At 27.5% G+C, this 61675-nt stretch overlaps 1 protein-coding gene and 1 long non-coding RNA gene across 5 annotated transcripts; one reads left to right on the top strand and one right to left on the bottom strand.

Moving 5' to 3' along the window:
• Positions 1-4698: 4698 nt before the first annotated feature.
• On the top strand, positions 4699-59979 carry LOC100205576 (peroxisome biogenesis factor 10). Of its 4 annotated transcripts, none has more exons than XM_065799883.1 (9): positions 4699-4866; positions 4992-5072; positions 31215-31291; positions 36573-36651; positions 38227-38280; positions 43298-43380; positions 44116-44250; positions 53822-53899; positions 59662-59979. In XM_065799883.1, exons 1-9 carry the CDS (start codon positions 4755-4757, stop codon positions 59734-59736), a joined length of 774 nt encoding a protein of 257 aa, XP_065655955.1. In that variant the 5' UTR covers positions 4699-4754; the 3' UTR covers positions 59737-59979. The 4 variants fall into 4 exon arrangements, with proteins under 4 accessions (XP_065655955.1, XP_065655954.1, XP_065655956.1 ...); XM_065799882.1 differs by having other exon boundaries at positions 53744-53899; positions 59666-59941; XM_065799884.1 differs by having other exon boundaries at positions 59666-59941.
• On the bottom strand, positions 21027-21387 carry LOC105848629 (uncharacterized). Its single transcript, XR_010638809.1, has 2 exons — positions 21234-21387; positions 21027-21148 (listed from the first exon to the last, which is right to left on the bottom strand). It is a non-coding gene; the product is annotated as an uncharacterized LOC105848629 (long non-coding RNA).
• Positions 59980-61675: the final 1696 nt, after the last annotated feature.

A 61675-nucleotide genomic window follows, 5' to 3' on the forward strand; every position in this document is an offset into this window, starting at 1 on the left:
TCTCATTATTCTTTGTTTTTTTCTTCTTTTTCTTAAAATTTATATTTAATGTAACAAAAATATGGTAACAATTTGTTACATAAATATGCTATATTAGATTATAGGTCTTCCAAAAAGACAACAACCCAAAACACTCTAGTTGCAATGCAAAGGAGTAATTTTAGGTCATTAGTGTTGAGGTTATGGAGTGACCTACTCTGTTAACCGACCATTAAAAAGTTATTGGGAGACAACAAACAATTTTGCTGCTATTCTAAGTAATGCTCAGCAGATTTTGAAAGTTATTCAACATTTAACAATAACCGCAAAAAGATGTAAAAAGGGGGTTTTGTTGACTCAATGCATAGGCGTTATGAGGCCATTATTTAAAACAAAGGTTTTGTAACAAAATACCAATTGTTAATATTTTATTATATTCCATTTTTAATATTAGGAAAAGAAAAATTATAATTATTTTCCTTTTCCAAATACCACTGCTATTATAATGACTGTAACCTTTTTTGATATTTTTTATTTCTAAAAAAAATGTAAAACAATAGTCAAAAGGCATAGTCAAAAAATAAATCCTTGTGGTGGAGTCTGCATTTATATATCTGACACACAAACAAACCATGAAGAAACTCATTATATTAACTGAATCTTCGCAATGCATATTTTCTCTTGAAAGACAATCTCAAATTGGCTGCACCAAAAAAGGATGAGCTCATTTATGTCTAACTTAAAATTAGGCTGCAGAATCTTCAAGCCCTCCTAGAAATTTGTTTTCTTCAACTCCGAAAGGTTTTAAAAAATGGTAACTACAAAAAACTGAACATGTATTTTAAAAATATCAACTGGATTAGTTGTTTTAGAAATTTAAATATTGATAAATGTTATGAAACATTACAATCTATCTATATTGAGGGGTGTAATCTTCAAATACCTGAAATTAAATCGCAGTTTTCTGTTTTGCACAAACCTTGCATCCTAAAAGGAAGTAATCTCTGCAATAAAAAAATAAAAACTTTATTATGGAAGCAAAAACTGAAACTGGCGTTTAGACACTCAAAAATATTATAATTGCTGCAAAAAACTAAAAAAAAACACTTTTCATTCTATTACTGAATATGAAAAATCTATCAGAAAAAGTTAAGACTAATCCAAAACTCATCCTATTGATATAAAAACATGAAACTTGAAGTTAAAAATCAAATAAGATCTATGAAAGAATCAAATGGTTCAATCATGTTACAACTAATCAATATAACTACAATCCTTAACAATTTATTTTCTGTTTTTTAAGTTTAAGTCAGTTTTTGCCAACATTCAAGAAGAAACGCACATTTTCTGGGATTGATGAGACATAAGTTTTGAGTAAATTTAATGAGAACTACATACAATCACTACTATCAAAACTCAACTTGCATAAATCAGCAGGCATAGATAGCATTCACCCACACGTTCTTAACAAATGTTATTCATCTCTGAATGTGCCTATCACTTATATATTTATAAAATCTATTTCTGAAGGTCTAGTCCCAGCTGCGTGGCTAACATCACACCTCTTTACAAAAAAAGATCTAAACTTGATGCATCAAACTACAGACCCATTTCTTTAACATCTGTCTGCTGCTAATTATAAAAGCGTATTGTAAAAGATTGATTAACCAAGTATCTATATGCTAATAGTCTTTTATCTTTAAATCAGTGCGGGTTTGTTCTAAATAAATCATGTATTATCAGTTTATTGGAAACTGTCAAAAAGTCTATAGTGCAGATGCTTTATATGTAGATTATGAAAAGGTGTTTAACACATCTCATGATCTTATGCTCCACAAGCTTTCTGGTTATGGTGTCTCTTCTATGCTTCTTAATTGGATAAAGTCTTTTCTTTCTAACAGAACACATAGAGTTGTCATGGGTTCTGCTAATTCAGATTGGTTACCAGTCACTAGTGGTGTCCCACAAGGATCTGTTCTAGGACCTCTTCTAATCATTTTATACATCAATGACATTACAGACTTAGTTAGCAATCCAATGAAGTTATATGCTGATACAGCAAAATTATTTCCACCAATTTGACCCCTGACAGCCCAATTATGCTTCAGAACAACATAAATCAAATCACATCTTGGACTACAACCTGGCGCTTACAAGAGTGCCTTATCTTACACTTCAACAAAAATAAAAATCCTAACCACCAATACTATATCTTGACTCCTCAAAGGATGCAGCTTCTTGATTCCTCTTAAAACGAAAGAAATCTTGGCATTTGCATCTCACATAAACCTCAAGTGGGACATGCATGTTGAAACAATATCATCAAAAGCTAACTCTGTCCTTGGTCAACTAAAAAAAACTTTTATCTATAAAAATACTAAAGTGTGGAAGAGACTTTACACATCGCTGGTCAGACCTCATCTTGAGTATCCTGCTCCTGTATGGAGTTCTCTTTCTGCACACAACATTAATAAACTTGAAAAAGTTTAAAATCACACCACCAAAGAAATTCCGCTTCTTAGAGCGTTATCCAGCGAAGACAGATTATCATATCTTCATTTCACCTCACTAAATAAAAGACACAATCAAGGTGATTTAATCTACAACTTTAAGTTTATTAAGAACTTAGAAAATATTTGTTGGCTCAACCTACAAATTGGCCATCTATATGATAGAATAACTTAAGGACACTCTCTGCATCTCCTCAAAAAGATCTTTAATGCATCTGACCTCAACAATAACATGCGAGCCATCTTTTCAAGACTAAATTTTTCCCAAACAGAGTCATCAGTCGATGGAATTTACTCCCACAAATTGTGATTGACTCTCCTCATCGTAATGAGTTTAAAAATTATATAGAAAAATAACTCTTTGATCAGCTTTATAATTATCTACTGAAATGCTGCTACAGCTCATTGTCTACTGACAAGGAGCTACCCCTTTTAAGCGAGAGAGATAAAACAAAAAACATTTACTTTGTGCTAAATTTAGTCCTCATGTTGATATTTTCTTGCCGCAGCTTATTATTATTATTGTTTTTATTAATATATGTATATATATATGTGTGTGTGTGTGTATATATATATATATATATATATATATATATATATATATATATATATATATATATATATATATATATATATATATATATATATATGTATGTGTGTATATGTATAAATGTATATATATTTATATATATATTTCTGTATCTTCTTCTATTAAGCTTCTGCATCTAAAGTGATTTCCTGCCTAGACTCTTCTACAGCTTGTGGCCCAAACAACATACCTGTTATTGTCTTGCAGAAGTGTTCTCCGGAGCTGTCGTCTATACTCTCAAAACTATTCAACAAGTGCTTATCAGAGTCTTGTTTTCCAGCCTGCTGGAAAGCGGCATCTGTTATCCCTATTTTCAAAAATTCTGGAGAGCAATCTGATTCGTCTAACTACCGTCCCAGAAATCTTCTTCCTATCAAGGTTTTTGAATCTTTAATTAACAAACACTTAATTTCTCATCTTGAATCTAATAACTTACTTTCTGACCATCAATATGGATTTCGATCTTCTCGTTCTACAGCTGATTTGCTAACAGTAATAACTGATAGGTTTTATCGTTTTATCGTAGATAAAGGTGGAGAGGTTAAGGCCATCGCTCTTGACATTTCAAAAGCCTTTGATAAAGTTTGGCATGCTGACATTTCAAAAGCCTTTGACAAAGTTTGTCTCTTGTGCCATCTACTAAAATTTATTCTCGTGTTACTCGTCATTCAATTAAGTGTCATCCTTTTTCTGTGACTGTTCCTAAGTGCTCCAAAAATGCTTATTTGTCTAGTTTATTTCCTCGAACATCAATTCTTTGGAATTCGCTTCCTTTATCTTGCTTTCCTGATTCATATAATTTACAATCCTTTAAGTCGTCCGTCAATCGTTATCTTGCTCTACAATCTTCATCTTTTCTCTTTCAGTAACTTCCAACTTTAATTAGTGGCTGCTTGCAGGCTTGTTGGAAGCGAAGAGGTTTAAAAAAAAAATAAAAAAATATATATAAATATATGTGTATGTATCTATATATATGTTTGTGTGTATATATATATACATATATATCTTTATATATATACATGTATATATATATATATGCATTTATATATATATATATATATATACTTATATTTATATGTAAAGTTAAATTACAAGTTAGTTTAATAATTAAAGAAGTATTTTGATAAAAAAAAATTTTCTAGTCATTTGGGGCTTTTATTCTAGACAAGGCTTGACAAGACCTAGCTTACAACAAATGCTGCATTACTTATCAACAAACCATATTATTAATTTAACATACAGCAGTACCATAAACTTGCATTTGACTCAAACTCAAATCTCCTAATTAGATTAAAAAATTGTGCAAAAGAAACAATTGGAGTACAATTGATTTCATTCACAACGATTGTAAAGAAGTTGTTTTAAAGCTTGGATAAGAAAACATTTTTATAAGACGTAAATTGCTTTCAGTTTTGTATTTATGCCTTTAATTTTTAATTAACAACAGGACACATTCATAGCATTTATATTTATGATATCTAGTTATCCTGTATAATCATTTTTTAGTAATGATGATAATAATAGTAATAATAATAATAACAATAATAACAATAATAACAACAATAATAATAAAAATAATAATAATAAGTATAATTATAATAATGTAGTAATATATTATTATTTGGAATTAAATAAATATTATTTTCTTCAATTTAAGATATTGAATAGTTTTAATTATGACAGCTGTTGTAGCAAGTCAACAATCATTAATAAAATCAGATGCAAAAGATGAGTCTTATATAAAAACCGTGCATAGCAAATTTATAAATATTTTTCAACAAATTTTAGGTAGTGAGTTTAATTTGTAATGTTTTTTTAAAAAATAAAAATTATAAATTATGTGTAATTATATAAACATTTGTTTTAGGAGATCATTTGTTTTTGTTTTAGGAGATCATTTGTTTTTGTTTTAGGAGATCATTTGTTTTTAAAATGGAAAGCAGAGCTTGATGTGGTTAGCAGTATTTTGTACTTTTATCTAACAACTTTACAAGGTATTTATGACATTAGAAAAAAATTTTTTTTTTTTTTAACATTTGTTTATAAGGTATATAATATTAAATGCAGCGAAAATAATTATTTTTTTGTCCAACTTTTTTGCAAGAGCTAGAAATAAAAAATTAGTTTTGAAAAATTGAAATAAATAAATAGTATGTTAAAGTAATTGTATTTTGTTTAATAATATTAACTCATATATGAGTAAGTTGTTATTATGTTAATCTAAGTTGTTATTATGTTAATGTAAGTTGTTATTATGTTAATTTACATTAACATTGTTGTTATTATACAAAATCTTAACGTAGTTTATATATTTTATAATTTTTTAAAATTTTCTATACATTGTTTAGATTTTTTTTAAATTATTTTTGTTGTATATATTAAAAGATCCAAATAATGTATGAAGTATAGAAACTACTCCAAATAATGTATGAAATATAGAAACCACTCCAAATATTGTATGAAATATAGAAATCACTTCAAGGTTTTAGACATCGTAAAGATCACATTATCAATTCTTTTAGAAAATTTAAATCCCATAGACAATATTTAGCCTGAACAAATAAAAGCAGAGGTTGTATTTTTAATAATGTAGACGTAGAGTCCACATTATTAAAAATACAACCTTTGCTTTTAAAGCACTAAGTTATTTTTCAGGGTAAAGATCTGGAGTCCTTACCCTCAACAATAACTCTCTGTGCAATATCTCTTTTTATTTAAAAAAAATAAGATATGTTTAAGATATAAGTAAATGTGGTGGAGATTAAAAACGATAAAAAGATTGAAAATGATGAGCAATAAAAAATATATCAGAATAATCGTGTTGAAATATGTTAAAATAAATTTCTAGAAAATAGGTAAAACACTCTGTATATTTAAACAATTTTTAAAAATATGTAAGTAAACTTAGGTAAGGAAATGTGTTGAATTGTGATGGTTGTTTTTATGAAATTTTTTTCATTTTTTCATTATTTGCACAAAAACCTTTAACAAACTCATTAATATGACTATTCCTAGATTTAAAGCACAATGAATTTAAAGCTAGCCTAAAGAGAACAAACCAAACATGATACTGAACTAATATGCTGAGAGAAAACAAAACAGTTTGCAATTTAACTTTCAAAAACTCCTACAACATCAGAATCATAATTTATCTGTGATTTTATTTATGAAAACTTTGGTCAAAGTTTTAAATAGTCTGTGCAAACATTAATAGCCAACAAATCTAAGATCTAGACACAACCATTATCTAATGTTCAGTAGGACTCTTTAAGTATAATTAGGTCCCTAACCAATATTGAACTGTATTAATATTATTATTTGCAATATAGAATTTACATATATTGAGTATTTTGAAAATACCACAACTGTGATGTTTCTGTGATATCTAAACTTTGTATTTACTTATGTATTTATATTTATGTATTTACTTATAATAAGTATATATATATTTATTTACAATTGGAAAAATATCAATAATTAATATAAAGGAACAAAGTATATAACTTTTTTAAAATTAAAAAATGCATAAGTTGTTAAGAAAAAGGAACAAAATATCTCTTCAACAAAATTTATTTGAAAACAAAATAATACTTATTTATAAAAAAGAACAAAAAATATTTTTTCAAGACAAAACATTTAACAAAACAAATTTTTATTATTTACAATAACTATATATACACAAAACATTTAACAAAACAAATTTTTATTATTTACATTAACTATATATACACAAAACATTTAAAAAAACAAATTTGTATTATTTACAATAACTATATATACACAAAACATTTAACAAAACAAATTTTTATTATTTACATTAACTATATATACACAAAACATTTAAAAAAACAAATTTGTATTATTTACAATAACTATATATCCACAAAACATTTAACAAAACAAATTTTTATTATTTACAATAACTATATATACACAAAAAAACAAAGTTTAAAAAAGAAAAATATTTACAAAAAACATTTAAGTACATCTAAAATTAGTAGAATAACAAACTACAAAAGTACTAGTTATATGTTTTCCCACCACTCCCTCCCCTCATTTTTCATTACTCCCTCCCCTCATATTTTGCTTTCTAAAAGGGCCACTCTACCAATAAAGAAAAGGAGTCTTTGTCCCAAATATCGGAAAAAAAGCATTAGTGATTTGATAAAAAAGCAAAGACATCACATATAAATACTACTAATCAATTTACCTGTTGCTGCCATTGTTACTGCTACCAATGTTAGTGCTGTTTTTAAAATACAAATAAATAAATACTGATAATAATTTTGATATTAAATCCTTATAGTTTGTAATAAAAAGTTTTATGTTTATTTAAATATAAGCAAAACTCTAAAATCTCCTTTTTAGACATACCTCCATGTAAAATATATAGTTCCACAACATAAATTATTAAAAAATAGAATGTGACTTGTTATACTTAAAAAAACATCATCACTAATACTATTAGTACATAGCGACCATTTCCACCATGGTTTAATACATTATCTACAAAAAAGACAGTTGAACAGACTAATATTGAAATTATTTAAAGTTTAAAAGTTGATAGGATCTGTAATATGGTCATCAGGTTATTATTAACTGTGGTATCAAAAAGATTATAAATATGTTGAGGAACTTCCTATAATAATGCACAAAAAACCTCAACACATGCTTATAGTAAGTGCAACATTTGAACAATTTTATTAATGGTAAATAAGTAGGTGCAACACTTCAACCATTTAATTAATTGGCAAGATTTTGTGAATTTTCATAAAAATAGATAAACAATTATTATGAGAAAATACTATTTTTTAGAGCAGTGTTAAAATATTAAAATCTAAAAAGAAAGTCAATTATTGCAAAGCCAACAAACTTTTACACAAATAGCAAAATCATGATAATTAACATTACAAACAAATTTTGTAATGTTTCCAGAAGGTATAGTTATTCTTACCGTAATTGCGACAAATTGATTTTTTTAAAAACTATTAGCCAATGATCAACATTGTAAAATTCAAATCACTAAAATTTACTAAGTTAAAACTATATTTTACGGGTAGGCAAAATAAACTGATGATAGTTGGTAGAACACCAAGGTAGAACTAAAAAAAAATGTTTGTAATACATAATTTTTACAGTTAAATATAAAAGATAACCCTAGCATCTTTATAGATAAATAAAAAAAAACGGAGAAAAAAATAAAGAAAAACAATACAATAAAACTTGATTTTAATAATGATTTTAACCATGTATTTATAAATGAAATGGTTTTAACAAAAATTAAAACAGTTGTCTTATTTATTAGAATATATATATATATATATATATATATATATATATATATATATATATATATATATATATATATATATATATATATATATATATATATATATATATCAATATATATCAAGACTAATTCTAGGAAAAAAATTTACGCGGCAGTACCCTTCGTTCTATCAAACTTTAGCACAAAATCTGCGTTTTTTTTCGTGAAAAAACAATATTTTTCATAAAAAACGTAAACAAAAAAAAAAAAAAAAGGTTCTCAGATTTTACTTTAGGTGGAGCCCAAATACAGGTGACGCTGTTGAAAACGATCTAGAATAGCCCCTGTATATAAATAAAAGTATATATATATATATAAATATATATATATATATAAATATATATATATATATATATATATATATATATATATATATATATATATATATATATATATATATATATATATATATATATATATTAGGGTGTCCCAAAAAACATCATTTTTTAAAATAATCTGCTCTCGCCCCCTAAATGTGTTCTATCTCTATACAAAAACACTAGGTTAAAATTTTTTTTTGAATAAAAAATATTTTAAGGGGTCCCCCAAGAGCCTCTAATATTTAGTGGGTCCCTAACATTTTCATAAAAAAAGTTTTTCAAAAATATGTCAACCAGGTACTCAAATGAAGCAAAATTATATAAAAATTTCAAAAATAATATTAACTTCGAAAAAAAATTGTTATTTATGGTTTTATTACATTAAAAATTACAATTTTAACAAAAAAATGAAAAAAAATGCATTTTATATGATAATTTTGTTTAAAATTTTTTTAAAAAGTTAAAATTTTTTCAAAATGAATATTATTTTTTAAATTTTTATATAATTTCGCTTCATTTGAGTACCAGGTTGATATTATATTTAATAAATATTAGGTATTTTGCAAATAAATTTATATAGCCATTTAGCAGAGGAAAGGCAACAAAAATTTGAACTTAAGTAATAGTACTGTTACTTAAGTGAAATTTTACTCAAGTACAAGTAAACATTACCGGTCATAAATTTTACTCAAGTACAAGTAAACATTACCGGTCATAAAGTTCAAGTAAACATTACCGGTCATAAAGTCAAGTAAAAGTAAAAAGTAGCTCATTAAAAATGTACTCAGAGTAAAAGTAAACTTTTTTAACAGACATTTTTATGTAACAACCCTGTCGAATAACAACATGGTCTATTCTTTTCTGTATATCTTTACAATTATTATATTTAACTAATGTTTTTAATTATATGTTTATTAATGCAAATAATACAATATTAGAATAAGTCATTATTTTATACTCATTTTATCAGTTAAGGCATATTTTTTTCTTTTTTCTTTCAAAATATGCAGAAACAGGATATAGGATTAACAAATTTATCATTTTATTTTGTAAAGATATGGGGGCTATACATATATGAAAAATATACTTTAAATAAATATTTTCTTTCTTTAATACAACACTGCTTTATTCTAAGGGTTTTAGGTTGAAATTCAAAAGGCATAAGATTTTTCTTCAGATTTTATTAATATGTATGGGTGCAAGCTGAAATGTGTTAAAATAATATCCCAAGCATTTCTTCTTAGTCCAAAATTGGCATTTTCGAAAATCTAGAAAACAGTGTTTAAAATCTATATATTTTTTATTATTTTAACTCTGATTATAAATATTATAGAAACCCACATGACATTTCATTGTCTTTGATTCAAAATGTGGTTAACTTAATGTATAATAATACCTCTATCTTCACTTCACTATTGCCTTCTTCTTTGTTCTATATCCCTCTCCTTCATCTCAAGACTGCACTCTTTTTGATATTATTTCTGATCATATTGACCAAGCCCTCTCTCTTTATCCATCAGCCTATATTGTTGTTGTCAGTGACTTCAATGCTCATCACATTAAATGACTTGGCTCAAGTGTCAGTGATTCTGCAGGCATCAAAACCCACAACTTTTGCCTTTCTCAATCCCTAACTCAAACAGTCAACTTTCCAACTCGCTTTCCAGACGCCCTGAATCATTTACCTTCTCTACTTGACTTATGTCTTGTTTCTGATCCTAGTCAGTGCTCAGTTTCTCCACATTCACCCCTTAGGTGCTTCTGATCACAGTTTGATCTCTCTAAAACTAATATCTCATTCTTCAACATCACATTGCCAATCTAAACTGTTACTTCCATATCTTTCAGCAAAACAATTCTCCAGAAAACAGTCATCTGTTTATTACTGCTAGAAACCATTGTAAAAAGGTTTTGTCTAACGCCATTGCCCGCTATTCTCAGGTCATGAAATCTCATATCTCATCTCAAAAATTAGGCTCTCGTGACTTCTGGAGAATCTTTAATAATATTAATAATGAGGGCAAATCTGTAATTCCACCTCTCTTGTATGGTTTAGACTTTGTCATTTCACCTAAAAACTAAGCTGAATTTTTTGCTAAAAACTTTTCATCAATATTATCTCTTGATTTCACTAGTTACGTTCTATCTGATTTAGCCTTCAAATAGGTTGATCCATTGCTTGACATTTGTATCACTCCAACATCTGTATCTAAAGTGATTTCCTGCTTAGACTTTTCTACAGCTTGTGACCTGGACAATATACCTGTTATTGTCTTGCAGAAGTGTTCTCCGGAGCTGTCATCTATACTCTCAAAACTATTCAACAAATGCATATCAGAGTCTTGTGTTCCTGCCTGCTTGAAAGCGGCATCTGTTTTCCCTATCTTCAATAATTCTGGAGAGTAATCTGGCTCATCCAACTACTGTCCCATTAGTCTTTTTCCTATTATAAGAAAGGTTTTTGAATCTTGTATTAACAAACACTTAATTTCTCATCTTGAATCTAATAACTTACTTTCTGACCATCAATATGGATTTCGATCTTCTCGTACTGCAACTAATTTGCTAACTGTAATAAACGATAGGTTTTATCGTGCCTTAGATAAAGATGGAAATGGTAAGGCCATCGCTCTTGACATTTTAAAAGCCTTTGATAAAGTTTAGCATGCTGATCTTCTCCATAAGCTTTTTTCTTACGGTGTATCAGATAACATCTTTAAGATAATTGAATCCTTCTTTTCCAATTGTAGTTTTAAAGCTGTCCTTGATGGACAGCACTTTTCTTCTTATTCTGTATTTTCAGGGGTTCCTTAAGGTTCAATCCTTGGCCTTATACTCTTTTTAATTTACGTTAACGATCTTCCAGATATTCTCACATCTAAGGTGGCATTGTTTGCTGATGATACTACCATTTATTCTTGTCGTGATAAGAAACCAACACTCTCTGATTGCTTGTATGCCCCCTGCATTTGAGCTTCAAAAGAATCTCACTTCTGCTACAGCATAGGGCTCACACTGGCTGGTGAACTTCAATACAGATAAAACTCAGTTTTTTTCAGCCAATTGTTATCACAATAATTTAGATCTTCCTATATATGAATGGTAATGTACTTGATGAGTCATCTACTCTTTATCTTCTAGGATTAACTAATACTTCCAATCTTTCTTAAAAACCATCTATCAAATCTGCTGCAAATTTAGCATCTGCCAAGGTTGCATCTCTTTATCATGCTCGACACTTTCTTATTCCGGATTCTATTAGCTATCTCTATAAATCTTAAATCCGGCCTTGTATGGAATACTGTTGCCATATCTGGGGCGGATCTTTTAATGATGCCCATTCTCTTTTAGATAAGGTGCAAAAACACATGGTAAACATAGTTGGACCTGCTCTTGCAGCTAACCTCCAACCATTATCACATGGCCTTAATGTTGCTTCTATTTCTCTTTTCTACAAATACTGTAATGGACACTGCTCTAAAGAGCTAGCGTCTCTTGTGCCATCTTCTAAAATTCATTCTCGTGTTACTCGTTATTCAATTAAGTCTTATCCTTTTTCTGCGACTGTTCCTAAGTGCTCCAAAAACTCTTATTTGTCTAGTTTTTTTCCACGAACATCAGTTTTTTGGAACTCGCTGCCTTCATCTTGCTTTTCTGATTCATATTATTTGCAATCCTTTAAGTCGTCTGTCAATCGTTATCTTGCTCTACAATCTTCATCCTTTCTCTTCTATTAACTTCTAACTTTAATTAGTGGTTGCTTGCAGCCTTGTTGGAAGTAACAAGGTTGTAAGCAAAAAATAGCATATCTTTCAAGGAAAAAAACTCATTGATGCACTAGTGGATTTGCCACAAGACTTAGTTGCCATTGCAAAAATGCTCTCTATGCCAAAAAGGTTATTATATTTTGTAAAAGTTATATCAACTCATTAAAATTTGTAATAGTTAATATAACTCACATTGTTTACAATATGGGATTTTACAACTAGGTGTTGAAAAGAACTCAATTGCGCAGTTATGAAGCATTCTATGCTCTAGAAAGGTTTTACAGTTACAAAAAAATTGCTTTTTTCAATGGAATTTAAGATGAACTTGAAAACTCAGTGCTGAAAGATGACTTGTTCAAGAAATATCTAAGAGGATTAGATCCTATAATAATTTATTTTTATTTTTAAATTTTTTTTTAACCGATTATATTTTTCTGGTAAAAAGAATAATAATAATAAATTTTAGAAAATAGACAAACAAAATAAAAAATAATAATAGTGATAAAAACTTTTAAACAAATACAAAAAAATGTATTTAAAGTTTTATAGGTAATTTTTATTTTAAAAAAATTGTGAAAAAGTTAAGAACCACAGAATAAAAAACGATAATTTTTACCACCTAATACCGCGTAATTCTACCATGAATTTTTAAGCACTCATTTATACGATTTGGCATTGAGTCTATTAAATTCTCTAAAATATGTTTGGGAGCATTTCCAAGTATTGCTGGTAAAATATTGCGCAACTCCTCAAGGCTCCTTGGTGCTTTCTTGGCAATCTCTTTATCAAGCCAACTCCAAAGATTTTCAATGCAATTTAGATCTGGGCTATTTGGTGGCCAAGTTAGACGCTCAATATTTTTACTTTTGAACCATTCAGAGACAATTTTAGCCCTGTGACATGGTGCATTGTCTTGCTGAAAAATGAACAGAACGCTTTGCTCAAGTGCATCAATTGACGGTAACAAGTTGTTATTTAAAATATCGACATAATAAGTAGAGTTGAGTTGACCATCAAATAATTTAAACATACCGAGACCATAATATGTCATGCAGCACCATATTCCAACCAACCTTGTTTTGTTCTTTGAACGATACAATCGTGATTATATTTTTCTGAAGGCTGCCTGCGAATTCGGTTTTTTCGGTTATCAACCTCGATATTCATCTCATCACTGAACATTACTGTCCTCCATTTTTGTTTAGACCATTCTTTGACGCTTTGGCTAAATTCTTTTCACTTTTTTATATGTCGTTTGGTAAGTTGCGGTTTTAGAACAGCTTTTTTCCATAACATATTGTTAGCTAATAGTTTCCTACGCACAAGTGATGCCGAGGCTTGATGTCCATTTGAAAGCTTCCATTCCCTTCTTAATTCATGCGACGGCATGTTTCGATTTTTCTTTGCCAACCTGATTAAAAGGCGATCATCATTGGGTGTCGTCAAACGCGGTCTTCCAGAACGATGGCGATCAAAGTAAGATTTCGTCTCTTTGAATCTTATGATGATTGTTAGCACCGAACTATGTGATCGCTTTACTATTCTTCCAATTTCGCGAGCGGATTTACCTTCCTGGTGAAAATGCACCACTTTTACACGATCTTCATAGGTAATAGCTTTTCTGCTCATTTTTTCAAAAGGAAAGAATTTTTTTTTGTTTGAAATTAAATACTTTTTTTAAAAGTATTTAAAAAAATTAATTTTTTTCAAATGTTTTTATTGGTTTTTTGGTAATAACTCAGGTCATTAAAAGAATATTTTAAAAAAAAGGGAAAAATAAATTTAAAAAGACGTTTCCGCCGCATTTAGCACAAAAAATTCTTTGTGGTTCTTAACTTTTTCACAAAAAAAAAATAAAAAAAAATTAACACATAATATTTAATCCTTATTTTTTATAGGTTCTATTAACTAACTTTCAAAAAAAAAATTTTTTTCTTTTTTCTCATGCTATATTTAATATGTTTGAAAAAAAAAAGACTATTTTATTATCTATAGAATAAAAATTAATTAAATTTATTTGAAAAATTTTTTTTTTTTAATTTAGTGGTTCTTAACTTTTTCACAATACTGTATAATAATTGTAATGTTATCAATATTTTGTAAATCCACCCTTTGCTGCTATAACAGCTTCTACTCTCTGTGGCATGCTGTCAATGCATTTCTGTGCCAATTCTTTTATGTGAGGGTTTCGATGCCAACCTTCAATTAGTTTTTCAATAAGTTGGGTTTTATTTGTCACCAGTTCTTTTGAAGAAACCTCCCGTTTTAATAGCTCCCACAGGTTTTCTATAGGATTAAGATCCGGGGAGTTTCCTGGCCAATCCAGCAATATATATATATAGCAATAAACTTTTGGATTTTGCTGTATGGCATGGGGCAGAATCTTGCATAAATATAAATTCACCATCTGGAAACCATTCCGAGACTTGAGGAATGAGCTTTTGCTCCAAAACTTCTTTGTATTGGTCCTGCCTCATTGTCCCTTGGACTATGTAAAACCTTTCCGTACCCTCACCACATATAATGGACCACACCATAATTGACAATGGATGTTTTACTGTCTCGATAATGCAGTCTGGATTAAATTTTTCACCCACCCTTTGTCGCACAAATGAGGCTTTGTCGTCCAAGATCTGAAACGTGGATTCATCAGAAAAGCACACCTGAAAACAAATGTTTAAAAAAATGTTAGTCTTTCATTAATCTAAAGAAAATCAAGAAATAAAGCAGAAAATGACATGTTTAAGAAATAAATACCTTTCTCCAATCATCTGTTGTCATATTGCGGTGTTTTATAGCCCATTTCAGTCTTTTATCCTTCATGGCAGGCATTAATTTTGGTTTTTTCGCAGGAGGGTAACACTTAAAGCCTAACTCATCTTAGCGTTTCCTGACTGTGCGATCACTAATATTAATTCCAGCATCTTTAATCAATGTTGTGATTATTTTTCTGGGTTTCTTTCTATTCTCCTAGCAAATATTTCTGATAATTCTCTCAGACCTTGGCGTTGTATGGTGTTTTCCTTTACAGTTTTTACGGAGTGTGGATATAGGGTTTACGCCATTTTTTATTTTTGATGCTATTCTTTGCACAGTCTGCCTAGAAACGCCAATTCTTTTTGAAATTTCTCTTGAAATTTATTTCACTTTTTTTACAAACATTCATCTTTTTTTTTACCGATTGTCAGAAACTTAAAAAAATTTAAAAGACAAATAAACACACTACAAAAATATGTAAAAAAAAATTAAAAAAGTTAAAATAATATATATTTTTGGAAAAACTACTTTCAAAGAAGTCTTTCACTTAATAAAACACTTAAAAAATTAAAATTTTGAAAAATAGTCGGTTAAAAATAACATTTGAAGAAAGATCCTTAACACACACACAACAAGCTTCGGCACTCTACAAATGGTAACTGACCACAATTTCATGGTTTTACTTGTCAAAACATGCAAAATACAGTGTTGCTAGCAACAAAATAGTGTTGCCTGCACAATAATTTGTAATAATGTCATAAATAATTATGAAAAATTGTGAATTTTACGTTTGAAAGGTGAATTAATGCTGACAATATAACAAAAAACGTGATGGCCCTATTTCAATGGCCACCCACTGTATATATATAACGTGATGGCCCTATTTCAATGGCCACCCACTGTATATATATATATATATATATATATATATATATATATATATATATATATATATATATATATATATATATATATATATATATATATATATATTTATATGTATATATATTTATATATATATATTTATATATATATATATATATATATATATATATATATATATATACATTTATATATATATATATATATATATATATATATATATATATATATATATATATATATATATATTCAAATAATATACTAAAAATGTTTCAGTTGCAAAGAGTTGTTTAGGCATGCTACTAAAATCTACATGCAGTAAAGATATTTTTGATTTTATTGAATTTTTGAAAAACAAAAAAATTAAAGCGTTATGTCGTCGCAGTGACTAACAAAAACCCGTGGATTGAAGCTCAAAAAAGCAATTTACACCTACAGCTCTCTGAGAATTTAAACTAGTTAAATACGTGCATGTTTTAACTTATTTATATGATATATATCTGTGTGTTTTAACTTATTTATATTATATATCTGTGTGCAAAAGGAAAAGGGAGATAACTCATGAAATATCACTTTACAGCAGAAGCAATATAAAATTGGTGCAGTTGCAACTTGTTTGACTCATTTCCTTTTTCCATTTGTACACAGATATGATCACATTGTTTAATTTGAAAAAAAAATAAAATTGTTTTCTGTGCATTTTATTTTGCTTTGAAACCTGTAATGTATTGAGTGTTATCAAAAACCATTATATATTAAATTAGCCACATTTTTAAGACAAGTGAATAATCATGTGGGTTTCTATAATATTTATAATAAGAGAAAACCTAAAATAATAAAACCGTTTCTGTTTTTTTAACACTATTTTCTGGATTTCGGAAAATAATAATTTTTTACTAAGAAAGAATGCTTAGAATTTTCTTTTTCAACACATTCCAGCTTGTACATATAAATATTATTAAAATCTGGAAAAAACCTCATGTCTTCTGAAATTCAACCACATACCCTTGAAATCAAGTAGAAACAAGGATACAAGCATCTAAAAGGAACATCTTCTAAATAAAGTCTATAATTGTGTAACTAAGATATATAATTAATCAAAAATAATGAGTTATTTTTCACGTTTTTTTATAGTAGTTTGTATAAAATGTAAGTTTGTATAAAATGTAAATCTTTGTTTTGAATTTTTTTTTAATTCTTTTTAAGATTTTCTTTTAAACATTTTCTTGTAAAATTCTATGGAAGATTAAAATTTGTAACATAAACAAGCCATATTTTTAATGTCTTTGTAACTATACTTTAAACATTAACAAAAATTAAAAGGAAATTTTATGAGGCAGGAGCCAATTTTTAAAACTGAAAAAATTAAATTAATTTAATCTACAAATATTTAATACTGATTTCATCAGTTAATTCAATTGTGTCTGAATGTCAATCTTATCTTGAGATAACAGTCAACAAATGGTTGCTGCTTTACTGGTTGATAACTTTGAAGATGTTACAAATTTGGTTGCAATTTTGGTTTTGCTGTGGTTCTTGCTGATACTTGTGGACTGTTCTTTTGAATCTTCAGACTCTTGATATTCTGCCTCAAACTCAGATTTGGAAGTTGACATTGTTGCTGTTACTGTTACTGTTGTTGATGCAGGTGTTGTTGATGCAGGTTTTAAGGACATTTTTCTTCTTTTAGATGTATAATTTTTAAACTAGCAGCCTTCCCAGTTGTATACTGACCTGTCTGTTGCTTTCAATCTAAAGATGATGCAATCTTTTGTTCTTACTGCAGAGCCATTCCTAATTTTTTTTTTTGATGTCAAAAACGTCATTCAATGGATTGTATTTTATTTGTTTTACACTTTTATCGTATGTCTTCAGAACTTAATTCAGTTTTTAGTAGATAAATATGAAAAATTTAATTTCTTTTGCCATAAACTTGTTACTTTTTTCTCAATTTGCTTTATGCGTTATCCCTTTGATGGATTCTCCCAAGAGCAAATAGCAACCAAAAATTTGGATTTTGAGTGATATCCTGTTGTTATCTTCCAGTGATTGTTCTTCAAGTGAAACAGTTCTTCTTTTCCTATATGACTCATAAAATTGTACAACATTTTTTATCCAGATTGTCTTGTTTCTCTCACTAGTAAAAGCACTTTTCAAATGATTGAAGATAATACTTGAACATATTTCTAAAAGGCAATAACAATAAATTTAACTGCTATTGACTCCAAAAAATGCTATAAAATTTTAGATATTTCTAAAAACATCCAGAACAACGTTTGTTGGATGGATATCCAACAAACATCCAGAAAGAAAATCAACAAAGAAAATTTTATAAAGTTACATAAAGTTCAAGAAAATTTTTGATTTCAGAAAGTCATAATGCTACTGCCTGCAAATACTACTTCTATATCATTTTGAAAATTTGGTGTTGCGTTCAGTATGATTATAAATATATATATATATATATATATATATATATATATATATATATATATATATATATATATATATATATATATATATATATATATATATATATATATATATATATATATATATATATATATATATATATATATATAATACAAGGACAGATTTTACAAAAAAACAAACACTTACAAGGACATTAACATTATTAGGAACATCTTAGTTACCCAAATATTTTTTGTTCTAATAAGCAACGCTTTTTCATTAAAAAAATGTTCCCGTAAGCAACTTTTATACAAGACAAAAAGCACATACATAGACTATCAAATAGCCTGACTCGCAATGGAGTGCTTCTATATCAACTTAGAGTCAGGTTGGGGTCAGCATCAAGGTCAGGCTTCGGGTTAGGGTTAGGGCAAGATTTAAATATGTTTACCTGGTCTATAAGTATGAAATGACCCTTTTTTTTTCTCCCTTTTGTATATAAATATCTATATATATATATACATATATATATATATATATATATATATATATATATATATATAATATATATATATATATATATATATATATATATATATATATATAAAAGGGAGATATATATATATATATATATATATATATATATATATATATATATATATATATATATATATATATATATATATGCATATATATATATATATATATATATATATCTCCCTTTAGTACTATTGAGAGAATTTAAAAAAATTTGTTATACTCTCTTAAATTTTTAAAATTAAAAGTAAAAATTTGTTAAATTTGTTAAATTAAAAAATTAAAATATCGGATTTGTTAACTTAATTTCTTAGAATACACATTATTTATTATTTTTTAACTAATATAAATTGGTATAAGATATATCATATCGGTAGATAAGAATTATAAGGTTCTTTAATTTTTCATGGTAAAAAATTAAAAATTAAAAATGATATAATTTTAATATATTAATCTTATTATTATTTATATAAATTTAAAAATTGTTAGTTTTTGTTTTTTCATTGTCAATTTCAACCTTGTTTAATAAAGTTGGAATTAACAATTAATTTGTAAACAAGCAATTTTAAAATTTATGAAATTAATAATGTAAGATTAATTATAAAGCATAAATAACATAAAAAACATATATTTTATCAATATAAACAACAAAAACTGTAAAACATTTAATTAATTAAAAATTGAAAGTGAAATTCTCACAAAGCTAAAAAATGGAGATAGAACCCTATTATTTTAACGTCACGATATATATATATATATATATATATATATATATATATATATATATATATATATATATATATATATATATATATACAATTTAGTTGTTGTTGTGGGACCATTAAGAAACTATTAAGAGGAACTGCATCAAAAAATTCAAAAAAAAAAATTAACACCCTAATATATATATATATATATATATATATATATATATATATATATATATATATATATATATATATATATATATATATATATATATATATATATATATATATATATATATATATATATATATATATATATATATATATTAGGGTGTTAATTTTTTTTTTGAATTTTTTGATGCAGTTCCTCTTAAAAGTTTCTTAATGGTCCCACAACAACAACTAAATTTTTTTATGACAATTGAAAAATAATTAGGGATCCCTCACACGGCTGTTTCAAACCTAGCTTAATGGCTTCTTGTTATTTTTTTAAAAATATTGACTTAAGGGGTGTTACTAAAACTTCTATAACTTTTAAAATATTAAAGATAATTTTGTTTTGTAAAAAGAATAAAAACACCAATAAAATGTTTCATCTTTTACGACATTTAATGCATTAGTAAAAAAACTTCTTTAAGTTTAAAAAAAACGCGACAAATGATGAAGTTGGCTGAATTCAAGTAATTTGATGTTTTTATTTAAAAAAAAAATCAGAAAAATTTATTTCTGATAGTTATTCTCAAATATACCCATTGTTTGACCATTATAAAAACAAAAAAACCCTAATTAATTATTTAAGGATAGCTAAAACAGACTTTATTGAGGTCTGAAAGCAAACCGCACTTTTCGCAAAGTTATGAAAAATGTAGTTAAAAGGGGGATTAGCTGTTAAAAGAATACATTTTTAAACGTAGGAGTTCTTGTTTTAGAAACTTATTTTCCTAAGCCAATAAATTTATTGCATTGCAAAATAAAGCCGGATTTCGATTTTGGAATATTTAGTCTAAACATTTAAAGCTTAAGCATTTATTTTTTTCTGTGCATACAGTTCTAATAATATGGTGTTAAGTTGTTAATAAATAAACACTAACCAAGTCTAATAAAATAATTCATGACCAAATTTGAGTTTAAGTTTTTGAATTAACCTCGCTTTTGGTAGTAGAATTATTTTATAGCACTTGAATCTATAGTCTCTTCTCTCAGTAAATAAAGTGAATATACAAATAGCTAATTGAAATTTTTAGAAATTTTTTTTTTATTCCCATTAAAAACTGTTTTATAATCAGTTGGTTTACTGATAGGTTCTTTAAGTAGTAAACTATCTTTGTACATCCAATTGATATCAGATTCATACTCATGCTAAACCAGAAAAACAATTGCTCCACTCAAAATTTTGATAACATTTACATATTCTTAATTTATTGAACTAAATTTTTACACCAACTTGATATGAGATTTATATTCCATTCTTTAACCAGCGAGGAGGTATGTAGAGCAGAGGTACTGCAAAGGTAGAACTAACTTCTGGTGATAAACATCGAATGGATATGTAATATATCTATAAAAAAATGTTACATATAATAAAGGACAATACATTTTTTAAATTAAATTAACCTGAGCGAAGGTATTGCATAGGTATAAATAACTTCTGAAGATAGGAACAGAATGGGCACCTACCTAATATATAAAATAAATATATTAAAAAATAATATTTTAAACTAACATTACACAAATATTAGAACAGAATAAAATTATCTTATATTTAAATTAAAGATCTCATATAATTTATCTTACTTGTAAATATTTTTTTGTTGTTGTTGTTGTTTTTAATTTTTTAAATATTTTAACTAAATTTGATGACCACAAACAAGACAAAGACCTTGACTATTTTTAGAATTTAAATCTGTAATTTCAGCTTCCAACTTAAATACTTGCATTTTAAATTTTTCTATTTGATCCATATTTGTTTTATTTTCAGAAGTTGATTGATCAATTTGATTCAATAGCTCCTGACTGTTATTTAAAGTGAAAAAGTCATCTGCATCTGCTGATTTTTTTTTTTGGGTGGAGCTTGCGACAGTTGCATTTTAAAAATTCTTTGTTTTTTATAGCTTTATAATTTTTTTTATATTTCTTTTTTTGGCGTTTTAACTTTAGGCACATTTTATCAAACTCGTCATTACTAGGCATATCAAAATCAATTAGCAAAAGAAAACTCATAAAACTAAATAAATCACCTCTTATTTTAAAGACTGTCATTAAAATGGAAATGACATTGTTACTGATCTTATCTGTCCTAATTAATCGCTTAACAAAAGGAAAGTTACACCTATCTTCCCAACCATTTTTCCATCCAATATGTTGTTTTAGAATTTCCCTCTCAGTTGAATACATTGTTATCAAAATAATATTGACTTATTAATAAATATAATATAAACAAATAAAATAATATTAATTAACAAATATATGCACTAGATAAAAGTGGATTTAACAACTTATCTGATATTAGTTTGATAATCCAAAGAGAAAAATTCCGCGTAACTTTGTTTACTTTCATACTTCAAAAATTGATTCGCTGAAACAGTTGTTTGGAGAATATTTGCTAATAAATAGTTTGGGACATAACGCATAAAGGTTACGTCATCGCAAAAAAACGTCAACACAAATGTACACATAAAACTAACAAGATTGTAAAACATGACATTTTTGAAAACATATTTCATAAGATAGCTGAAGGCACGTAAAATAATTTTTTTATTTTCATTTGCATAAAAGGTTGAAATTTCATTAACTTACGTCATCCATCAAAAAAGTTACGTTTTGCATTTAAAAACGATCATTTAAAAAATATAAATGCTTTAAAAACAGTCTTTTTGTAAAAAGTTCTCTAAGATGACGCAGGAATCTGATAGAATGGACATTTAGGGTTAAGTGTTCCAAATTTCAAATATCAAGCACAAAGCTATGTTATGAAATCTTAGTTGGCTTAACTCATGTTTTCCGGAAAATATGCGAAAATTAGAAAAGTGGTTCTAAATTATTAAAAATATTTTGGCAATATTTATTTTTATACCAATTAATGTAAATTTTCATTTAACAAGGAAAGATAGATCTTTTATATTTTTTTAATTGCAAGATGAAAGCATTTATATAAAAAAGTTACTATTAATTTAAAGTTTGTGAGTTTTTATACTTTTTTTGCGGAAAATTTTTTTTTTTTTGATAAACTCATAACAGAGTTTTGTTTACTTCCAGAGGATGCAGAAACTGACAGTTGCTCAAAGTGCACAGCAAGTACACGACCAACTACTTCTGGATGAAATCGAGATTACCGGTCCGACACAAACCAGATATTGTTCAAAAGATTAAAGATCTTTACTCACAGCATGTTGAACTAATGAAAAATCATTCAAGGAATAATGCTAAGGATCAACAGAACCAAAAAGAATACAATGAAAAGCTGGATATTTTGTTTGATATCAGTCATGCTGATTCTGACAATCTTATCAAGAATGAGGAAGACCGACAGTTTCTAAAGTTGCAGAAAGAATCTAGAACCGTATACATAGGATCTGTGGACAATAAAATGTTTTTCCACGGTAAGCGTTCAGCAAAACGTAAAGAACGATTAGTACTCCAGCAAAGAGCAGCTTCAGCAGGACATCAATTAATGCAGACAGATGTGGAAACTGAAGATGAAGATGAGGAAACAGCAGAATCATCGAATCGAGCTCCTCAGATATCTCGAGATAAATCGAGCTCCTCAGATATATACTCAGAATCATCGAATCGAGCTCCTCAGATAATGAAGAATCTATGGATGAATTTGTTGTAAAGTCTCTAACTAATGATAGACTGACCAAGCAACCCAAGTGTGCTGGTGTGATGACTTTAAAAGTAGCTGCTGTATTAGACCTCATAAACATCAGCATTCGTAAATCAACAATGATAATTGCATCAATGGTTAATGAAATTGGATGCTCCACGACATCTGTTGTTCTTTCAAAAAGTACAGTCCATTGTCAACGACAGCTTTTTTCGTTGTGAAGCTGCACAGAAGATCAAGGATGACTTTCTACCTAGTAAGTCCGTCGTTCATTGGGATGGCAAACTACTACCTGACATCACTAGAGTAGACACCAACCAAGTTGAAAGATTGGCAGTTCTTGTTTCTTCACTTGTTGATGGAAATATTAAACTGTTGGGAGTACCAAAGTTGACTTCTGGAACAGGACAAGTGGGATTGGAGGCAATTCTTGACCAACTCAAATCATGGCAGTGCAATCAACAAGTCATTGGAATGTGCTTTGACACAACAGCCTCAAATACCGGCAGACTGAGTGGAGTCTGCACTCTTCTGGAGAAGGCTCTCGGTCGCAATCTGCTACGGATGGCATGTCGCCACTACATGTGTGAGTTGTTGTTGTCTGATGCATATGGAGTGTGTCAAGGTCCGTCAACTAGACCGGGATATTTTGATTTTTAAAAGATATTAAGAGAAACGGTCAGAGTTGGTCCACTGTCAGCCTATGCCACGACCAGTGCCATTAGTGAGTGCAAATAACAATCTGAAGGAGTTAATTGCTGAGCAGCTGAAACTCAGCCATCCAAGAGATGACTATTGAGAATTTCTCCAACTCCTGGCTTATATGATTGGTTTAAAATGCGCCGGGGCAGCACCAGTTTGCAGGCCTGGTGCCGTTCACAAAGCACGTTGGATGGCCAAGGCGATTTATGCAATAAAAATAGAATTGCTTTTTAATGGTAATGAAGCTATTATACAGTTGACTGCTTGTGAATTACAGGGCATTCAGAGATTTAATAGATTTGTTGTCAATGTCTATATTCAATCTTGGTTTTCAAGTCGAGCCATTGCTGATGCACCATTGAATGACATTCTATTGATTCAAAGGCTGCTTACGTATGTAGATGCTGCTTTGCAGACAAAAGGTTTAAAGATGATGAAGCGTCACTCCTGGTACCTCAGCCAAGAGCTAGCAACAGTTTCCTTGTTCTCTCAGCATATGTCTTCTGAAGAAAAAACCCAGCTTGTGTCGAAAAATAAAAAGTGATTGAGGATCGCATTTGCTCAAGTCTCTTCCAAAAACAACAGCGGAATTACTCATTTCTTGAAGTTCCTTCCTAGTTTCTGCCATTGATGATAGCTTTCTCGATATTCCAGAGGAAGAGTGGCACGAAAGCCATTCCTGTTAGATAGCACATCAACTTGTCAATAACTTGCCATGTGTTAATGATTGTGCTGAGCAGGGTGTTGCTCTCATCCAAAATTTTAATGCAGCAATAACAATGAATGAAGAACAGAAACAATTTCTACTTCAGGTTGTTGAAAAACACAGACAAGACTTTTCCAGATGCAATTGTGACAATCTTGTGGACATTTAGATTTTAGAAGTTATTTATCATATTTTAGAATGAACAATTGAAACCTTGTTGCCATTTTGTATAATAAATTATTGTCTTTAATTGTGTTCAAACGAGCATAAAAAAGTTACAATTTCTATTGCTATTGCCCATTTACACAAAAATTCTAGACCCTTGAGGGACCCCCAAATATTTTTCAATTGTCATAAGAAAAATTATGGGTTGTTATAAGACTGCAAAGAAACTTTTAAAAAGGACTGCATCAAAAAATTCAAAAAAAAAATTTTCTGGGACACCCTAATATATATATATATATATATATATATATATATATATATATATATATATATATATATATATATATATATATATATATATATATATATATATATATTTATATAATATATATATATATAATTTTTATATATATATATATATATTATATAAATATATATAATATATATATATATTTTTCAATATTTTTATAAATATTTTTCAATTGTCATAAGAAAAATTATGGGTTGTTATAAGACTGCAAAGAAACTTTTAAAAAGGACTGCATCAAAAAATTCAAAAAAAAAATTTTCTGGGACACCCTAATATATATATATATATATATATATATATATATATATATATATATATATATATATATATATATATATATATATATATATATATATATATATATATATATCTATATATTATATATATATATATATATATATATATTTATATATATTTATATATATATATATATATATATATATATATTTATATATATATATATATATATATATATATATTTCTCACAATGTTTTTATTAAAAACGATATAATTACCAAACAAAATTACTAATACAAAATATTTTTTTATATATTAATTAAAACTAGATTAGCACTAGAGGCCTTTCAAATAATCATTAGTAGTGCTGTTTTTAGTATTATACAAGATATTTGTATTAAAAACAAAAATAACTTAATTTTTATATTGTTGCTATGGGTAACTATTGATTGTGAAAGATTGAATTGTAATTATATACAGTAGGGTGGAGTGATTTTCATACTTTTTTGGAAATTCAACTTTAGTAACCCGGGAGAAAGTTCAACGGGGTAAAATATGAGCTCATGAAAAATTTCAGCTATCCAAAATAAAAAATGGCAAGCTTAATCGACTTTGAAAAATGCGTAAAAACGCAATTTTTCTTAATTTTCACGTTTTTCTTCAATTTATGAAATCAATTAATAAAAATAGCATAACCATTCAAAAGTTTATTTTTTCAAATAAATTTATTCATAATGAAATGGTTAAATAAATTAATAATAAATTATAAAAATTTTATTTAATATAATGGTATATAAGCAATATACTCATTAAAACATTTAATTTATTTTTAGCAAGTTTTTATACCTCATTTTAACGCATATCTATTAATATAAAATTCAATCAAGTTTTAAACAGCAAACTTAAAATTACTTAACTGTATATACAAAGTTTACTTATGTAAGTTATTTTTAGTTTTTTAAAGTACAATTAGTGGTAATAAAAATAGTCATGGATACCATCACCAAAATCCAAACATGTTTTTAAGTTGTTTTTTTAATTGTTCTTTACATTATAAACACTTTATATATATTATAAACACTTAAATTCATGAATATAAAATTTCAATTGCCAAAGGGACGAGCATATGCGAAATATTTCTAAAATAAATATCTTGCAAATGTGAGTCGAACACTTTACCACTACCCTACTGCATTGGTCCTAAATCCTAAACACACTTTTATATTCCTCGCAATCAAAAAAGTAAAAGCAAGTACATTCATATAAAGATGTTTTATTAACATCAAATGCATAACAAAATTATTTATTAAAAAACCACAAAGCCGTTTTTAGTTTCAAAATGTGGTCGAATTTCCCTGGATTTCAGTTTGGTCAAAATATATTTATGACGAGCTTCTCTGCCATATACTTGGTGACTAGCCTCTGTAACTAATTTGACATCGCGTTCTATGCTCTACGCATGAGAAGGAAATTCAAGTAAGTTCGGAACTTCTTTAGTTGCAATTAGTGCATCGATTTGGTCATCCTTTAACTATATTGTTGATGCCGGTTCACTGCTTTTCTTGAAGTCAATTAATTCTGTCCAAGAAGTTGCTTGAAAGTTTATGTCAACATTAGCAATATTTGTAACACGGCATTCTTTATCTTTACTTGTCCTGAGTTTTTTAATGACTAGTAACGCCTGTTCCCTTATGTTAGAATCTTCATCTCTAAGCATACAATATAAAAAGTTCTCAGGCAATAGACAATATGAATTTTTTTTTAGATTTTTAAAACAAATATTCTGTATTTCCTCATCTTGCTTTCTTATCTGTTCTGTCATTTTAAAAAATATACTCAGAGAATCCATAAATTTAGAAGACCTTTTGATAAGAAACCAAATGTATGCATACACTTGTACAATAAAATTCACAAGCCTTACATGCTCAAGACTTGGTGCTTCAGTACGAGTATACAAAGCCATGATTCGAATTGCTAAAGTCAACCATCTTGCGTTGTTTAGTGGACCAATTTTTCTTCTAAAAAATATGGGATTAACAAATCCTTTAGAAATTCCAAGACAATATTCAAATAATAGTCTTTGATCGTGACTTAAATCATTAATTACTTCAATGGGAATATTTAGTATCTCCACTGGAGTATCAATTTTGGTAAACTTCACTTGTGGGTTAAGATGGAAATCTATAGAAACTTGCTTTCCAATAGGTCCTGAAAATTTATTTGGACACTTTAAACTGCCATCAACTATTTTGAATACTTTTCAAAATGGAAGTTCATTGTGATGCAAAGTACATCTGATAAGGTGTATTTTTCTTTCTAATTTTCACCATATCTTGACATTATTTTCTTCTTCTCTCTATAAAACAACTCAAAGTATTATATTTAGCAAAATATCATATTAAATGGTTTGTAAATAAGCATTTATATAAACTAATAAATAAAGAGATATATTTATATGTGTCTAACTTATATAATGAAATAGTTTTTATCTCTCAATTTTGCTTCGATCTACAACTTGATTCAAATCTCCATGTTTAATGATTCCATAATCTAGAAGTAGAGCATTCGCTAGTGCAGCTGCAGCACGAGATGAGACATCATACCTACAAATAAGAAACTATGAAATAAATAAACAAAACTGAAAAAGCAAAGTATATTATCTATATGTGATCCCTTAACATTCTATATTCACCCTCTCCTCTCCTACTGGGGATGAACAATGAACTTATGATTTTTTTTTCATACTTTTAATATAGTATATTTAAGAAATTCTCATCTAAACTCAATATGTATGAAAATTTTATATACCCGACAGCCTCCATTGCAAATCTATCAAGTTTAATTAAATTATATTGAGAACTTTTTAATGGATTATATTTTTCCTCAGAATCATTTACCTGTAAAAATACTTAGTATTTAAAATATAAAAAAAACAACCATATATCTCAAGCAGCACACTTTGTGGGGCCAACATTTAAACAATGTTGAAATCGTTGAAACAAAGCTGTTTTAGCGTTGCCCCAGTGTGCTGTTTGCAATATATATATATATATATATATATATATATATATATATATATATATATATATATATATATATATATATATATATATATATATATACGCATTTAATTTTTTTCTTACATTCTATTATTATAGTCAGGAACCTTCCTGATAAACTTACAGATGGTGACACAATTTATTTAAGAAAAAAATTAAATAAGTGTTTTTACTAATTTACTATTGCTCTGTTCTTTAAGAACATTGAGTACTCATTTGTAGGTTATTATAACTAACCTTTCCGGAGTAAATTTACCAGATTTTAAATTAGCCTTTCCTAGCTGATAAATACCTTTTGGACCAATCTTGTTTCTCTGGTCACAAATATATGCCCTGTCTTCAGAAGGGACCTTAAATATAATTTTTTTAAATAATCAACTACTTCAGTTTAATTGAAGTGAAATCAAAGTATAATAAAAAATTCTTAGTACAATAATTGCAGATTATTAATCTGCAATTATTGTACTAAGAATTTTTTATTATACTTTGATTTCACTTCAATTAAACTGAAGTAGTTGATTATTTAAAAAAATTATATTTAAGGTCCCTTAATCTGATTAAAACAACAAATATTCTAATATATACAATAATATATAAAAAATTTAATCAAATACCTTTCTAGTTTTACAAAGACACAAGATGTGCTCTACTTGGCAAGTGATGATGCTACACTTAACATCCCTGTCATTACATAAAACAGTCGCTAATTCACAAGTACATGATGATATTTCAAAGAGTTTATCTAAAATCATATCTATATAATAAACGTCCTCGGTTTATAGATTTTACTCTTTCAAAAAGATTTCTTAATTTTCTTAAGATTGAATTTCTCTGAAGAAGAGGAAGACGTGGGTTTACTTTATTCCACAAAGTACTAAGAGAATTGTCAACCTCTTCTAGTAGATTTGGAAATATTTTGGTTAATGCTTTCAGTAAAATAAAAAAACTGAATTACTTGACGAAATGTTGGAAGATCAGCTGAAGGTATTTCTGATGGGAGGCCTCCGTATTTTAAACTATTTTCCAAACGAGTTTTCCTGGATTTGCTCTTAGGCATTTTTTCTATAAATTGTTTTGCTATTATTAAATTGTAATTTAAAAATCTAAAAACAACAAAACAATGCGCAATGCGCATGCCCACTTTGAAAAAAAAATCAAAAAATGGCGGTTTTCCTCAAAAATAGATTAAGTCTAAGTAAATGTACATTTTTGTGAACCAGCCATTTTCCAGGCATTATTAGCAAGAACATGTTATACATTTTATTATTATTTTTTGATAATCTATTTACTCCAGGGTTACTATAGTTCTGATTCCAAAATCACTCCACCCTAATATACAGGAAATATCAATTAAATGTATCATGTTTTCGTTTGTGCAAATGCTTTTCATATGATAACAAAAAAATTTTGTTGTTAAGCTCAAGAAAGACCAAAAGTTGGAAAAAAGGTTCAATTACACTTGTGGGCACATTGACAAGTATAAACATGGTTGTCAAATCGATCAGTTGATAATCCAGTTCTGCAACTAGAAATATGTCCGTTTATATTGTCCGTTTATAATAATTTAAGATTACGTAACGTCGATGTATACGTAATGAATTTAAGATTACGTATAAACGACGATGGAAAACCATTTAACCTTGTGTGGAAATATAAATTGTAAACTATAAAAGCAAAAATAAAACTCAGCAACTCAATACCAGCCTCTTTTCAGCCTCTTCTCCACTTTTTATAACCTTTCATTTGTTTGCTTGTTAGCTAAAACATAAAGCATGTTTACCTTCGAGTTTATTTAATTGTTTTGAATTCTATTATATGCTGATTAAACTATTATTATATACCTAATATAACAGAAATGTTTTTGGAAAACATCTGAGCGTAAATTGATTCATTTCTTTAAACATTTTTTTGAAAAATTAGCAAAACGTTACTCAATAAATAAATGGAGAAAAGAGAGGTGAGCAGGGGTTGTGGTTTGAGAAAGAGAAAATTTTTTAAATCAACAAACAGATGTAAGTGGAAGGGAAAAAAAAAAGAAAAGGGAAGGGGGATGGTTGTTTGGTATCTAAGAGTACATGTCTTGTATTGCAAAAATTAAGATTCCTTCAGATTGGTATTTTTATTATGATTGCATAACAACACTTTCAAAAATTATTTTTGTTTCAAAACACATGACCCATTTTTAAAACAAAATTAAAAATTTATTTATAATTCCTAGAATCACTTCGAATAAAATTCAGATTTATCTTATCTGAATTCAATAAAAATGAAATTTTATTCTCACAAAAGTTTTTTTTTATTAGTACAAAATTATCTTTAACTGAGAATTGGGGCAGGTGAATCCTGCATGAGTTAAATTATCTCAAACTTTTCTTCCTTTAGAATGAATCTAAATTATTATATTATTTATTATTATTTAGGCTCACAGACATTAGGTGAGGAGTACTCTGGAATAATTCAAACAGATCTAGGAGGAAAAAATGTTCCAACAAAATTTGTGAGTTTTTTTTATTTAGAATAAATTAACTAACTAAAGTATTGGTCAAATTAAGTGATCAGAACAATTTGATTTTATCAATAAATTCACTATTTCTACTATAAATCTTAAAAACATATACTTTTAATCAAATGGTCCTAGTATACAGATAACTCATTCTGCAAAGTTCTATAATATTTTGTTTAAATGTTAGCCATTTTAATGAATATTAACTTTAGAACATATATGTTAAGCAAAAGAAAAAGTTTCATAGTTATTTAGTGCTTTAATTTTCATGATTTCTATCAAAATTTTTACTTTGAAGTAAGTAAGGCATAAAAAGAATAACTTAGCAAAGAGCTAAGTTATGCAGTATAAGTTGACAAAAAAGTTTTTGTAAACTATATCTTAACCATTTAGTTATATAAACTTCAAAAGTAAAAATGACTCAAAAATTTAAATAATAATGTTTTAATAATATTAAGTTGATATTTTTAACTTTTTTTGTTTCAGTTGTTAATCTTTTTCAAAATGACTGTATGATTGGTTATCTCATGTCGATTCAAATATTACTTATCAGCAGATAAATGTCTGATAATATTTCATTTGAGAATAATTATGTTACATATGATATAGTTATTTTTACAGATTTTAATTACAGTTGAAAGTAAAACAAATTATTTAACTGTTGATTACATTGTAGTTTAAATCAACTGATTTTAAAAAGCAAATAAAGACTATCATTATGTTTGTGTTTTTTATTATATTTTTAATTTTATCACTAATAATTTTCATTTGAATCCCATATATATAATTTTTTATGTTTTTATCTAAGTTGTTATTAAGTTAAATTCAGCTAACATTTGTTCGTTATTAGGTTGAATTCATCAAATTGTTTGTTATTAAGTTGAATTCATCTAACAAGGGTTGAATTAAGCGATTGCGATATGCGAAATCTGGAAAAATATCTGGTCTTCAAAATTTCAGTTTATGCAAAACCTTGTACTTTGTTTTTATGGAGCATAAATTTGTTAGCAAATAAATTATAAAAAATAAACAAAACAATAAACTTATGACTACAAAAGGATAACACTCTAGTCACTAGCTGGATTATAAAAGTAATAACACTATAATTGTGTTATTACTTTTATAACGCACTCATAACTTTTACAATTTATTCTTTGTCTACCTCATCTTTTTCATTCTCCACCTTTTCTTTTTATTCTGCACCTTTTCTTTTTCTACACCTTTTTTTTTAATTCTCCACCTTTTGTTTTCAGTCTCCACCTTTTTCTTTTTATTCTCCACCTTTTCTTTTTCATCCTCTACCTTTTCTTTTTCATTTAATTTCTTTTCATTGGTTTCTTTCCATGCAGTGTTGTTTTCAACTTTAGCTATAAAAAAAATTTATTTTCTATTTTTTAGGCGTTACCTATTTTATAAATAAATACAAAACAAAATCATTATTTTTTTTAAATAATGTTTTTGTTAATTATATATATATATATATATAATATATATATATATATATATATATATATATATATATATATATATATATATATATATATATATGTATATATATATTTTTTTTTGTGGGGAGTTCTTACAAGTTTCCCTGAAACACTAATGATTTCACTTGTTTACTTATTGTTATATTACTATTATCTGACTGCGAATATTATTAACAAATGTTAAACTATATATATATATGTATAAATATATATATATATATATATATATAAAAATATATATATATATATATATAAACAAATATATAAAAATATATATATATATATATATAAATATATATATATATATATATATACACATATATATACATATATATATATATTTTTAAACATCTTCGCTTCCAACAAGGCTAATTAAATTAATTAAAGTTGGAAGTTACTGTAAGAGAAAAGATGAAGGTTGTAGAGCAAGGTAACGATTGACGGACGATTTAAAAAATTGCAAATTATATGAATCAGGAAAGCAAGATGAAGGAAGCGAATTCCAAAGAACTGATTCGAGGAAAAAAACTAGACGAATTTGGAGCGTTTTTGGAGCACTTAAGAACAGTCACAGAAAAAGGATGACACTTAATTGAATGACGAGTAACACGAGAATGAATTTTAGTAGATGGCACAAGAGACGCTAGCTCTTTAGAGCAGTGCCCATTATAGTATTTGTAGAAAAGAGAAAGAGAAGCAACATTACGACAATGTGATAATGGTTGGAGGTTGGCTGCAAGAGCAGGTTCAACTATGTTTACAATGCGTTTTTGCACCTTGTCTAAAAGAGAAAGGGCATCATTAGAAGATCCGCCCCAGATATGGCAACAGTGTTCCATACAAGGCCGGATTTGAGATTTATAGAGATAGAGAATAGAATCCAGAGTAGGAAAGTGGCGAGCTCGATAAAGAGATGCAACCTTAGCAGATGCTAATTTTGCAACCGATTTGATATATGGTTTCCAAGAAAGATTGGAAGTAAGAGTTAATCCTAGAAGATGAAGAGTAGGTGACTCATCGAGTACATCACCGTTCATAAATATAGGAAGATCTAAATTATTGCGATAGCGATTGGCTGAAAAAAATTGAGTTTTATCTGAATTAAAGTTCACCAGCCACTGTGAGCCCCATGCTGTAGCAGAAGTGAGATCCTTTTCAAGCTCAAATGCCCCCTCCAGGCAATTAGAGGGTGTTGGTTTCTTATCATGACAAGAATAAATGGTAGTATCATCAGCAAACAATGCCACCTTAGATGTGAGAATATCTTGAAGATCGTTAATGTAAATTAAAAAGAGTATAGGGCCAAGGATAGAACCTTGAGGAATCCCTGAAGTTACAGAATAAGAAGAAGAGTGTTGTCCAACGAGGACAACTTTTATGCTACGATTGGAAAGGAAGGATTCAATGATCTTAAAGATGTTGCCGGATACACCATAAGAAGAAAGCTTATGGAGAAGACCAGCATGCCAAACTTTATCAAACGCTTTTGAAATGTCAAGAGCGATGGCCTTAACCTCTCCACCTTCATCTAATGCACGATAAAACCTGTCAGTTATTACTGTTAGCAAATCAGCTGTAGAACGAGAAGATCGAAACCCATATTGATGGTCAGAAAGTAAGTTGTTAGATTCAAGATGAGAAATTAAGTTTTTGTTAATTAAAGATTCAAAAACCTTGCTTATGATAGGAAGAAGACTTATGGGACGGTAGTTAGACGAATCAGATCGCTCCCCAGAATTTTTGAAGATAGGGATAATAGATGCGGCTTTCCAGCAGGCTGGAAAACAAGACTCTGATAAGCACTTGTTGAATAGTTTTGAGAGTATAGATGACAGCTCCGGAGAACACTTTTGCTAGACAATAACAGGTATGTTGTTTGGGCCACAAACTGTAGAAGAGTCTAGGCAGGAGATCACTTTAGATACAGATGCTGGAGTGATATGAATGTCAAGCAATGGATCAACCTGTTTGTTGGCAATATCAGGTAGAGCGCAATTAGTGGAATCAAGAGATGATATTGATGAAAAGTTTTTAGCAAACAGTTCGGCTTTGTCTTTAGGTGAGGTGATTAAGTCTGAACCATACAAGAGAGGTGGAATTATAGATTTGCCCTTATTATTGATATTATTAAAGATTCTCCAGAAGTCACGAGAGCCTAATTTTTGAGATGAGATACGAGATTTCATGACCTGAGAATAGCGGGTTTTGGTGTTAGACAAAACCTTTTTACAGTTGTTTCTAGCAGTAATAAACAGACGTCTGTTTTCTGGAGAATTGTTTTGCTGATAAATATGGAAGTAACGGTTTCGATTGGCAATCGCAGCAGCACAGTGTGAGGAAAACCATGGAGGAGAGTGAGGCTTGACCTGGAATCGTCGAGAGGGAATAAAAGATTCCATGCCAGCCTGAATCTATGAAGTTATGTAAGAAGCACATTTGTCGACAGGAAGTTGAAAGATTTCTACCCAAGGGCCATCACGAAGAAAATCATGGAAAGAATCCCAGTCAGCTTTACTGTAGTTGTAAGAGGTTCGATAATAGGGGTATTCAGGTGATGAAGAAGAATGAGATATTAGTTTTAAAGAGATCAAACTGTGATCAGAAGCACCTAAGGGTGAATGTGGAGAAACTGAGCACTGACTAGGATCAGAAACAAGACATAAGTCGAGTAGAGAAGGTAAATGATTAGGGTTGTCAGGAAAGCGAGTTGGAAAGTTGACTATTTGAGTTTGGGATTGAGAAAGGCAAAAGTTGTGGGCTTTAATGCCTGCAGAGTCACTGACACTAGAGCCAAGCCATTCAGAGTGGTGAGCATTAAAGTCACCGACAACAACTATATTAGCTGATGGATAAAGAGAGAGGGCTTGGTCAATATGATCAGAAATAACATCAAAAAGAGTGCAGTCTTGAGATGAAGGAGAGCGATATAGAACAAAGAGAAAGGCAATAGAGTGAAATGGTGCTAAACGAAAGCACATGAAAGAATAGTCTGTGGATTCAAACCTAGTTTCACGACAAACAGGTGAATTCTTACGAATGTAAATGCCCAGGCCAAGCATGTGACTATTGGAGTCTTTACGAATCAGAGGAAGATAACCATCAACACTAAGATCACAAGATGAGACAGCTGAACTCAAATTAGTCTCACAAAGAGCAAGTAGGTCTGGTGAACTTTGCAAGAGATAAGACTCAACAGAAGAAAATATATATTTATATACATATATATATACATATATATGTATATATATATATATATATATATATATATATATATATATATATATATATATATATATATATATATATATATATATATATATATATATATATATATATATATATATATATATATAAGTTATTATGTTTGTTATTTAATTACAAAAAAAAATAACAAGTAATTGTAAATAATAATTAACAACAGTTTTAATATATAATAATTAGTGTTTACTTTCACACAAAAATAAAAAAAGACTAAAACATTTATTGTGTGAAATGAATTTTGCAAAATCTTATGCACAAATGCAAATTATAAATTAAAAAGTTAGGCAATAATAGATTAAAAAATATCACAATAAAAATTCTTAATCTTGATCTGAAAAAAAAAGTTGTAAAAAGTTGTTTCACATTTTCATATCATACTTAAACAAACAGCATTATGGAATCCTTTTTAAACCCCTCAACTGTGGAGCTATGGGGTATGTTAGACAAAAGACACAAAAAAACTATTAATAAAGTTAATTAAAGTATTTTTATCTTAAAAATTCATAACTTTGTAATTTTTTTTTTAGCAATCTTTAAGTTTTGCATTTATACAATCTGCATGGCCCTATATAATGATGAAAGTTGTTGACTATGCCAATTATAAGGGTATGATGCTTTAAAATGTTCTTAAAATTTCACATAATACTTTTATTGTTCCTGTTTAAAGTCATTGCTACAAACTTTTTTATAAAAAATTATTGTAATTGTTGCGATGTGATGAACCTGTGCTATATGCAATTGTAACTTTTATTAAATAGACTTAAATGCAACTTTTAAAGTTTTTTTGTAATAAATCAAATGAGTTTTTGAGGTATTTAAATAAAATTTATAACTTATTTTGTTATTGTTATTTATAATGAAATTACAATATTCCTATTTTTTATTTTTTATGTTATTGTTTGCATATGGTAAATTTAAAATTACTAAAAAATAGAATTTAAACAGTTAAGTTTTGGCACTTTAACCTGTGTTTTATTTTCTTAACTGCAGCAGTATCTTTTGCCCCCATTATTGACCAGTATCTTATTTCCTTTAGCTCCAGAAGTAACTTTTTATCACACATATTTAACCAGTATCTTATTTTAATCACTACTTGACTAGTATTTGGTAGTTTTATTGTTATTGAGTTATTATATTACAGTATCTGGTATTTGTTTTATAGCATTGGACTTTTAGGTGCCATGGTTTTATTGAAAATATAATTGTATTTTTTTCAGTTATAGCTTTTTTTGTTAACCATAAAATTTGTTAAAATTATTGCAGTAACACATTTTATCATAACTAAATATTTATTCTTTTAGTTGCATACTTCTTTTAGTTAATTCATGTTTGGTACTATCTAAAAGTGGTATTTTATACTGGTAAATTATGTTAATATCTAAAATGGTCTTAAATGAAAATTTTAAAATTTTACATTATCATAGTTTTTTTCGGGGTTTTTTTCTTTTTCTTTGTATAAAAACTAGTAAAACTCATTAACATTGCACTAGATAGGAATTAGTGAAGAACTTCTCTTTTCTAAAATTAAAGTTGTCTTTTCTAAAAAAAAAATTGGGTTAAACTCAAACATGCATTGGGCGTGTTTAACATTCAGTTGCACATCTGCTTTTAAATACACATTTATCCATATTATGCTTATTTGATATCCAGAAAATATCTTGTGGTTACAATGAAACACAAAAAGACAAATATATATGATGTGATTTTTTTATTTGTCAATCATTTTAATAATTTTATTTTTGAGTTTCTTTCAAAAATATTTTAAAGAGGATATAAATTTTTAATTAATAATTATATAAATATAATTATTAATTAAAAATTATTTTTTATTTACAAAAATTATTAAATATGTATTAACATCTCTAATAGTTTCCATTCTTTTCTATATCAAATATAAAATCACATATTGTATGGTGTTTATTTTTATTTAAATATTATTCGTTATAAGTTGAACTTATTACAAATAATATTTTGAACTCTTATCAGTTATTGTTATAATTTTTTATGAAGAGTTATTTACCAAGTATATTAATACTTAACTACCTAGAAATTATTGTTAGTGTTTAAATTATTATTTTTAATATTTCTACTTATGGTACACATTCAAATGTTTGTACATATGTGCATTTAAATAAGTTTTTGTTGCACCTTTAAATTTTTAAACATTTGATTTTTATTTAGTTCAAATAAAAAGTACAGCTAATCTAAAATGTTATATTCAGTATTTTATTATGGGTAAGAACCTAATATTTATGTTTCTTTTGAAGAAATTATCTAATAAACAATTTTAATAGTTTTATATTAAAATATATTAATAAGGGTTTCATATAAAGTTTAGGTAAACGCTTATTGTTTCACACAAAATTTAAGTTAACATTTAGAGTTTCAATACCTTTAACATCTAGGGTTCCATTCAAAAGTTGATTTTACATCTTGGATTTCACAACACAGTTAGGTTAACATCTAAGGTGGCTCACAAAATTTAGGTTAACATTTATGGTACCAATTAAAAAATAAGATTCACTAAAAAAGCAAACATAAAATTTGTCACAAAAATGTCTACACCTTTATTTCATGACATAAATTTCATAAAATTTTCATGTTATTAAAGTTAAAGCTTTAATTCTCATTCTTATTTTAAGGTTTTTTATTTCAAGGTTTTTTATTTTAAGGTTTTTGCTATTATTGTATTCAAATTCAAATAATTCAATTTTCTTTTCTTCCTAACATCAACCATTTTTGCATAATGTCCTAAACAAATTTTTTTTTCTTCCTAACATCAACCACTTTTGCATAATGTCCTAAACAAATTATAACTAAAATAGTTTAAATAATCATTTTTTATGAAAGTATGTACATCGTAACTATGTACATAATAGCTATGTACATAAGTATGTACATTGTAACTATGTACATAATAGCTATGTACATAAGTATGTACATTGTAACTAAGCATACAACAAAATTAATGACATCCAAAATAATATATGATGGCAAAAGTTTTAAATTTTTATAAAATTAAACATATCAAAAAAGAAATTTTTTCTTTTTGTTAGGATAAGTAAAATGAAGTTTTTACTTCTTATTTATAGAAGTTTTTTATTTACACCCTATTTTGTATCATCATTTGAATAATAATCTCTATTCAACCTAAGTATGTACATAAATCATTGAAAGTTTGGCTTTATGCTGTGTAATTGGTTTTGATAGGATCATTCCGGGTCAATTTAGGTCTTGCATTATATCACATTCTCATCTGAGACTCAAATGATTATACATAAGCTTATTTTCACAAGAAAAAAAATATTTACTGGAAATTTAGTGCCTAACACTTTATGGTTTCAGACTAACTGATACTCTTTCCCAATCCTTTTTATAATTTTTAAAGTGTGATGAAAATTTTAACTTAACTTTTTGTACCAAAAAATTTTTTTTGGTATGAAAAATTCAATTAATGACTAAAACAACACAAAATTAAAACTTCTATTTAAAAATTTTAAAATGTTGCAATCCTGTACAATATCCTGTACTATAATGATATCTCTAGATTATCCTGTACAAAATAATAATATCTCTAGATTATCCTGTACAAAATAATGATATCTCTAGATTATCCTGTACAAAATAATGATATCTCTAGATTATCCTGTACAAAATAATGATATCTCTAGATTATCCTGTACAAAATAATGATATCTCTAGATTATCCTGTACAAAATAATGATATCTCTAGATTATCCTGTACAAAATAATGATATCTCTAGATTATCCTGTACAAAATAATGATATCTCTAGATTATCCTGTACAAAATAATGATATCTCTAGATTATCCTGTACAAAATAATGATATCTCTAGATTATCCTGTACAAAATAATGATATCTCTAGATTATCCTGTACAAAATAATGATATCTGAGATTATCCTATGAAATTTAACAATTAATTACATGCAATATTTTTATTTTCACTTCCCCAAGACTGAGGAAGTCACTAAATTCGAAGCAGCTACTCATTTTTATTTTAAATTGTTACAACCCTCTCTCAACCCTTTAAAAATGAGTCTTAATATGAAGAAAGAGGGGAACCAACAAGTTAAAAGTAGTAATACTTTGACAACATTTGATTTGTGGCTACAACCACCTTACACAAACAAAAATGACACATCCTATGATTTTAATGAATTAGGTTAACCAGGATGTTAGAATTCTCCAGATTCTCCGGAATTTTCCATTAAATTTTCCAGACTTGCTTGAGACTAATTTAAATTTTGGAATTCCTTCTTTGTGAGATAAATTTAAATTTTGCAATTCCTTCATCTCAGTGTTGATGGGTATCAACATCTATCTTTTGATTTGCAAAGACTCCAATAGTCACATGCTTAGCTTGAGGGTATACATACACATCGATTCACCTATTTGTTGTTAAATCAGGTTTAAATTCTTTAAGCATTCATTTATGTGCTTCCACTTTTCCTTGAAGCAACTCTTCACTCTGTCACATTATATACATTTCTCTTTTTTCGTTATCATTCTTCTTCTTCCCAAGACTGCACTCTTTTAAATGTAATTTCTGATCAAATTGACCATGTCCTTTCTCTTAACCCCCCTGCCAATATTGTTGTTATTGATAAATTTAATTCTCAACACACTAAATGGCTTGGCTCTAATGCCACTGAACCTGCTGGCACTAAATAACTTCTGTATTTCTCTATCTCTTACTCAGATAATTAACTTTGTGACTTGTTTTCCTGACAGCCATAATCATTTACCTGAACTGCTTAATTTATGCCTTGTCTCTGACCCGTTCTGACTTTCTGATGTTGTGACGTTCAGTTTCTTCTTTTTTTATCTTAAGTGGTTCTGACCATGCAATGATCTCCGTAAATCTTTAATTTTGTACTTGTTATTTGGACTCACTCTATCATCGCAATACTTACTACTACCTTAAAGCTGACTAGGATTCTTTTTGTGATTTTCTTAGTGACCGTCCTAGGTCACTAAGAAATTTTTTTTCACTCTTCGCTTATATATTTGCTTTCTATGTACTGCCACTAGGCAGGAATGGATGGTTTTAGTTCTTCTTGTCTGTTTCAAGTTAAGCCTCATTCTACTCCATGGATTTTACCTTCTTATGCAGCTGTTATTTCTAATTGCAATCATTTTTTTCATCTTTTTCTCTCTCAAATTTTTTAAGAACAAAAGTCTATCACAAGAAATCGATGTAAAAAAGTACTGTCTGATGCTCCATTATTCTCAGTTCATTTAATCTTATATCTTATATCAGAAGTTAGGCTCTAAAGACTTTTTGAAAGCTTCAACTCCCTCATTAACAAGAATAGGTCAACATTCCATCTCTCATTCATGGGACTGATCTTATTACTCTCCCAAGGATGAGGGCAGAACTGTTTGTAAAGAAGTTTCCTTTTAATTCGACTCTTCAATCTTATGGCCGTTCTCTTTCTTCCATTCCAATAAAGAGGTTTTTTTCAGGTTAACCCATTGTTAGTCTTTCCAGCTTCTGTTGCTAAAGTCATAACTCGATTAAACACTATTAACGGCTTGTGGTCCAGACAACATTCCTATCACAGTCTTACAAGATTGTTCTCTGGAACTCTCTTCAATTTTCTCAAAACTATTTAACAAGTGCTTGACTGAGTCTTGTTTTCCTGCCTGCTGGAAATGCCATCTGTTGTTTCAATTTTCAAAAACTCCGGAGAGCTTTCTGACCCCTCCAATAATCATCTGATCAGTTTTATTTCTGTTATTAGCAAGGTCTTAGAGTCTTTGATCAACAAAATTCTCACATCCCATCTTGAGTCAAACAAATTACTGTCAGACAATCAATACAATTTTCAATCTTTCGTTCTACGGCTGACTTGCTAACTGCTTTGACTGAAAGATTTTATTATGCATTAGATGGAGGTGGTGAGGCTAGGGCTATTGCTCTTCCAATATCTAAAGCTTTTAACAAAGTTTAGCATGTTAGTCTTCTTCACAAGCTTGTTTCATATGGTGTATCTGGTAAAGTTTTTGAGATCAAATTGCTTCTTTCTAATCGCTTTATTAATATCATTCTAAGCATTATGTTTGATCCATTTATATGTCGTCTATGCATTCCTATGCAATAAAGTTCTTCTAATCAGAAAAAAAAATCCATTAACATAAAGCTGTTTTTTATCCTAAAAAGATAAAAAGATAAACAGATGTTATTTTTTTCTCTTAAAACGTCTAAACTAAATTGGATTAAATTTATCCACGTTAAACAGTTTCTTTCATATTAAAATATTATTGATTTTTTAAAAGTTACTTAAATATTGATTTTAATAAATATATTCTATGTGATAGTAGTGTAGTAGTAGTAGTAGAGCGCTTGCATCATAATTGAGAGAGTCTTTACCACATCCCTAGTAGTACCATGCTCAGTTTCTCAGCTTCTTGTTTCTCCACACAACAGCCTTGTTTGTCAAGGTCTGTGTTTAGAGTTAAAAAGTTGAGAGAGGGTTATACCCTCAGTAAAGTAGCCTTTTTGACTGTAGTGGCTCTTGCAGCCTTGAGGGTGTGAATAACATTTAAAAAAAAGTGTTATTTAAGTTAATTTGGAAATATTTTTTATCAGTTTTTAATAATTTTTTACTAGTCTCTGTTAAATGATTATGAAAACATTAACTGTTTAATTTAATCAAAATATAGTTCTCAATATAAACCTAGAGTATAGAAAAATGTATGCACTAAATGTTTTTATACAAAACTTAGTCTAAAGCATATTTTTCTTCTCAAAATAAATTTTAGACTAGTCATGAAAAATTATATAAGAATTTAAATATTAAGTTTTTAGACTATATATTTGTAGCTATGTCTCACAATATTCACATACAATGGAAATACATTGTATTGTGCATAAAATAGGATAATAAAGTAATAAAACTACTCATTTTCTTTAACAAGCATTTAAAGAAGTAAGCTGTAAGCATGCTGTTTTAATGAGTGCATAAACAATTTTTTATTATCTATTCTTTACTTTAAACAGTCTTGAGAAAGATTCAACAGAAGTATGTACTTTAAACAGTTATGAGGGGGACTGGACAGATGTATTAACTTGATGAGTTAACAGATGCATTTATAAATACATATTTGACAAATTTCTTTTTGATGGTTTATTTGTGACTATTAGTTCTAATATATGATGTAAATTATTTTAAACAATCAATATTTTTATTTATTTTTATTTTAAGAATTAAAAGGTTTTTTTTAGTGGTAAAAAAAATAAATATGTTGGCTTTCTACATAAATGGTGGTAATTTTTCAATTGCAAAACGTATTATAGGTATCAAACATGTAAGTTTTTTCTAAACCTTTTTTAAACAAGTAATTTTTACTGATATTAAGTATTACTTCAAATCTGTACTTTTAAAAACCAACATGTGCAAGTCCAAGATAAAAGTAGTGTTATTTAATGGCCCTAAGTTGTTTTTGTTTTAACAAGTCAGTAATACAATGATTGCAGTCATTAAAAATAGAATAATGCAAAATACAATTAATACTACTACTAATAATAAATTAGTATAATCTAATAAGGATTTTGTTACTATTGGATTTTATGCATTAAACTATGTACAATTTGCTATTTTTACGTTTGTAAATATATTTTAGGTGTCAAATTTTTTAATAAAAGTTTTTAATTTTTCAATTTTTTTTATATACAAAGTACAACCAGAATACTTTTTTTACAATTTTACTGGCTACTTATACGCTTCTGTTGTCTAGAAATTTGCCAAGCTATTTTGTTTTCAAAAAATGTTTCTTTTAATAAACTTTTTCTTAAAATTTATTGAATAAATTATATCTATAATAAAAAAGAGTAAATGCAATAAAGTGCAAAAAAATAAAATTAAATTAAAAGTTATGAAATTATATAATGTGTAATAGTTTTATTAATGTTTTAATGTTTTGTGTTTTACTTTATTGTCCTGCTAAAACTAATTTATTGCCAACTTGTTTATTCAGAGATTATTCAGCAAAACTTGTTTATTCAGATTTTTCTTTAAGAGAATACAGCTTATCTTTTTTTAGTGGCTCATCCGACCATATGCATCAGATGAAATTGATTCACAAACATTTTATTGGTTAGCTAACTTAGAATTTATTCAATTATTGACAGTATTTTTAAAATTTGGATATGAGTTGAAATTGCAGAAATTTAGTGAGGTAATATTTTATTATTTTTTTATGTTATTCACCTCCCCACATGACAAAAGCAAAAAAACCTACACCAGGTTTTTTTTGCAAACTTTTTAGAAATTTTTTGAAAAAACCTTTTAAAATACCAACAAGATACTCATAAAGTTTTCATTGGTCTTTACTTAACTTAAAATTTTACTGTTAACAATCGATTTTGTTCCTGAATCTGAGTGTAAATTAAAGTAACAGCTTTATTATGAATTTGATTAGATGCAGCTCATCCGATAGGCCCCTTGTAATACTTAAAATCTAATTTTCCATCTAATTCAATTATAAGGTGTTATTCGCATTTCAACACAGTGGCATTTCAACATGGCGTTTCAACCTTATAGGGTGTATGCTGAACCATGTGCAGCATACACCCTATAAGGTGTAAACTTTTAAAAATTTTTTCAAGTTTGACAACCAAACTGTTGTTTACACCTGCATTTGAACTTTTATTATCTACAATAACAACTACTAAGCTCTGAATACTATTATTATCTGATAAAACATTAGAGCAGCTTTCCCATAGTAGTGCCAATCCCATTAGGTATTTTTTTTTTTTTTTTTTTGTAATTCCTCCCCAAAGCCAAGAAAGCCACTACAGATGAGGAGGCTACTTGTGGTCATAGCCCTCTCCCAACTTTATAACTCCGAAACACGTTCATGTTTGACGAACAAGGCTGCTGCGCGGAGAAACAAGTTGATAGGTATAACTATATGAGTCAGGTATAACTATTAGCCACTAACTAAATGTTAGTTGTATAAGGTTTATTGCACAACTGTTGTACAAGATCCTCTCAAAGTTATTGTAGAGTATAAGTAAATTTACTTACATAAGTATATGTTGTTTTCAATTTACTTTAAAATTTATATAAAATGTAAGCTTATGTAGTTTAACTTTTATTTTTTAAAATTTATTTTTAATAATAATTTGTTATGCCTTATAAAAAATGCCTACTTAAAAAATATTATTTTATTTGTAAATTTAAATTTACATTCAGTACTATATTATATTTATGTAATTCATTTTCACATGCAAGTTTTTTTGTAAATGTAAATTATAATTTGAGAAACTATTATTGATATGAGAAACTAATATATTATGTAATGTTTTTTTAAATAGTAGTTATTTTAAATGTAAAAGTAAACAGCTTTTTCATGTGACTTGCATTTACATATTAAAGTAGAATACTTTTTGATGTAATCTACTATTAAATAAGCTACTTTTGAAAGTAAAAAAAATTACATTATTTGATGCTGCTCTTTTTTCAAGTCCTTTGTAAGATCTTTAAAGATCTTTATGGTTTTTTGATCAGTCTGATATTTTTTCAGCATAGTCATTAAGACTTTCAATCAGCTTCATAAACATTTTTAAAATATCAAATGTTTGATGATGTTTCCCTTGAACCACTTTTCACTACTAGGGAAAAAGTTTTAAAAGAGTCTTAGCTACCTTAGAACAGGAACTTAGCTCTGGGAACCTACAAGTACAGCAGGCACTATTGACTTGTTAATAACCCTTTGCTTCAATTTACTGATATAAAATTGCTCAGAAACGTCACACTTGGCTAACAAGTTTGTTAATTAAACATTCCAGAATTTTTTTGTAATTGTAGTTAGAGGAATTAAACATTCAAAGACTTAAAGGAATTAAACATTCAAAGAAGATTGTGTGATAGAAGAATTAAACATTCAAAGACGAGTAGAAATTAGAGCCATATTCAAATTTTTTTAAAACTAAAATCATATTTTTTCAGTAGGCAAAAAAACAAGATTAAGCACTTGTTTAGAGAATAATGAAAAGTGCTTTTGAGTTTTAAAACATTCCTGTCATAGTTAAGACTATGACAGGAATGTTTTTTGGACCAGTAAATGTTCATTTTTGTAATCTTCTATTTTTTTATTTTTTATCTCTAGCATCTTTTGAACCAAAGGTCATGTTATGTGTTGTCAAAGGTCATGTTATGTGTTGTCAAAGGTCATATTATGTGCTGATCAAAAGATCTTTTAAAAATCGCATATCTGAATTGTATGAATTTAGGTTGTTTCTAGTTTTGTTTTTCTTTAGAACAGGGTAAATATCAGGTTTTCTAATTCAATACACTTTAGTTAGCACTTTTTTTAAAGATGTATCTGGCTAGTTTTGCTGCTTTGGATTTTTTAACTTTTATTTTTGTTCAAAGTTGTTACACATGTATTATGCTGTGTAATCAAGGTTGTTTATAAAAATATAATTTCATGGTAACATTTTGATATCAGCTCAATTCTTTTGTTGCATAACTTTAATTTTGATGTTATTGTGTGGTAAGTTTTTGGTTAAAAAATGATTGTATGATTTTTCTCATTGTTGAAACTGTTGGGCTTTATCAACAATTTTTCACATTATTATATTTCAAAATCCCACATAAATTTGGAAAGTTCTGTAGAGTTAGCTTTACTCTTATATTAATATTTACTCTTATTATAATAATTAAATTTTGTGCTTGTTGCTAGCAGTTGCATGATTGGTTAGTTAGGGTGTTGATACTAAATAAAAATTTATTGTGGTTGGCGATGAAAGTTACAGATGTATACAATTTTTTTTTGAGGTTTTATTAAAGATTTTCTGAAATTTATGTGATTTTAAGTGTTTTTTATCAAATTTCAAAAAATTCTTGCAACGTTTATTTATAGCTAGCTTAAAGTATAATGTTAAGTGATCTTTATTTGATTTTGTTGCATTTTATTTCTTCTATAAATTTACTCTAATGCTTCTTCATTTACTAAATGGTTTCTTTATTATAAAAAAATCTTTAGGATGTTTTATGCTGGATCTTATTGACTGATTGCACAGGTTTTGCTTGTGTCTCTGTTTTTATGACTAGACAACTCATTCTATTATCTCCTAATAAGGTAATAGCTTTAAAACTCAGTTTAATGGTTCTGAGACTGGCTGCTAGGATGGTGTCTCTGTTTGTACTTTTAATGTGCATAGTCAAGGCAATAACCTAACTATAAAGCACAAAAAACCATTGTTTTTACCAAGTTCTTTAAATCTATCAATCACTAATATTAGTGGTATTTGAAGTAACTCTTCTACTGTCGAGTCTTATTTCTTGCATAGTTCACCAGACCTATATGCTCTTTGTGAGACTAATTAGAGTTTAGCTGCCTCAGAATTAAAGGAAGATAACCATCAACATTTTAGTGTTGATGGTTATCTTCCTTTAATTCATAGACTCCAATAGTCACATGCTTGATTTGGGTATTAACATTTGTAAAAACTCAGCCATTTATCAAGAAACTAGCTTTAAATCCACAGACTATTATGTGCTTTCCTTTAGCGCCTCTTCACTCTATCACCTTTCTCTTTGTTCTAAATTGCTCTTCTTCATCTTAAAGACTATATTTTTTCTATGTTGTTTCTGATCATTATACCTCTTACAACTACCTTGAAGCTGACTGGAACTCTTTCTGTGATTTTTTTCATTATGGTTCTTGGGTAGAAATTTTTTGTCTTCCTGCTGCCTGTGCTTTTTATGTTGCTTCTTGGATTTAGGATGGGATGGAATCTTTTATTCTCTCTTGACATTGTGCTGCTGTAATTTACAATCTTAACCATTACTTCCATATCTGTTCTCCAGATACCAAAACAATACTCCAGAAAACAGGCATCTGTTTACAATTGCTCTTCTTCATTTTTCAGCACTCTTCTTCATTTTGCAATATCTGGAGCAGATCTTCCAATGATTTCCTTTTTTTTTTTAGACAAGGCGCATAAACGCATTGTAAGTATATTCAAACCTGCTCTTGCAGCCAACCTTCAACCATTATCATGTTATCATAATTTTGCTTCTCTTTTCTATAAATAATATAATGGGTGCTGCTTTAAAGAGCTAGTGTCTCTTGTACCATCTACTAAAAATCATACCTGTCTTATTTGTCATTTAGTTAAGTGTCATCCTTTAACTCTGACTGATCTTAAGTGTTTTATAAATTCTTGTTTATCATGTTTTTTTCCTCAAACATTAGTTCTTTGGAATTCGCTCCCTTGACCTTGTAACTTCCAACTTTAATAGCATTTGTTTGCAGCCATTTTTGAAGTAAAGACGTTTAAAAAAATAATAATGCTTTAAAAAAAAACAAAGAGTATAGCTCTGTTACTTAAAAACCTCACCACAACGTAGTAGATTTGATTAAATTAGACTAACATAGAATACTAATAAAAGAATACTTCTAAAGATCACTCTAAAGAACTTTTCAAGTTTATTTTAAATATAGTTGTGGTAAATTGGAATAAAAGAGATATAGAAATTCTATAATAACATGAAAATTTATTAATAAAATGCAGCCGTTTAAACCTGGAGGAAAATTATTTCAATATTGCTTAACCGAAAAGTATCACATAATACCATCAAAATTTATTAAACAAAAGAACTGAACTGGTATCAAATGTTGCCATAAAAATTATTTTTTTAAACAACTTTAATATAAAAACAAACGCATTTTTTTTTGTAAATTTTTTTTGTTGTGATTATTTTGATCAAAGTCAGAAAAAAAGAGTAAAAAAAGATTTAATAGGTAGATGTATTTATGTCTCATTGATGCCTGAAATTAAGATTAAATTTAGATGAAATTTAAAATGACAGTTACTATAATTAAATTAATACTATAAATGCAAATAAATTTTCATTTTTAAAAGCTTTAATTTAATTACTTTAAAATTATTTTAAATTATAAACTTTTATATTCAAGATGCTATTTTTCCCAAAATAGAAGTTTCTCAATCATACATGTATTGAAACTTTTTTTCTCATTTATGGCAAGCTAAGAATATTTTTCTCATTTGTGGCCAGCTGTATTTCAGAATGTTTCTCTTTTTTTATCTTTGAGTAAAAATGTTTTTTTTTTCTCTAGGTGGTATCTTAAATTTTTTTTCAATTATTTTTTTAATTAATTTTTTTAAAGTAAAATTTAAAATTGGCATTATATAATCAATTTATTTTTAAATTAGGCAAATGTATAGTAATGTATTAAAATATACTAAGTAAATATAAAATATTAATTAAATGTATGGTAATTATTTTTAAATTAAGTAAATGTATAGGGTTGTTTGCCGAAAACAAAAAATTTGCATTTTTATCTTCTGTATTTTAAGTTGTTATTGTGGAAGTTCTTCTTTTTCTTTCGGCATTTCCCGTTAAAGGGTCGCCACAGCGGATCAAACTCCTCCATCTAGCCCATGAGTGTCATGTTATGAGTGTCCTTGACTGACACACCTGCCACTCATATCCTCCACCACTGCATCCATAAACCTCCTCTTAGGTCTACCTCTCCTCCTCTTACCTGGAAGTTCCATCCCCAAAACCCTCCTGCCAATATAACTCTCCTGTCTCCTCTGTACATGTCCAAACCATCTCAATCTCGATTCTCTAACTTTGTGTGCAAAACATGCTACATGTGCTGATCCTCTAATAAACTCATTTCTGATCCTATCCTTCTTCGTCACTCTAAATAAGAATCTTAACATCTTCATCTCAGACACCTCCATCTCTCTCACTTGTCTCTTTGTCAGTGCCACTGTCTCTAGCCCATACAACATAGCAGGTCTCACTACTGTCCTATAGTTCTTACCTTTCATTCTAACCGACACCCTTCTATCACAGATCACACCAGACACTTTGTGCCATCCACACCACCCTGCCTCCACCTTCTTTTTTACCTCTCTTTCACTTCCTCCGTTACTCTGTATCCTCGACCCTAAGTAGGTAAACTTGTCGACCTTCACCAAATCAACTCCTTGTAACTGGACCTGTCCACCATCTGCTCTCTCATTCACACACATGTACTCTGTTTTAGTCCTGCTCACTTTCATTCCCCTGCTTTCCAAAGCATACCTCCATTTTTCCAAGTTTACCTCCACTTTCTCCCTACTCTCACCACAGATCACAATGTCATCAGCAAACATCATAGTCCAAGGGGACTCCTGTCTAACTTCGTCTGTAAGTCTGTCCATGACAATTGCGAACAGGAAGGGACTCAGGGCTGATCCTTGATGTAGTCCTACCTCCACTTTAAGCCTGTATGTCATTCCTATTGCACATCTCACTGCTGTTACACTGTTCTAATACATATCCTGCACCAGCTTCACATACCTTTCCGCTACTCCTGACCTCCTTATACAATACCACAGCTCCTGTCTGGGAACTCTATCATAAGCTTTCTCTAAGTCCACAAATACACAATGTAACTCCTTCTGTCCTTCCCTATACTTCTCCATTAACACTCTCAGAGCAAACATAGCATCTGTGGTGCACTTAGCTGGCATGAAACCATACTGCTGCTCTCAGATTTCTACTTTTCCTCTAAGCCAAGCTTCTACTACTCTTTTCCAGATTTTCAGGCTGTGAATGATCAACTTTATTCCCCTGTAATTACTACAGCTCTGAACGTCGCCCTTATCCTTGAAAATTAGCACCATTATGCTATGTATCTACTCCTCAGGCATCTTCTGACCTTTCAAGATTCTGTTAAATAACCCTTTCAAAAACTCCACTGCTATCTCTCCCAAACATTTCCATTGTGGAAGTTCTACATGCGCAAATTCATCTTCCGTAACAAATATATGAAAAAATAAATAATTATTCCGTAATAACCCTTTACGAAAAGAAACTTGCGAAACAAATCATTTCAAAAGAATACTTGCGAAGCAGCTCCTTACGGAAGAAGCGTTTTAGAATGTGCGCTTACGGATTAGACTCGAAAGCATTCATTAAACTGTTATACAAAAAAATTTTATTATTTATTATTTAAATAAATAATATTGTTAAATGATTCTTCTATAGTTTATATATATATATATATATAAATATATATATATATATATATATATATATATATATATATATATATATATATATATATATATATATATATATATATATATATATATATATATATAGCCCTCAGAATTAAGAAAAATGAGGTCAGCAATAAATTGCCAATCTTAAACTGTTAGAAGTTGGCGAAAAAATTTGACACAAAGGGGTAATCATAAAACATATAAATGAGATCGAGGACTTTTTGCCGGCCTCAAAAATCAAGACCCTAATTCTGAAGGTTGATATATATATATATATATATATATGCAGTGACCTAAAAAGGTTAGGAAAGTTAGGTCGGGGGGTGGTGGTGCTGAAACAGAAATTAAGGGGGTCTAACGCAGCTAAAATTGAAATAGAAAAAACTGAAACTTTGAGTTAGTTTTCATTTCTTACTGAATCTTGCAATTTATTTATCACTACCTTTCAGACTAGCTACAGCTCTGAAACTTTCAGTACTTGTATAGTCCTGGTGAGCTTCTATGTTAAAATTATTTCCAGGGGCGAAGAACCGGGGAAGGGTTGTATTGTATGTACCCGCTTTTTTGCTGTAAAATCTTGCAACTAAATTTTTACTGCTCTCCAAAATAGCTAGAGCTGTAAAACTTTCAGCAGTTGTATAGTCCCAATAGCGTTGAGAGGTTGAAAATTAAAACACTATCAGGGTCAACAACACGAGGGGTTACAAATGCCCTTCCCACCCAAACTTTTTTTTTTCTACAAAGGAAAACGTTTTGCAAAAAATAATTGAAAAGAATGTCTTTAAAATTTTTTTAAATTTACTTGTTGTTAACGAGGTAATAAAAGCCAAAGCGCATATAACAGTGCACCTTAAAAATATAAAAATTGAAACCGACTAAACATAAAATTATTCTATTTGAAAACAAGTTAGAGCTATTTTTAGGCATTTTATTATATAATTAAGTTTTATCACTCATCACTTAAATTAGGTCTTTTTTTGATTTCAACAATGGCATTGTTTCCCGATTACGCAATTGCATTCATATGTTAACATTGTTCAAGTTATCTTCATTATCTAATTCTTAAAAGTATGTTTTATGAAAGTCTTGATTTTTTAATTAAAGGTTAAAACTGAAACTTGTCAATATCATACAAAAAATTAGTATTTTAATTACATAGTTAATTATATGTATTTGATTCATAAAATGTAATTAAATATATTTATTATGCCACGTTTCGTAAGTTTTTTCCTGTTAAGAACTGTTTCGCAAGTTGCGGTGCGAAATAGTTTCATTTCAAAAGAAATTTGGTTTTATCTTTATTTTAAAAAATAAAACCTTGAAATGTTTATATGTTGCAATACTGAAAATAAAATTTTATTATAAACATTTTGGTATATAAAAAATTTTATTTTTTACAATTATATCCGTTTGACCAACAAAATTTTTCTAAAGACTTCATTTTGTAAGTGCGACTTCCGTAAGCGCTACTTTTGTATGTAGCAAAATAATTATATTTTGTAATTCAACTTGCAAAAGGCTACATTTCATAAGTAGCATTTGCGAAATGAACATCGTTGGTTTTTTTTGTTTCATAAAAAAAAAAATCTCAATATCCTTCCGAAAGAATTTTATTTTTCTGGAATTCTACAAAATCTTTCAGTTAACATCTCTAGTATGAACTCATTTTCAATGTTTTTTTAATCCTTCATAACAATTTAAGAAATAAATGTATTGTTTTTTAATCCTTCATAACAATTTAAGAAATAAACGTATTGTTTTTTAATCCTTCATAACAATTTAAGAAATAAATGTATTGTTTTTTAATCCTTCATAACAATTTAAGAAATAAACGTATTGTTTTTTAATCCTTCATAACAATTTAAGAAATAAACGTATTGTTTTTTAATCCTTCATAACAGTTTAAGAAATAAACATATCATTTTCATTGCTTTTTAATCCTTCATAACAATTTAAGAAATAAACGTATCATTTTCATTGCTTTTTAATCCTTCATAACAATTTAAGAAATAAACGTATTGTTTTTTAATCCTTCATAACAATTTAAGAAATAAACGTATCATTTTCATTGCTTTTTAATCCTTCACAACTATTTAAGAAATAAACTTTTTTGTGAGTTTAAATTCAATTGTTGTAGTTATTTCATTTAATTATTTTAAAATAACACAAAATTAATGTGTTTTTTTTCATAATTTAAATATTTTTTCAAATTATAACTGCCCAAACAATTTTAAAATACTAGATAGACCTTTTAGAGTTTATAGAAAAAATATGTCAAGCTCAAGGCATTGACAATTTGTACCTCAAAACCCCCACTTTTTAAGAACAAATGATCTTAAAATTGGAAATATATCCATTTTTTTTTTGGAAATATAATCATTATTTATTCAAAATGTTATATTTCAATATAATTATATTTTAGTTATTAATTAAAACAAGTTCTAAGGCTTATCTAATGAGCTAAGTTTAAATGTTTTTCAAGTGTAAATTTAGGGGTGATTTGAAATTTTAAAAATGATTTGAGTATTTATATGTATGCAGCAACAAACCTTAATTAATTATTGAAAATGAAAAAATCTGGAAATGATATCATAATAATAATACCTCAATCTTTAAATTTTTTTTCTTTTACAGGAGATAAAGAAAACTACAGACAAGAGTGGGATTGAGTCAAAGTCATTAATTAAAACAAAATGCATTTTGTGCTTTCAGAGTATTCAACTTGCAAGCTCTACTTTTTGTGGTCATGTATTTTGCTGGCAATGTATCATTGAATGGACTACTGCAAAGGTTGTTATTATGGTTTCTTATGATGATATATTCTTATACATTCTTATGCGGTTTTCAAAATGTATCTGAATGATTATGATATAGTTTAGGGTGTTAACCAGGCTGATGGCACTGCGTATAATGCAGAATTCCCAATTTTTTTAAATTTACCAAAAGTTCAAAAAACCATAAAAAAAGCAAAATCCGTTAAAAAAAATTAAATTAAAAACTTAACTTTTTTGTTTTTAACAGACTTAGATTTTAAGTATTATGCAAGAAACGTAGAAATACTTAGTACACAAAATGAAGAAAATAATTTAGTTGATTGAAAACAATTACTTTCTTTACAAAAGAAAAAGCTTAGCAAGTCATTCAATGCAAAGTCATTTAAAAAGCGTAGCAATTCATTCAAAAATAAAATAAAAACTTTATTTTTTAATTGATGTCAGTTGTTCTTTAGTTTTTTCATTTCGCTTGTTACATAGTTTTTATATTTGTGTTTTTTATTTTAGATTTTTTATTTACAATAAAAAAATTTTAAACCAACAAATGCTGTTTATATTTAGTTAGGAAAGTAACAAAGATTTTAACATAGTAGTTATTTAAAAAATGAATTGTGGAGGTAAATGTCATTTCAAAATTACTTTTAAAAAAAAGATTAAAAAGTTTTTTATTAAGGTAATTAAAAATACTGTTAGTAAACTAAATTTGCTAGTAAAGCATTTTAGTGTAAGCATTTTAGTATTAATTAAGTTAATAAATCATTTGTGTTTATGTTATAAATTATTTGCGTAAAACATAAAATAAGAATGCTATATTTACATCAATTTTTACAATTTTTTTTTAAATTTACTAATCAAAAATTTTAATAAAAAAAATTAAAAATTTTAATTTACTAAAACAAAATTTATAAATAAAAAAATAATTTTTTTTTTAAATTAACACATACTAGCAAATTATGCAATTAAAGTAGGTCTAAGTATTTTGTTAATTATTTATTTGCAAATAATAAACGATCATACTTGTTTTCTTGCTACCAAAGAAAAGACACGGTATAAATTTTGTTTTTGTTTTTTTAAGTTTACCCCTCTAAGGTCTAGAAGACCACTACAGATGTTGAGGCTAGTTAATTGTGGTTATAACCCTCTCTCAACTCTATAACTCCAAAACACAAACCTTGATAAACAAGGCTGCTGCACAGAGAAACAAGTTGAGCGTGGTACTACCAGGAACGTTGTGGGGATCAAACTCAGAACCTCTCGCTTATGAAGCGAGCACTCTACCACTACACCACTACCGCTTAAGAAATAAGAAAAAGAAGATTGTTTAGAAAGAAACAGAAACAAGTTGAAAATTAATTGGTTTTATAATTTTGCATTTATAAAGTATAAATTTTCTGTATTTAGTTTTTGCGCGAAAAGTTTTGCCTAGAAACTTTTGTAAGGTACTTTTTCTTTTTTTTTTTTTTTTAATCTAGATAACACCCTGAAGCCTTACAAGTATTTTACCAAAGTTCTATAAAGAAGAGTGAAAGCTATTTTGATTAAAAACAACTAATTACCTGAAAATTTATTAAGTTGGTTATTATAAAAATAAGTTTTTTTAAACAATTATGTTTGCTTAAAATTTTATTAAAACAAGTCTGCCAATATAAAAGCAAACTTGTTTTAAAAGTTTTAAAAATGTTTTGAAAGTTTTAAGCTTAAAATTAAAAGTTTAAAAATTTTTTTTTTAATGTTTGTAGCTAGAGCCTTTTTACTTTAAGAAAAAATAGACTTACTTAAAGAAAATTGACTTTTTGCTGTGTTTAATGCGCCAACTTGATTATGTAAACATGTTTATAGCATCTTTTATGTAGACAGCAAATGGGAGACAAATTTCAAATTATTTTTAGAAATTTCAGCTCGTGAAAAATTCCTACCCTTGGGTTAATTCATACTCCTCCCTGCTTTTTGGGCTTGTGAGAAAAGTTAGGTTGCATCCATTACGTACGTACATAAGTATATAATCAGTAAAACCACTGATTTTGAACCTCCATGTAAAAGTGGTAAAATCAATAATCAATTTATTAAATCTATATTTTATATATATAAAATTATGTAGACAGCAAATGGGAGACAAATTTCAAATTATTCTTAGAAATTTCAGCTCGTGAAAAATTCCTACCCTTGGGTTAATTCATACTCCTCCCTGCTTTTCGGGCTTGTGAGAAAAGTTAGGTAGCATCCATTACGTATGTACATAAGTACATAATCAGTAAAACCACTGATTTTGAACCTCCATGTAAAAGTGGTAAAATCAATAATCAATTTATTAAATCTATATTTTATATATATAAAATTTTCTATATACATCATCTGATTTTAAAAAAGTTAGTTATGACATAAAATAAATTGAAAAATACATCACACATTAATCTGAAAATTTACCTGTTTTAGGTAACCTGTTGTGACACTGCAGTTGCTGTTGTTAATGCAGCAGTTGTTTTTGGTATTCTTAAGTAGAGTTATATCATGCAAGCAATATTAAATAAATCACAACTTCTATACCAGTTTCAAAAAAAAGTATGTGTTAGTGTGTATTTAGTTAAATCGTATTTTATGTGCATAAACTGATAAATTAAAAAAAGCAACAAATTGTGTATTAAAAAAATTATTTTGTTTTGAAAATTATTTGAACAAAAGGTTTTTTGCATAAATTAAGACGTTTTTAAAAAGAATTTTTTCAAAATTAGTTGTAGTTGTAAAAAGTAAAGTTTATAAAAAATATTATCTATAAATTTATAAAAAAAAAATATTTTTTTTATTAGAATTGCTATATTTATATATATATTTATATAAAAAGTTATTTGAACAAAAGATTTTGCATAAATTAAGACTTTTTTAAAAATAATTTTTTCAAAATTAGTTGAAGTTGTAAAAAGTAAAGTTGAATTAAAATATAAAATTAAATATTAAACAAAAGTTTATAAAAAATGTTATCTATACATTTATAAATAAAAAACATCTATACATTTATAAATAAAAAACATTATCTATACATTTATAAATAAAAAATATTATCTATACATTTATAAATAAAAAATATTATCTATACATTTATTATTGTCACACTTTTTTAATTACTTTCTTTATTATGTGACTTAGCTAGGAGAAATTTGGTCAAAAACAAAAAATATTTTAATTAGTTATTTAGGTGCTCCAAGAAGCCCTAATGGTCTTATGACAGTGCAAAACAGAATAGTATTTAATCAGCAAGTTCACACCACCTTCCTTACCAATAATCCATATATTGCCATTGCCTGCTTCAAACCACGGGCTTCCAGTTCTGAAGCTAGAATTCTAACCACGGCTGTTATAAATTTATTTTTAATTAGATCATAATACTTTTCATAACGGATGATGCGGAAGTTATCGGACAAAATAAAAACGTCAATAACTTATTTATAAATAAAAAAACAAACAACAATTATATTTTTTTAAAATAAAGCATTTATCTTTTAATAAAAATGTTTTATTTTTATGAAAAAACACCACCATCTGCAATTGATCTCAATTTTGCTCTGACGCCTTTCATATGCGACTGTAAAAAGTTTAAATCAATTTCTTGTAGTTTTAGTTTAATGCGATCAATCAAAACTTGCTCTGTTGAAGCTTGCAAATCTCCTTCGTAAACCTTCTGTGCCAAATGTCCCCAAAAATTTTCAATCGGTCGTGCTTGAGGCACATTTGGGGGATTGGATTCTTTATCAACGTAATAGACATATTGGTCCTTCCAATTTAGAGAATCTTTAGAATAATAAGAACTTGCTAAATCTGGCCAAAATAAATAGTTTAAGTCTCCATGATACTTGTGAATAAATGGAAGATGTCATTTTCTAAACATTCATTAATATAGATTGATGAATTGGTCGCTACAGCCTTGGAAGTGCCAAACAATGGCTCAGACATACCACGGTCAGATATGGCTATCCACATTAATAATTTTTTTGGAAATTTCTCTTTTTCTATAAAACAAACACTTTCTGGGCATGTCTTTTTGTTGTTTGTGTAGTATCCAGAATTTCCAGGCATGTTATCCCCTGCAAAACAAAAGTATTTTTTGTCATCGATGACTAGAAGCGATTTTGTGTTATAGAATTGGTTAGCTAGTTTCCTGTTTCTTTTCTTTGCCTTTATTTGTTGTTCTATAGTGTATTTTGGAGTCTTTTCACGTATTCTATATTTAATATTCATTTTTTTTAACTGACAACTAATTGTCGATTGATTTACACCAAATTTAATACCTATTTTTCTCTGACTGACCCCTTTTCGATTGTTGACAAGTCTCGTTAATTCGGCTTTCTTTTCTCTAGTCCCGGATGTCGGACAACCAGGGTGCTTTCTATCAGAAAACGATTGAACAGTTTCAAGTCTTTTTAGGTTATCATATATTGTACTTCGAGCAAATCTTTCCTTTTCAAAATGATTTACGATTTTTTTTTTTATTATATTAGGTTTATTTACAAAAAACATTTTTAGTCGCTTTCGAAAAGATTCTCGTTCAGCTGCATTTAACCTCATTTTAAATAATAGTGTTTCAAATAATAAAGTTTATATTTTATAGAACGTTTATGCCTACTCATAAAACCACATGCCTACTCATAAAACCACTCATAAAAGTAATTATTATGCTCAAATAATGAAATTAGGATTTGTCCGATAACTTCCGCATCACCCGTTATTAACTTATAAGGTTTGAGTATTTCAAAAATTAAAGATTATATTTTTAACATTTTCTTTAAAAACAGGTTTTCATTGTAAATCATACCAATTAAAAAATTTTTTGCTTGACTTTTCATGATTATTGCATAATTATGCAATAATTTTTTGTAAAGCGTTATCTAGTTTTAAATAATTTGCGTTAATGCTTTTTTTGCTTTCGTGCACAAAGTATGAATCAACCTGTAGTATTTGATACAAATGTACAAAACATTGAACTCATTTTTACCTAATTTTCTATCGATTCAAAAAAGTTTGTGTCTAGTTTGTATAAATTTCTATAAGTTACATTAAATTGCGCTAACTTACACCTCTTTCCTTTTTCTATTTCTGTTATTTTTGTATTTTGATAATGATATTTCTGCTATTTTTGTACTTTGATAATGATAGAGAAATCCTGACTATCCTGAATTGTATAAGAAGCATTTGAATGGTGTAGAAAATCTGTAAGCCCTATCTCTTATTTAAACAACTTATATATTGATTATCACTTAATTATTTTATCATTATATTTATTATATCAATAATTGATTTTATATAAGGTGCCTCAAAAACAAACATCTTAAACAACTTATTTAAACAGCTTAACATATTAAACAACTTATTTAAACAACTTAACATCTTAAGCAACTTAATTAAACTTACAGAAGTTTGTTGAGATTAGCTGCCACAAAGCAAAGGAAACCAACAATAGTAAAGTCATGATGTTTTTTATACGGCCTGTTTAGAAGTGTGCTACTATTAGGAGGCCTGGAACTGCTTTCATAAACGGCTTGAATAAGTATGTCAGCATATATGTTTCTATTATATCAAATCTTTTATAAATGCATTTATATATCGCCCCAAATTTTTTCTGATTCTAACTTAACTATTAATTTTAACTTATAAATAGCCTAAAACTAAAATAAAAAACCTATTACTTTTCTTTCTCAAGATTTACTTTAATTTATGTATGATGATTGTTTATTTTAGATATTTATCTTCAATAAATGTATATATTGTATTTGTTTATCTTTATTTTAGTCAGAATGTCCTGTTTGTCGCTCTCCTTGCTACCCATCAAGAATTATCCATCTAAATCATTTTGAACTAAGTTGATGGATCAAATGTACTGAATAAAACTTCAACAAAAGTCAATCAAGTGGCTTTTTAGACATTACAACAAATTTTTGCATAAATTAATAAAATAAAACATAAATGGTACTTTAAATAAAGAAAATTTTGTAAGTTACATAAGCTTTTTATAAGTATTTATTTGGAGATTTATTATTTATGTAAAAATATATATGTAATTTATTATCAAGTATTGTGTTTTTTATGAGCAGAAAATTGTTTAAAGTACTTGTTGTGGTTTTCGGTATAATGCAATTTGTTTTTATGGAGTTTTTTTTAATAAAAATAAAAAATAAATATATAGGAATTTTTATTTCCAACAAAATTGCAACCATTGCACAGTGGGACAAAATCTAGTTTTTTGTGCCAAAATTATTTTCATAGTTTTTTTTATTAGAATAGCTATATTTATATATAAAATGCATAAATAAAGTAATAAACATGTATTTATATAATATATATAAAAAAAATTAATTATTTTAGTGAAAAATACAAAATATTTTTAATAAGACAACTTTTATTAGTGTAAACATTAAAAATATTACTTTTTGATGCAGGTATTTGTCATAAAATAACTTTTTTAGGTTTATATTTACAAAACTTATATATTATAACAGTAATGAAAGATTTTGTAGGTATTCTTTGTGCACAAAACATCTTTTTTACATGTTCAGTATTTCTCCTCAACTGACTATTAACCGAAGACCAATCTTTTGTTATAACTTTTTTTATTACAAAAAGTTGCAAAATATTTATGATGCATGGCCATTTACATACATTTAGTATGAGGATTACATAGTCAAATGTTTGTAGGATATTGGAGGATAGTTTATCTCATACCTAATAGTAAAGGTTAGTAGCAAAAAAAATATCAAAAACTGTCTGTTTTCGATGCATAAAAACTAAAGATTACATTCACGTTAAATTATTTTTAAAAACCTGAGCGAAAAAAACATTCTTAATTAAAATAATAAAGTTTAAAATGAAAGTCAATAAAGTTAATTTAAAACAATAGTAGCGTAAGAAAGTTGATAAATAAAAAATGCAAAATAGCGTTTTGGAACACATGTCAAATTAACGTGTAAATAACTGCATAAAATTACGCTTAAATTAATATTTAATGTTTTTTTAACTAGATATTTCCTCTAATGAAAATGTCTTCACCATTATGACAAATTTTCAAAGTGCAATGCTGATATTGATTTTTTGGTATTTTGGCACTCTCTGTCCCACTGTGCATTGTTTAAAATCTAATTGCAAAACCTCAGCATAGCTACAGCTGTTGCTCTTCCTGACCTGTTCTGTAAATCAGAATATTTTTATAGAAATAATACCATTAGGAAGATTACTATGCAAGGTTAGTGACCTTCTTACCTACAAATAATATATATATATTATATATATATATATATATATATATATATATATATATATATATATATATATATATAAATATATATATATATATATATATATATATATATATGTATATAAATATATATATATATATATATATATATATATATATGTATATAAATATATATATGTATATAAATATATATATATATATATATATTTATATTTGAAAATTGAACCCTTAAATACTTTAGGCTAGATGAACATTTAAGCCTTTATTAAAATTCCTAATATTTTTATAAATTTAATTATAAGTTGCATTTTATTATTTAAATACTTCTTTACCAACAAATGTAAACAGATCTAACTTTGAACAGCTAATACTTAAAAATATGAAATAACATAAAATAGTTTTTTTTTTAACTCTGATAAATACATAGATTAACTAAGTCAATAAAATATAATAAAATCCTATTTAATTGGGTTCAATATCAATTATATTTAAACCAATTTGTAAATCATATTTTTGTTTCCTATTTAATTTTTTTTTCTATCCATTGTTTTTTTT

This window comes from Hydra vulgaris, chromosome 06 (genome assembly GCF_038396675.1).
Source record: "Hydra vulgaris chromosome 06, alternate assembly HydraT2T_AEP".
Classification (NCBI taxonomy): domain Eukaryota; kingdom Metazoa; phylum Cnidaria; class Hydrozoa; order Anthoathecata; family Hydridae; genus Hydra; species Hydra vulgaris.

Bases quoted from the DNA above. Each gene is read 5' to 3' on its own strand.
- LOC100205576 (XM_065799881.1), top strand. From the start codon at position 4,755: ATGACAGCTGTTGTAGCAAGTCAACAATCATTAATAAAATCAGATGCA. The intron at 31,292-36,572 runs GTGAGTTTTTTT...TTTTTTTTTTAG, and splicing joins AAAATGTTCCAACAAAATTT to CAATCTTTAAGTTTTGCATT. The intron at 43,381-44,115 runs GTAAGTTTTTTC...ATCTTTTTTTAG, and splicing joins GTATTATAGGTATCAAACAT to TGGCTCATCCGACCATATGC.